This window comes from Macrosteles quadrilineatus, unplaced genomic scaffold (genome assembly GCF_028750875.1).
Source record: "Macrosteles quadrilineatus isolate MER2022 unplaced genomic scaffold, UCM_ALF_1.0 Scaffold_8__2_contigs__length_117827958, whole genome shotgun sequence".
Classification (NCBI taxonomy): domain Eukaryota; kingdom Metazoa; phylum Arthropoda; class Insecta; order Hemiptera; family Cicadellidae; genus Macrosteles; species Macrosteles quadrilineatus.
In genome coordinates, this window is record NW_026542601.1 from 92,064,562 (window position 1) to 92,126,174 (window position 61,613).

Below are 61,613 nucleotides of genomic sequence, written 5' to 3' on the forward strand. Positions count from 1 at the left end.
TACAACGCTGAGTATCAGATGACGTCTTTGGAAAGCGCCGTTCCGCTCGAAGCTGTGATTCACCTACAGCTGTGTGGGTTTATTTCATTGACCACAAGTGCGGCGCTTTTCAAACTCTGTTTAAAGTTACTATAATCTACTTCAAATGAAGTTTGTAGTGAGTAGTGACGTACAAAAGATCCTGTATAGATTTAGATAAAACTGATAAAACCATTGACTATTGGATACAGAAGTATACAGTTGTTGTATTCATAGTCAAAGATAAAACATATTCCCTTAGTAGATTTCCCATCCTTATGGAACAGCTGAAGCCAATTTTATTGTTAGTTCTGTCTGGTTTTCTGTAGATGTCGTGTTTCGTTTGTCCAATCTGAGCGAATGAACTCCTAACTTAAATCTTAAATTACTTTCGGACCTGAACCATACGCACTTCCACAGTCCGGATGGAATGGCCTCCCCCTCCCCAGTCGAGATGGACGGAAGGGGTGGGCCAAAACGGGATACAAAAACCCTTAAAACACAACAATCGGCAGAGGCGCTTCGCACATCTGTGTATCCTCGTCAGCGGAATATCCGGTGAAGGATATCCTTATTTAGGTAAGCCGTCGGGTAAACATCGACTTCCGGTTATCCCTCTTGATTGATATGGCAGTGGCGAGCGTCTAGATGTATGGGAGGCTCGGAGGCACGCCCGATGGCTAGACACCGCAGTAGGGTGTTGGGGTATTTTAGGAAAAGGAGTATTAAGTGTGAATTACAAGTAATCAAGGAGGTGTTAGCTGTTTAACTAGGCTAGTGGCGAAACAATCTTTTTTCAATTGACACTTTTTTTACATGCTACCATAATAACTTGTTCACGTATCAAGAGGTAGGCCAAGTCACGTTTGAACTGGAGTAATGAGTAGCAATTACAGGTTTTGTCGTTTTAGTACAGATAAATTTATCTTCGTGGTTTTCTTGTCTTTAAATAGGATTTTCCTACAGTTACTGTACCTGACAAAGCGGCTGACTTCTTTCCTTCCTATGATTATAGCACGCAAAGTAGCTAATTCCTGCATTTACTTACTTTGACCTTTGACGCACTCCAGTATTCCAAACAACACAAAAGTGTGCTTTTATAAGGCACATAATATGTCTACGCATGAAAAAAAAGTTGGCAACACTTAAAGATACTACAACTACGATCAACGATCAGTTATAGGGCAGCGTTTCACAGCCTTTGAGTTGAGTATTGATACTACGGCCACCTTTAACTCCAGGCCGCGGCCTGGTAGAATTGGCAACGTTGCAAATGGTGTGGTCTAGCGCTAGCCATCCCATAAGATTACATGGCAGACACTTGACACGCGTATTATTCATTTAAATTTATAAACATATACATTTATTAAAAGATTGAAAATAAAATATATAGGATTGAATACCAAAATAATGTTTGAATTAAAATAAATTTTGTACACTAAATTAGAGTCAATATTTTCATAGGCCAGTAAACACGCTTTTGTATTGTTCAAATATACACAAATTACCATTAGCCGCCTCCAAAGAAAACAGCTGTTACAACCCTACTTGCGATGTTGCCACTCTGAAGGCTTTAAAAGGTGGCCGTTTGATACTAACTGCAACTTTTAGCTTGTTGTTTCGTGCTAACATTATATTTTTGTTCATCCCAACGCTTGGGTGCCTTAGTAGTATGTTTTCTGTGCTTAATATAACCTAAAAGGTGTTGTTTACTTTACAGTAACTGTAGGGAATAATGTGTAACGCGAGCGCAAAGATACTGCTGCACTCGAGAAACTTTTCACACTCGCCTGCGGCTCGTGCGTAAACATTTCTACAGGGGATTGCAAAGTACAAGTAGGCTAATGTGCAATCTTTATCTTCTAATAAAAAATTCCAACAAGTACATCAAATTTAATCAAGCAAGGCTTAATTACTGGTACAGTATTACATTTTTAAAGCAAATGGGTACCTAGCCTAGTACATAGATACTACAATTAGAATACTTCACATGACTTCACACAAGCTTTTTGTTTCAAAAGAAATTGTCTATTAACAGTTGTAAAATAAACTATTGATTAAAATTGAAGTCAATCTCATTGACCCCATCGACATCGATGATTGACCCTCGCGTGATTCTTTTATCAAGGTCCAAAGCAAAAATTAAATTATTGTTGGATTGTTCTTGATCTCTGTCGTCAAACAGCTGGCGTTTAGTTCCTGTAATCTGATTGGTCTGTTCATTCTCGGTGGCCTTTGACATTGACAGACGTCTTGTTTTGTTTCTTTTCTTGTTTACTTTTACTAGGCCTATTGTCATTGTCTTGTGTCCGTGGATTTGAACTCAAAGTGAAGTGTTTTAACTTTTTAGGACTTGTAAATACGTAATATTATTTAATTTTGATTATAATAACAACTTATCCGTCATATCATCCCATCAGTTCCTCATTGCCAACAGTAAAAACCAATTGTTCAGTTTACTTACTAAGAAGCTATTCATAGTGAATAAGAGGTTAACTTAAGTGATTTGAGTGTGTCAAATTAGTTATCAGTTTTCTAGTCAGTTAAGTTTAACACAGTTAATTAGTTACACTTTGGTCAACTATTTAATGTTGACGTGGTGAAGTTGCATTGGTAAGGAGCAAGAAGAGGCAAACAATGCTTAGTCCACAGTCAATTTTTTTAATGTTGTTTATCATCCCTGCAATTGAGCCTGGAAAAGTTCACCCAGTTATTTTTAGTAAGTACCTAAGTTATCTGTAATTTATCTTAAATAAAAAAAAAAACAGTTTATGCTCAGTTTTAGTAAGGTTAGGTCAGTATTGCTTGGATTTACTTTCCGTAAACTTAAAATAATAGCCTAAAGATCGGATAGGCCTACCTATAAATTTTATTTAGGCTATTTCTTTTGCAGGGCCATGAAAAACAATCTGCGAAATAGTGGCGGATCTAGAACAGCCACAAGGGGGGGGGGGGCAACCAGGGGGTCTGAGGAGTTCGGGGGCACCCCCCCCCCCAAACATTTTTGTAAACTAAGTCTCCAAAATGGCACAATGGCACAAATTGGCACAATGTTGTTGTTGATTGGCCAAATAAATTCATTGTATTCATTGTATTCCAAAGTTATTGTGACTAATTATTTTACGCAATTTGCACAGTATTACATGCAGTAAAAAATATATTTATATATGCCCGAGGGGGGGGGGGAGGGCGGTCGCCTCCCCTCTGGATCCGCCACTGCTGCGAACCATTTCTGTACCAGTGTCCAAACTTGTACATGACTAGGCCTAACTTACCTATTGGTTATGTAAAGGAGTTGGCAGGAACTTTTCTGTGGGTAGACTTCCATATCTGTTGGCTCAAACAACCGAATGAAAATATCGATTGATATATCAATTATTCGATATATCATTTGGTTAGTAACCAAACAATATACCTATGTATGTAGGTATAGAATAAAACAATCGAATAATTGAGATTTTCATTCGGTTGTTTGTGCCAACAGATACGGAAGTCTACCCACTTTTCTCTAAAACTTAGTCCCTAAATGGACTAGGAGAAACCACAGTTTCAGTGCACAATATTTAGATCGTCCCTACTGTTGTCATTTCATAAATGAATCTGTGATCTTACATTTTAGCGAATTTTTTTTAGTTCCAGGGGACGGAGGAAGCCAAGTTGATGCTAAGCTTAATAAACCTGAAGTCGTTCATTATATATGCACCAAGACTACAAAAGATTTCTTTAACATTTGGCTCAATATGGAGTTGCTGGTGCCAATTGTAATGGATTGTTGGGTTAGTACCTAACTTATATTAAACAGTGGTGAACACAGTTTAAAAAAAAACATTCTCTTAGAATTTAACTAAATTATGAAATCTACTTTCTTACTTCCATAGGCCTACTTTATGTTTCCGTCCTTGGTCCAGAGGCAGGAATAGGACAGGTCAATAGGTAAACTTTGGCCTACACTAATAATAAATCATCTGCTTAGATCATTTGTTGGTTTAAGTTAGTTTTACATTTTTTTATATGGAAAATGTGTCATGGGAAATTCATTGAGTAGGCTTATACAAAATTTACAAATTAGCGAAGTGTGTTTAAATTCAATTTGTCTAAATGCTAAATGTGATGAAACATGAAATTAATCATTCAGACTAACTTACGATAAGCAAGTGACCTGTATCACTTTGCCTAAAAAGTTAGCCTTAGCATTATACCTACCACACCGGTAAATTGACGTCTAAAATAGATTTTTATTAGTTTATAACAATCTTCCTAATCTAACTTAAAACCTAAAACATAGTCCACCGTAAGGTTAGGTTATAGGTGTTATGACATTCTCAGCTTACCAATTCCTGTAATAAAAGTCCTCGGGCTTTGCCCCACAGGCCATCAAAATCCCAATGTATTTCTTATGAAGAAAAGATTTTGTTTACTTAAACAGACGAATAATTTGTATTAATTGCATACTAAAACAGCTGTTTATAGTTAACCCATGATTCACACAAGAGCATTCGTTTTCAGTTTTGATAACTGAAGTGGAGTCATTGATTACATTATCTTTGAGTTGACTCTTTTAAGTCATCTGAAATTATGACTGTCATTCGTTTTGAAATAAAGCCTGTAATACTTTGCAATTGCTCGAATTCGAGCAACAGGTGCACTAGTATTTATTTAATATGCAAGCAGGTTTTTTGTGACAATTACTCCTCCGAAACTACTGAACCGATTTACATGTTCTTGGTGTCATTGGAAAGAGCTTAACGTGAAGTTGTGCAGGAAACTTTCTTTTTTTGAAATAATTAGAGGGTGAGGCACTGGGGCCCTTTAAAAGTTCATATTTCTCCATAAGATTAACATGGGAAACAAAAACTGTTTTGAAACTCCAGCTGTTGTCAGAAATTAAAAGTGAGAAGAAGAACATATGGTAATTGTAAACAGTCAATACATTTGCTAATTAAACAGTTAGTTAGCTACAAAAATTTACTTACTTGGTTGAAATGAAATAGTCTAATTTGAATTTGGGTTGGCGTAAATATTGCAACGGAAAAAACGAGAGAGCCTGGATAAATTTATATACTAAAAAGAAAACTGAATTAACACTATGCTGCATTTCTTAGTAATCATTGAAAGAGCCGATTTGCAAACTATGGAAACATAAGAAAGTCATAGAACACCACCAAGGAGAAGAAATAGAAATAATGTGTTTTTTTTATATTTATAATCGTTTGGACAACCTAAAGCGGCTATGAGTAAGGCTATTTGTAGAAAACACTAAAAAACCAGATCAGCTTTTGAAAAATGATAAGATATCTACAAGAAATGTTGATTATATCGATCTGTTATGTACATCTTGAGTATTCCATTATCTTTGAGTCGGTTCTTTTTTAAAGTCACCAAAAATTATGACTGTTATTCGTTTAAAATAACGCCTGTAATACTTAGCAATTGCTCGATTTCGAGCAACAGGGACACTAGTTACAAATTATTATGCAAGGCAGTTAACTTTTTAGTTATTCAATAAAAATAATTTACATCTTATCCAGTGCGTGAATTTAACAGTACAAATAAGGCTACCACTACCAGTTGGATTTACAACACTATCTTAAATCCTTATTCTGTCGTTTTAGTCAGATACTATGTACAAACAGTAGCCTAAGTTTTTAAGTAAAACTTTCAACTTCACCAGATCAGGTCAAAATTTGTATTTTATATTTGTTACCCATTCATCAACCAAATGTAGGCTTAACTTCTTAATTTTGTAGGTTGACAATATGAGGTTGGTGTATGACAATGCCACTCGCACCACCTCCAATGCCCCTGGTGTGGAGTTGAGGATTCCGGGATGGGGCGACCCCTTTGTGGTGGAGTGGCTTGATCCAACTATGGCCTCATCTGGAAGCTACTTTAAAGACATAGGCAACGCTCTCACTAGCCTCGGTTGGGAGAGGAATGTCAGCATCAGAGGAGCCCCTTACGACTTCCGCAAAGCTCCTAGTAAGTGCTTTAATCCAAGTTGGAATGTTTTGTTTCACTACTTTGACGTCACTGTATGGTTCCTGATAAAACATGCATTGTAATTCAAAAGTAGAGTCTGGAGTGTAGTTAAGTTAGTTAAAAACCTAATTGATAGTTTTTTAGTAGGCACAGTCTCACTGGAAACCACCAAACATGCAAACATATTTTTGTGAAGTCGCAACAAAAAATCTCCCAAAGTATATATTTTATGTGGCTTGTTTTCTAATTTCTGTTAGCCTAATCCAGTGAAAAACGTCCCGTCCTCTCATTTTACACTCAAACCTTCTCGATATTCTTAAGCAAGTTTAGCATAATGGTTAACAAATCAATTTGCTTCTATTAGGCAACAAGAGGACATGATCTAGCTAGAGTGCATAGCTTAATGCTCTCCCATCAAAATGTTGTGGAACATCTAAAACAAAACTGTTGAAAACTGCCCTTCAGCAGCTCTGATTTGATTACATTTGGCGTCACACCAACGTGTGTATTTTAACTCGGAGATGAGTGTTAATGAATTCAATGAAAGTGTTCTATTTCTTATACAAGAATATTATTCACACATCTTGCTTGAACAAACTCTATTTTCAAACTAAACTAATGTTTACAAAAACATCTGACAACAAACATATTTAAACACATGATAAAAGAACAGACTTAATACAACATCCCGCTTCAAGATGTCCACATCTTTATGAACCTCAGTACCGCCTCGGTTTCTTAATGGACCTTCCGTAACGGGTTACTGTGCCAGCTCCTGGACGATCACGTGAGTTGCATGGACGATTAAGGACCATGGATGAACAGTTTGAAAGAATTCCATCTCCTCCGTAGTACGGTGCAGGAACTAAGAACTTCCTGTTTCGGCGAATAGTTCTCTTGTCAGTTTCCACAAGGTAGGAACGTGGTTCGTTCAATTTCCTGACTACCTTACCGTGTCGACGTAGATCTGTGATCCATACCATGCTTCCAACTTCTAATTCACTTAAACCACTCGCTCCATGTCGTTTATCAAATTGTATCTTGTACTTATTCTGGTACTTATTCTCCCTCTCAAGAAAATTCTTATTTTCCACAGGATTTCCAACCAAAGTAGATGGAAGATTGTCTCTTAATTTCCTTCCAAACATAAGTTCAGATGGGGAAAAGCCGGTTTCAAGAGGTGAGGTCCGGTAAGAAAGTAGGGCAAGTTCAAATTTATCCTTGTTTTTCTTCATTAGCCCTTTTGCTACTTTCACAGCTGCTTCAGCTGCCCCATTTCCCTGATGGTGGTGGGGACTACTTCTGAATGTGGAGAACCCCCACTCCTTTGCAAACAATTTAAATTCACTTGAGTCAATATGGTGAAATTGTGTCCCACTATCTGAATAAACACAAAACGTGAAAATGTGGTTTTGCAAACCCGAATCACATCTGAAGCCCTCATTCGATGCATTTCCTCGACTTCAAAGTATCTTGAGTAGTGATCCACGATAACCATATACCACTTGTCTTCGTGTTTGAACAAGTCAACAGACACATTTTGCCACGGGTAATCCGGGACAGTTCTCGGAATCAATGGTTCACTGTGATTAGTTGAGTTCTGAATACACACTGGACACGATTTGATTTTCCTTTCTATTTCTTGAGAAATTCCAGGCCACCACATGGTTCCCAAAGCACGTTTCCTTGTTTTTGTGATACCCAAGTGTCCACTGTGAAGCCTCTCGAGCATTTCCGCTCGTAGTTCTTGAGGTATTATCATCCGAGTTCCTCGAAGCAATAGCCCATCAATACAACTTAACTCGTCTTTCACATTAAAGTACTCTTGAATCTCATTACGTAAACTTGATTTTACAGGCCATTCGTCTAAAATTTGTAACTTAAGTTGTGCACAGATTGGATCTCTCATTTGTGAGTGAAGTACCTTTGTCACATTTTCATCTGTAGTGTTTATACTAATCAGACTGATTTCGTGGACGAAGGCTTCCACTTCTTCGGTCAATTCGCCATCTTCGTCAGCCGGAATAGGACTTCTTGATAGTAGATCTGCTATGGCAAGGTCTTTTCCTGGGGTCCAGGTCATGCGATAATCGTATCTCATCATACGCATTCGGAACCGCTGTAGCCTCGGTGAGAGCTCGTCCAAATTTTGTGTTTTGAAAATTGAGACAAGCGGTTTGTGGTCGGTCTCAATTGTGTACATTTTACCCATCAGGAAACATTTCAAACGGTCACTTGCCCATGTGCACGCAAGCGCTTCTCTCTCAATGTTACTATAGTTTTCTTCAGCAGGCGTTAGAGTCCGAGATATATATGCCACAGGTTTCTTGTTTTCTCCTTCAACTTGAAGTAAAACCGCTCCAAGACCTTTTTTTGAAGCATCGCAAGAAAGAATCGAGGGTTTTTGCGGATCGTAAACAGTCAAACATGGCTCTGATGATAAAATCTGTTTTACTGTGACAAAAGCGTTTTCTTGAGTTGGTCCCCAAAGGAAATCGTTTTTAGTCTTTAACAAGCTCGTAATTGGCTCCAAAATCTCACTGCGGTTCGGAATAAATTTTGCCAAAAAAGTGATCATGCCCATGAATCTTTGTACTTCATTAGCGTTTCTTGGAGCTGGTAAGTCCACAATCGCTTGTACCTTGCTTGGATAAGGCTTGATTCCGTCCTTAGACAGCACAAACCCCAGAAATGTCACAGTCTTCTTGCAGAACTCCGACTTCTGCTTATTCAAGGTGATTCCATTAGCTTGCACTCTCTCTAGAACGGCCCTAAGACACTCGTCGCGGTGTTCTTCTTTCGTTCTTCCCCATATCAGACAGTCGTCAATGTGCACTAAACAGTTCTTTGCCCCTTCTAAAGCTTTTGACATGCGGCGCTGAAACTCTTCAGGAGCGGACGTAATTCCAAAAGGTAACTTACGGAATTTATACCTCCCAAAAGGGGTGATAAATGTTGTGTAATCTTGTGACTCCTCTGCAAGGTTCAGTTGCCAGAACCCGGAATTCGCATCGATCTTGCTGAAGTACTTGGCTCCCGCGATCTCGGCCAATGAAAGTTCGATCTTTGGGATAGGATAAAACCGACGTTTCACACTGTTGTTGAGTTTGGATAGGTCTACGCAGATCCTAACCCAGGGTGTCCACATTCTGGAAAGTCAGGGATAGTCATGGAAAGTCATGGAAATCAATTTTGGTCATTGAAAGTCAGGGAAATAGGCAAGAAGTCATGGAAAGTCATGGAAATTTCCAATTATGGATGGATTTGAAGGGACCATTCAATGCTCTAGTCAGCCGTAACCCGGACTGTTGCAGTATTTTTAAGGATTTTTCACAAATGTTCGACAATTCAATTTATTACAGTTGTATTATTTTATGATTTTTTGTTTTTTTTTAGTTCATTGTTGTACCTATTGTACTCCATTGTTATCTGTTATTACATATTTCAGTATTTTCTGCAAAATAACATGTCCAGGCAGTATTATTTGTGTGTGTATGTTATATTATAATTTGCGTGTAAAGTTCGTGAGTCATGGAAATCAATGGTAAATGGTCATGGATAGTCATGGAAATTAATGACAAATATTTTGTGGACACCCTGCTAACCCCACCTCCCTTTTTTGCGCAAACTACCATTGGTGCGCACCAATCAGTCGCATGTTCAACTGGAACAATCACTCCTTTCTCAAGCATATCGTCTAACTGCTCTTTCACCTTGGTTTTTAAAGGTATTGGTACAACCCTGGGGGTGGATATAGCGTAAGGAACTGCATTCTCCTTCATTTCAATCTTGTACTCTCCCTTCATATTTCCCAGCCCTTGAAATAAATTAGGATACTTAGTAGCCCAGTCAATATCATGTGAATCTACAGAAAAAATTCTCCTCACCAGGTTCAGCTCTTCACAGGAACGTCTGCTAAGAAGTGGAACAGTGATCTCCTCAGAAATATACGCAAGATCATAAACTGATACACCCTTATGTTCAAGCTTTAGCCTTAAAGTTCCCAAAATATTGATTCGTTCTTTCTTCTTTGCGCTAAACACAGGGGATTTGCACTTTCCTAGAGGCAGAGTCTTAATAAAATCACCAAGAACTCCTACTGGAATCATGGTTACATCAGCTGCTGTGTCAAGTTTAAATTTTATAAGACCTAAATCTTGGTTTCCACAGCTTGCTTTTACCTCCTGGACCCAGGTTTTGTCACTGCTGTCTATATTCCCTATGATAATCTCAGGAACCTGTTGATAACCACTGTCTGAATCTTGCTGTTCGATTTCCTTAACAACGTTTTTGTTTTTTTCTCATCCACTTTTCGCAGGAGGGACAACATCGAAAAAAATGTCCAATCTCGGAACATTTGTCACATTTGGCTTTCCTAGCAGGGCATTCGGCCAGTGATCCGTGCCAGTTATAACCACATTTCCTGCACTTTTTTCTCATAGCATCCTCGGTGAATTTCTGTTCACCAGCTCTTTCAGACAGATTTGTTTTACCGACTTGTATTGACGTTTGATTCACCATAAAAACATCAGTATTGGCGAGCTCACGTTTTTGGCGTTCTAGCTCCTCGTGTTGGCGCAAGGTATTAATCGCCTTCTCCAGAGTCAATTAAGAGTCCAGCTGGAGTCTATCACTTAGAGCCTCATCTTTCATACCAATAATGAGGACCAGAAGCACCATCTCATCGTTCAGTTCACCCCATGCACACGTTTTTGCAAGACCATGCAAATCTGTTATGAATTTTTCAGATGGATCACTCCCTTGCTTGTGTCTCAGAAATTTTGTTCTCTCATAAATGATATTTCGTCTTGGCACAAAGTATGCATCAAAGGCCCGAAGAGCCTCGTCATAAGTATTCGGTTTTGGTGAAAACGAATCGAAAATATCTTCACTCCTACTACCCATTGTAAACAAAAGTACATCGATTTGCCGAGCGTCGGAAGTGCTATCTAGACCGCACCCCCGTCTGTACCTTTGAAAGCGATTCCTCCAGGAATGCCACTCATTCGGAGTAAAAGAGAAGGTATCTGGAGTTGGTAACGTTAGATTTATCATAGGAGTAGGAGTACACATTACTGCATTATTTTCTCGGTTTGTCTGTCCCAATGCAAAACCTAGTGACTCACCTTCAGTCTTTCTAGAATCCCTTTCTGACATGTAGTTGAATTCACTTTGAGCATCCTCCTCATTGTCCTCATACCTTTGCCTACGAGTATTTCGTTTTTTTCTGCCCTTACTTGACATCATGCGTGGTTTTAGACTTTGTTCGATAAAAAATCCACTAAGCTGCCACCATGTTCTATTTCTTATACAAGAATATTATTCACACATCTTGCTTGAACAAACTCTATTTTCAAACTAAACTAATGTTTACAAAAACATCTGACAACAAACATATTTAAACACATGATAAAAGAACAGACTTAATACAACAGAAAGCTTTGCTACTGACTGAGATCAATTTGTTCTTTAGCCTTTTCATTAAAAGTTCAATGATCAAAGAAAGCTGGGTCAATTTTCAAACCATGAAAAGGCTCCTAGACCCTTTTTCAGGATTAAACTGACTCATATTGTTCAAGACAGATTTCAACACAATTGACTGCACCAGTAGTCTATTGTAAAAGGTTCTTGGCAACCACCACCATAATTAATGTGTTAACTTTAGGCTACTTCAAATGTAAATAATAATAATGTTTAATTTGCCGATAATTATGCATTCTGGTATTTTTAGTCACAAATTTAACCATTTTTTCAGATGAGAACCAAGAGTTCTTTGTGAAGCTTAAGGCTCTAGTAGAAGAGACATACAAGACTAACAACAACACTCCAGTCGTCTTGTTAGCACACAGCATGGGCGGCCCGATGTCACTGTATTTTCTACACCAACAGTCGCAAAAGTGGAAGGATCAGTACATTAGGGCGATGATCACTCTGTCAGGGGCCTGGGGAGGATCTGTTAAGGCGATCAAGGTCTACGCTGTCGGTAGGTGTTGAGATACACTGAATAAGTTAGTGTTCGGCCAATTATGGAGGAGTTAGTATTTTAACAAATTTTGGGGACATGTTTACCCAAAGAAAAAGTGTGACTTGAAATCTGTGGCAACTCCTTCAGAGGAGATTTTAATCCCTTGCATGTCTTTCTCTTTTATTATTATTTCCAGGCTGGTAAAGCAACTGGATATTCAGTTGACATACCAGGACCCTGAGTCTGCCCCTCATACAGAAAAAAAAACATAACTGGGCGTATTCCCATCATGCAAACACGTTTTTTGACTGGATCTCCCAAGTTTTTTGTTACCTAATAACTTTTTTAAGTAAGCCATAAAAGAAGGGCATGCATCCTCATAACACAAATATTGGAATAGTGATAAATGTTTGTGTTGTGTAGCTGTACTATCAGCTCCAACCAATCAAGGTTAATTCTTATTCCTTCTCAGGAGACGATCTTGGTGTGTACGTTCTACGTCAGAGCGTTTTACGCAACATGCAGATCACTGCCCCATCATTGGCCTGGCTCTTACCTTCTTCTCTATTTTGGAAACCTAACGAAGTCCTCGTGGAAACCTACGAGAGAAATTACACTTGGAGTGACATGAAAGACTTCTTCCAGTAAGTCACCTTTGTGTACAATGTATAATATTGAAAGTTTGGTAATACTATTTTGTTCCAATGCAATAAGTCAGGGGTCTCCAACACTTTTTACTTAGGGCCACTTTAACAATTTTTGGAAGAAAGGCGGGCCAGACCGCCAACGTTTCCGTATAGAAGAGTAGCCCACTCCCAAATAGATAGTTTTCTAATAAAGATCTCAGTGAAGAAGTTAGAACATTTTTGCTGGTTTTTTTGCGCTATGTAACCTTTTGACTAACTAAAAATTCTTTACGTTTTAGTGTGAGTGACGCTGTGACCAATCAAAATAATTTACCTACCTCACATATTTTTTTATGAGTGTATTTGGGTCTGCGGAATTGGCTAACTCTGGAACTCGCTAACCCCATGTTAAACGCCCTATCTTCAAATTTGGTCGATGAGAGGAACTCGCTAACTTGTTCGGTTTCGGAATTGGCTAACTCCGGAACCCGATAACCCGCTCTAGAGCCGGGTTAGCGAATTCCGTCCTCGTACGGAAGTCGCTAACTCGGTCCCTCGGCGGAACTCGCTAACTCCCAATCAGAAGCCTCGCGGGCCGTCCAATGGGAGCCAAGCACGAATATTTTTGGCCAGTGTTGCCGAAAGTGTAGTACCTATATCGTATCGGTACCATAATGTCGTATCCTACGATTAATTAGGAGTAAGAGCAACATAGTCGATAAATAAATATACTGGGTGGCGCATAAAGAACGCATGGATTTGAGTTGAATGGTGAGAGCAATATGAGCGTAGTGGAGGGACTGGGCCTGGTTGTTTTGTAGGTTAAGGTGTCCAGTTTTAGTAGAAATGGTGCAATGGTCCATGGTACATCGCATTTTTGCGGTAGAACATTTATTCAAAAGTAATTAAATCTGTTAAAACTGTTCAACGGCTTTTCTGCACAAAGTATGTTCCGCGAGTCCTCAAAAAAGTACGGTAAGGCCAAAGAATTCCCACTTTCGAAAGTTACAGCAAACGTTAAGTTTCAAATCGTGCAGTGGTTTTTGATGCAATTCTTTTGGGTCTTCTGCTGCCAAATAGCGCCAGTTTCGCTTATTGACATAACTATTCAAATGAAACTGCGCTCCATCATTAACATCATAAACAAAACGCCATCAGTGGCAAGAACATCAACCATTCTCTCAAAACAGTTTTCATTTTTCGTAATCACATTCATAAATCTTCTGTACGATGTTAATTTTGTAAAGCTGAAATTTTAACTCATCTTTCTCAGGTTGCTCTGCAACGAGCGTCAAGACAAGCACACAGTTGGAGCGCATCGCCTAGTGTAGCGGCGAGGGCTTTGAATAACAGACGCCCTTACTCTGTCAACATTGTGTGGAGTTCGCACCGTGCAAGGACGACCAAACTTCAAGAAGCTACCCAACAAAGTATTGTGTTGCGATCGGGTTTTGTTTTGAACCATTGAACTGTGCACGAAGAAGCCATTGAACAGTTATATCAGATTCATTATTTTTGAATAAATGTTCTACAGCAAAAACGCGTTGCGCCAGGTCGATTGCACCATTGCTACTAAAACTGGACGCCCTAACCTACAAAACAACCAGGTCCTGTCCCTCCACGGATGCTCTTATTGCTCTCACCACTCAACTGAAATCCATGCGTTCTTTATGCGCCACCCAGTATTTGGAAGTATGTTTAACATTATTCTTATGATTATTAGGGTGGAAAATGCATTATAGTCTTACCATAGACTAACCAACACACAAGTAAACTTTACATCCCATTGTAAACTTTGAAGCTCGATTTTCGTGTCTAGTTCATGTCCGGTGACACTGATCACTAGTGTCGACAAAATTGTGTTTCCATTATTTGATAGGTAGTTAAATTAATTATTTGTTTTTTACTGTTTGGTTTTATAACTAGGCAGGGGTGCCCATCCCCCCCAAAGCTCACGTCGCAGAATCCCCCCCAAATTCGTTGTTTAACAACCCATGCCGGAAGGTCTGGGGGCTAACCCATAGTTATGTTTATAATGCGGGGAGGGAAGGGGTGCCTTCGACACTTCTTTAAATTTATGGGAATTTAAGCGTTTGAATCAAACTTTTAACCCAATTTAAATGGACAATTTTGCTTTAAAACTCTAGTAGCAAACTATTTATTAGTTTAGTTTTAATTTAAATGAGTTGGATTTTTAACATGCACACAATTTGAATCAAAATTGGCCATGTAGTTTTTTTTAATCCGATTTTCCATGAATTAATAGGTTTTAAAAGGGGAAATCACAAAAGATGCAATACTTTTGAACCATAATTTTTACGGCATAGAGGGTTTATACATTTTTTGTCATTGACAAAAAGTATAACATGTTAATTTTTAATCAAAATCGTTCGGGCCAATTCTGAGAAAATTTTATTCATTCATTATTTTATAGGGTTTTATGGAATATCACTATTAAAAATCCAAAATGAAAAAAAAAACATCTGGAGAGACCATTGATTGGTACCTAAAATACAAAATTTCATCAAAATCGGACTCGGACCACAGGCGTGGTCTGTAGCTCTGTACCATACATACACACATAAACACACACAGACAGACAAACACATCACTTCGAAAACCACTTTTTTGGGATCAGGGTTTTTACATAAACAGTTTTTTTTACCATATTAAATTGTAGGGAGAAAGTACTTAAAGTTACGTCAAAAAGTTTGAGATATTTTCTAAATTGCCCTTTAATCCACTTCTGAGTTTGGTCCTTTTTAAATAAGTGTAAAATTTTCAGTCTCAAAAATATTACTAGGCCTAAACTTAATAGTATATTTCGTGCCTAGGGCCAAAAATGAGGTTTTGCTGGTTCAAGATAGTTTTTTAAGTTCGATACGGTTCGATACGAAGTCGAGGACTTAAAACGATCGAGAACTGCAAAACCATTTCAGTCCGTGGTACGAACGCTATTATTCACCACACTATACCCTATTACCACTAATTCACCTCAATGATAATGCACTGCACACTGATAAAAATAGTCAACACAACTACAACTTTAAGGTCATGGGGATAAATAATTTGAGGAATCAGCAAAAATAATAATAAATAGTTGCTAGGCAGCGGTGACAATAAAACAACTCTATTGCAACGCTATGGATACTGATTGTGTATTTAATATGCATTCATGTTTTAAGAAAGTAAGCGGGCAGCTGATTTTGCGGCCCTAGGGATGTAAAAACCTGCTCGATCCCCGAATGACGATGACAGCTGGCATGGCCTGCAAAACGTAACTTTCAGCCACCAATTAATGTACCTATATGTAAAACAGTTTAAAACATCATAGTGTGGTAAAAGAGTATATTACGTTACTAGTCCTGAATCCCGTGAAAGACGAAGTCGAGTAGTGGTTTTTTTATACGAGTCCGGCCAACACATTTTGGACGAGTGACGTACGATAGTTTACGCCATACTACTAAATCCGTTCAAATCCCTATATATTACCACCAACTAAAGGACTAAAAATCACTAGTCATAACCTCTAAGAGAGGTTATGTTTTTGTTATAACCACTCATTGCCACCCAAATATAGTATAATCAGCTGATTGGTGTCCGGTAAAATTATTACAGTACAGTAGTACTGTATGAAACCCCATTTGATTAAGCTGGTGACAAACAGCTGTTTTCTGGACTAAATCCTTGCATGTGAACTTCGTCAAAATAGTGTAGCGTGGCGTAAAAAATAATTATATATCTATTCTAAGACTAGTAAAATTTGTTTGAAGCTCTTTCTAGATTCAAGAAAAGACAATAACAAATACAATTTAATTAAATCAGAATCATGTGTTTCAATTCTTGAAGTTAACGTAAATACATAGCCTATCAAAAACCTTAATTAAATTGTCACAGTACTGTATGTCAATTTCTTCCAATGAATAAATGACCCAGGCATAATTATTTGGGATAGCCAAAATATTATCACAAGCTTTCATGTTGTTGTTCATGTTGTAAAAATAGCAAAATGATTATCATTATCATAATACTGTTTTTTCATGAATCAAGTATATATTATAATAAACAAACCTAAAAAACCATCAATAGGTCATCAAGGCAATGAGACTATTTGAGAATGAGTTCATAATTAAAGGTAAAATCAAACTCAAATTGCAGATACAATTTAATAAGCCAACCATAATCCTTTGACAGCAGTTTGCATGGAGTTGTTCTCACTGTCAAACATGATACGAGTCAGAAAGTGGAAATCCACATAAAAGTATCTATATATTTTATAGCAATTATAAAATGATTTATTAATCAAGATAAAATGTCAAACGGGATTTTGATTGCATAATTACCCCAGTAATAAATTAAGGAGGTCGTCAAAATTATCTGGTTAATCTTTGATGTGCTTTTAACCAACCACTGGCTTGAATCCCCCCCCAAAATCATAAAATCCCCCCCAAATAAATTTCTGATGTCGCATTTTGCGACATCAAACCCCCCTGTGGGCACCCCTGTAACTAGGTGTTTGTTTGTTGACGTGTTTGTTTGTTTGTTTGTTTGAAGTTCAATCACGCTTTAACTACTGGACGGATTGGGCTGAAATTTGGCATAATGATAGCTCACATTCCCGATTAACATATAAGCCTATTCTTATCTCAAAAGTCCTTCCGGGCTCCGCCCCAGTGGCTCTATGGATCCCTATGTTAACCTTATGAGTATTCACATGTAAAAGGAATTAAAGAATTTAGTCAGCTGTTTCAACTAAACAAGTTGTATGATATGCAAAAGCATTAAAACGTTATAAGGTTTACCAACAGGGTACAACACGATTAGGCCATTTTTGTTTGAATTTTTGACAATAGCTAATTGAACTAAGCAGCAACAAAAGCTGTGATGCGCAATGAGAACTATCAAAGTATGATTGTTTACAGTTTTTTAGGCCTATATGACCATTTAATGAATCATTTGTGATATTGTGCAAAGGTTTGATAATTTGTTTTCTATTGTTTAGGTGCAGTAGTAGAGCATTATGGCTATGGTAAATGTGTTATACTATAGCATACCATAAACTTCAAGAACCAAATTTTATCAAACTGTGTCGTCCCCCATTGCAAACACAAAGCTTGAGTATGACTGCAATAAACATTTTACTCTTATATGCCAACCCGTACGAAGGACGGGTACTCTGCTAGTGTACTAATTAACATTAATTCCGGTCTAATACAATAAGGGAGTATATGTTATATGTGGGTTTCTTACTTAAATCGTAGCTTTTTGGTATGCAAAAAGATAAAAATGCACATTTAATTTTGATCTATTACATGTTATGAAAGATCTATTTTCGCAGTCCGCCACTTGTTTTTTTTTATTCGAATAAATACCATTTTGTGAACTTCTGCAAATAAAATTATTGAGTTCGCATTTTATATACTGGGCATGTAACCTTGAATCATAAATCATAATAAAATTTACACGTTAAACGTCATTACAGAATTACATTGTAGTGGTAATGTATTTTTAAATAGAGCTATTGAATTTAAATAAATATTTATCAATACATTATAAGGTGGTAGGCTTAAAATGTATTCATGGATTGCATTGAAAATGAGTCTATGCATAAATACAACTTGCAAATTTCTTTTATCATAGGCTATTATCGTGTAGAACCCGGGTCATCCTCTTAATTTTGTTGAATTAATATTAATTTTACGTGTTTCAGTAGGCCTATTTTTTTTAAAGTCTAGAGTTTTTCTCCAGGCTGGTTCTAAGTGGACCCAGGCGTTCTTGTTTGTTACAATTCTTATGAATGGTAGCCATAGCTAAAATTACTTGATCTTATCCAAAAACAAAGCTATTGTCTATTGTGTAGCTCAGTACCGGTACCGGTGAACGGTGAACCGAGCAATGGCTTGGTATCGTTTATATAGTTTGTGAAAGCAATATAAAGGAAACCCAACACTCAAATCAGGAAAATCAGTCAATTCGTTTATTAACAATCGTGAATAAATCGTTAACCCTGTCACGTTTTACTATATGAATATTATATATTCTCCTATTTTTTACTAGTAGGTGTACAATCTAAAAACTGTTTTAAAACATGTAACATTATTGCAAAAAAATTCAACACATTTTAGAATTAGGCAACTATTTACTAGTAGGCCTACAATGCTTTGGTTCAAACTATTAGGCCTAAATAAAAACTTAGTCTATGTCATCATATTTGTACACGTAAGTTGGACGGTTCAATGACGAACATTTGATTTTAAATCTATGAATTAGTTATGAAAGTTACGATAGTTGATGACTGTATTAATCAGGGGTGCCCATCCCCCCCTAGACTCATGACGCACCCCCCCCCAATCGAGCAACAGCTCCCCCCCCCCCCATAAACATACATCTGTAAAAAAAACCTCATACACAACAAATGAGAAACATTATTCCCCCGCCCAGCACTATTTGTAAAACTATAAAAGAAGTTTTATAATTTTTTTTAGATATTTAAAATTCAAACCCAGTTAATCTATATCAATAAAGTTATAGTTTTGTCTGTACATTGCTCAGAATTATACATATTTTGTGTTATTTATGTTTTATACATTGAAGAAGTTGAAACATGTCTTATCTCAATTTATGTCCGTCTGTCACGGCCCAGAAGGCATTTTATGCAGCCTACTCATGGCCTACTCTAAAGAAAACTATAGAGTACCGATTATGATTCTAATGGTTTAATTGTATCCACAGGATTGGCGAGAGAGTCCTTATAGCCATTAAAATATGTCCTCACTATTTTAGAAATAAAATAACGGACGATCAAAAACACAATTTTGTGTGATTTTTCTAGTTTATTTTCTCTATGTTTACTACATACGTCATTAATTTATGAAATACTAATAATCTGTTAAGAGAACACGTCATATATGAAATTACGAACAGCTGTTTTGATAAAGATTCCTTTTCCTAGCTGTCACTGATATGTTTACATAAATGTTCTTTAAGAATACTGTGTAGGCCCCAACCAGTTCTGATCACGTTTGTAAGCAAATCCAAAACCAAGTGAGATTAATACCGTGTGGTTTTGGCTTACATAACGGGTTTGATTTATCACGAGTACTAATATGTAACTGTAAATTAAATTAAATAACTAGCCATCATCCAGATCCAGGTCGGGAACCGGAGATTCTGTGTGTATCAAGTTGTACTTGAATTTTGATTACAGGGAAAAGACCGTGAATCAGTGTTGTACAGGACTGGAAAACTTATCTTTCTATATAAATAAAATTAGAGTTTTATAAGTCCCCTCAATTTAAGGAATTTTTTATTGCCAGAATATCCATAACGAATTGTCAGTGTCTTTCTCGAACGATCCCCTCTCCCTCCCTTTAGAAACATCACAGCTCCTTTGAAAATGAAATGGAAACAACGCTTGCGCCAACAATCGTCTGCTCCGTTATACACTTCTGTCTGCTGTGCGCTATGTTACAACAGATTTGAGATACAACAGCTGAAATGAAATGTCTTTATTGCTTTTAACATTATATGTAGCTGGGGAATGATGACGATTAATGCTTAGTACACTGTGATTGAGTGATAACCATGGTAACTTTAGTAAGGCTGTGATTGGCCAATGAGTAGGCCTAAATATGGCGACTTGTTGAATTTGTGTATGAATTGAAGAGAAACCTATTAATGAACAGAAGAACAAAGAAAGAAAATAACAAGATTGTTCTCGTTACATTCATTTTCAAGAGTGTTTTAATTATCTCTAAACATAATTTTACACTTTTTTATTACTTATCTATCAATTCCTATGCTGTGATACAGCACCTATCGGTAGCCTATCTGTCTATCATGAGCAGTACCTTACAACACTTTCTAAAGGTTCCTTTAATATTTACGTTATTTATAGCAATGTAATGTTTGGCTAGTGATTAGTTGAGTTTGAGTTAGCTACAATTTTAAACGTTGCAGTTTGTCCAACTGAACCAAGATAAATGATTTGAAATTTACAATAACTAGTGTACATGTTGCTCGAAATCGAGCAATTGCAAAGAAGTACAGGAGTTATTTATAAACAAATGACTTGCTTAAAAACTAATAACAGTCATAATTTCCGATGATTTTAAAAGAGTCGACTAAAAGATTATTAACTGATGGAAATACTCACAATTTACATTCCAGCCCTATTCCAGTTTAAAGGGTTAATTTTTAACTATCAAACTGATCATGGACGGGAAAAGGTAAGCTTACAATTTAAGTCAAGATAAAAAAGCTGTCAGCTTTTATAATGTACCGTACCTAAGTTATTTAGCCAATTTGTAGACAATAAGGTGTAGGCTACTTTAAACTCTACAGAACAGAGTTAAGCAAAAACTGGCAGAGCTCTAAAATTGTGTTATTTATCATAGGCATACTCTTAAAAAAAATTCTTCTACTCTTAATTACTTATATCATTAAACACAAACCATGATCCAAAACTATACACATTTTTAATTCAACATAGATAATTATTTACACATTACTGTTTACAATTAACATATGTTCTTCTTCTCACTTTCAATTTTTGCTGCGCAACGGAAAAATCGGTTTCATAATCATTGAAATAGATTCATAATAAATAATCTATCATCAAGTTTAAGATTAAATAAACCTACCACATAGTTGTTTTATTTTTTTTTGGATCAGCTGTCTGAAATTGTGAAATAGGCATTTGACAGTTCTGGTTGTTTACTTTTAAATGTCAAAGCAAATCTAAATATTGTGAATTTTCTCATGCTTCCATGGAGACCAATTATTAATATTTAATTTCTGACAACAGCTGGAGTTTCAAAACAATGTTTGTTTCCCATGTTAATCTTATGGAGAAATACGAAACTTTAAAGGGCCCCAGGGCCTCACTCTCTAATTATTTATCTAAAAAGAAAGTTTCCTGCACAACTTCACGTTACGCTCTTTTCAATGACACCAAAAACGTGTTAATCGGTTCAGTAGTTTCAGAGGAGTAATTGTCACAAAAATCCTGCTTGCGTATTAAATAAGTATAGATAATGATTGTGCAATATTAAATTTCGTTTATAAAAATGTAAATCGTGACTTAATAGCTGTTTACAATGTTTTAATGAGTTTGTCATCTGTTTTTATACTATATTGGATTAACCGTATTTTTCATTCCCCCCCCTTTCCCTATTAACTCAGGTAATCGAGTATCTACACAATAGTGTAAAGTATTGTAGCCTATGCTACTTGCTACTTGATCGTATTTTAACGAGCTTTATGTCAACAAAGCGTTCTGCTGTGCTAAGTCGCGGTGTAGCTGGACGTGTCTGTACCCATCTATCACAGCAGTTGAGCCAACCCGTGCGCTCCCTCTTAGATCTCACGTCTTGCTAATCTTAAATAATAACTTTCTACACGAATCCTAAACCATCCTAAAATCCTATTATAACTAATTTAATTCAATAATATAACTATTGTCATTAATTATCCACTTTCTATCTGGCGATTTCGTAATGTATTTTGGATTGTCGTCACATTGAACACTGTTGCAATTAACTTAAGCCCCCCCCATTTGAATTTTTTGAGCCCCCCCCCAAGAATTTCAATGACGCAGTCTGCGTCACGGCCCCCCCTTGTGGGCACCCCTGTATTAATTAATGGTTTTGGTTTATTACGACATTACGATTAAATCTGTTTTCCGTGTTTGAGAACTTGCGTGTATTTTAGCTTAATTTCGTAGGGGTCTAATTATTTAGTACCAATTAAACTGAATGTTCAATATTTTTCATATTCTATTATTTTCTTTTGTACTGATGGCATTTATTTTTAAGATCGAAATCATAAACATTTAACTGGCTATTGTACAGTTAAATAAATATACACTTTTTCATGATTTTTCAATTGTCTTTTAATTACTTTGGGCTAGTTATCTGTTAAAAGTGGAATTGATAACAAAAAACAATAACATTTACTGTATCTCCATTGACACTGACATTTTGAAATACGGTAGTGTACGATTATTTTGTCGTTCAAGGTTGGCAACGCTCCGTGCAGTGGGCGCGGCCAGGTTAGCGACTTCCAGAGTTAGCGAATTCCGCCGCGAGACAAAATCGAGTTAGCAGGTTCCAGAGTTAGCCAATTCCTGACTGAGACGGTTAGCCAGTTCCAGAGTTAGCCAGTTCCGACACACGACCGAGTTAGCGAGTTCCTGAGTTAGCCAATTCCTACGTCTCGTATATTTATGTGTTTTTCATATTTATACTTAATAAAAACAAGTAGGCTTATGATTATTCAAATTCAAAAGAAAGTTAACATAAATTAATTTTACAGCTTCATATTATTAACCAAGATATTAGTTTTATAATGGAAGTTTTTAAGTAGGACTGAGAAAACACAGGATGACACAACACCAAATATTTTCGATGTACAGTACTACTAAGTTTACTTGATTGAAACATTTAATTGTAATGACGATAAGAATAATTGACAATGAGCTTACAAGGTATGTTGCTAAAATTATTAACAGTATTTGCCAATTTAAGGTGAGGCAAATCAGGATTAAAGTTGTTTTTCCTGTTTTCAATTCAAACGTTTACTTAGTTTTGAATAGCCTATCTGTATTAAGATAGCTTAATCACTATACATGCTTAAAGCTAACTTTCTCTTATTGGAAAAAACGTGGAAATGCTGAGAGAGGTGTATTATAAACATATTTATACAGGATGACATCTGGGTATAGAGCCAACCTGGGCACCGAGAATTGTACTTGAATTCTGTATGGACTAAGAACTAGAATAGCCAATAAGTCTCAATTCATTGCTGGCATTACATTGGTTCTCTTTTAACATCATAAGTGAATCACGATCACTAGAGATCATCACATTATTACTGATATCGCACAATGCAGTCGCGATTGCGGTATTGCCGAGACCGCAAAATATGCTTGCGAGTGTTGCCATGATCGTGAATGACGATCATGTTATCACCGAGACCCCAACATTTACTTACGGTTGTTGATATTGCCAAGTTGCCCCAGTGTGGCAAAGTGCTGTGGTGGTAGAAGAAAACTGTTATCTACTATATAATGATAGAAATATGCCCCCCAACATTTATAGTCTCTTGTTATTATGGTTTAGGCTGTGAGTTCATCAGTTGGTTATGGTCTAAAGTTTTAATTTTGTTTTCAGGGACATTGAGTACGAGGTAGCCTGGGAGATGTGGAAGGACGTTTATAAGTTTACTCTGGACTTCACAGCTCCAGGGGTTGAGGTGCATTGTCTCCACGGTTACAATGTACAGACTGTAGAAAGGTGAGATGACGGGTGCCAATTAGTTTGTCTGTTCGAGTAGGTTGATTTTTAAATTTTTAAAGTTGAGAACAAATCCTCGGTCATTGGTCAATGGTCATTCAACCATAGGGTTCAGGAAATCGGTAACCTGAAATGCTTGACCCTCCAAGTACTTGGCTATTCAAAATGTATAATCCATTGTCTTCGTTCATACAATGTACTGAAATTGACTTATGCTAACATTTGGGGTTTTAATCAAGTTTTTCAGTGTCGTCTAGCCAAGCAGGCAGCAAGACAGAAGTTCAAAATATATTTGAGACTCTAATAGCTTGCATTGTCTGTTAATCTCTAGCAGTTATGCAGAGAGAGCTATGCAAGTGTAGAATTGTAAATTTACAATATATGCAAAAACTAAAATACTGTTAAGTTTGAATTGATGCTCAACAAACATCATAGTTCATACAGTCTTGATGAGCCGGCTGTGCCTTGTTAGTTATCTACATTAATTCTTTGGTGGCTGAAGTTTAGGTGATCAATGAAACTCGTGGTATTGCTTCAACTCAATGAACTCTTTGCTTTTGACAAGATATTTGCTTTGATTAGCAAATATGTAGATACTTTTGAATAATAATATTAGTGGTCTGTAGCCTAGACTAGACTTTTTACTTTGGGTTGGATATAAAATTTTGATCTTCGGGGCTTGGACCAAAATAATATAAGGACAGGCCGCCAAAATTGGTTTGCTTTGGAACGTATCCTTAAAAAACCATAACTGTCATACTATAAAATTGGTTCATGCGACTTCTGCAATTGCGGCAAAATTGTGAACAAGAAACAACAAAATTGTTAACACCCACTGTGGTCGTGGTTAAATCTTACAATGGGTTAGAAAATACTTTAAACTAAACAACTGAAGTTACAAATGCATTTTACATTTACGTATTACTTATATTTTAGTTTTGTATTATGTTATGGAACCGTTTCAGTTAACCCAAATTCGGTTAAAAGGGGGTCTACTGAATTGGGAAAATTGGTCTTTTAAGAGAAACATTTCTATTTTAGCCCCAAGTGGGGCCCCCAGCAACGCCGTGGCTGCCGTTAGAGAAATATGGCTCTGGTTAATTCAGTGGAAAAACGGTGTAATGTTAGGAAAGTTTGTGAGTGTGTGATCTACTCCAAGCTGGTTATCAAAACCCAGAGGATGTTAAAATAAAATTACTATGATGTAATAGATAATGGAGCTACCCAGGTAGTTTATGGTAAATTCACGCAAAAAGAGTACTAGAAAAAATGAAATAATGAATTTATTTTCTCTTTTTGACAAAGAATTCACAATATATACATTCAGTTACAAAATCAATACAAACTTTGATTAGCTTATATATACTAGGTTTTACAAAGATAATTAATTTATACAAAAAACCAATTAAAAGCAAATTAGGCCTACTGATTTTATATAGAAGAGAGAAAATATAGGGCCTCCAAGGCTATGCCTGTTTGGAGGTTCCATTTTTAACTTTTAAAATAACAAAAAAATTCAGCGTTTGACAATAATGAATAGTAAAGAAAAACCAGTCTCACTTAAAAATAATATACAGTAGTTTAAAAATATACAAAACATCTGTTCAGTTTTCACAATCAGTAAAATCTTAAACCTACTCTACTATACTTATTTTACTTATCAAAATCAAATGGTAGCCTAGCTCACTATTTTTTTCATGTTTGAAATTACTTGAAAAATATGAAACTGATATTGTATTAACTGTACATATAAACAAAAAAGAAATTGTATAATACTGTACACAAAACATCTAAATTATGCCTGAATGTTTAATATTAAGTCAACTTCATCAAGTTCAAACAACCATTTCTTAAGGTTTTTTAGAAAATGCTTTTTGTTCCTTGAGGTTTTAATGTTATCTGCCAGTTTATTAAATAACCAAGGTCCGATAAACATAAAAGTCTTAGTAAAAAAATGTCCTTAGTACTCACTGGAGTTATAGGAATTCACTCTGCTATTAACCTTTCAATGTTTACTTAATTTCAGACTTGTCTACAAAAAAGGAAAGTTCCCCGAGGGCAGTCCCAGTTTTGTGTTTGGTGACGGAGACGGAACAGTAAACAAGAGGAGCTTAGAAGGTTGTCTTCACTGGAAGGGCAACCAAAAACAGCCGGTGTATCACCAGACATTCCCCAACATGGATCACATGGATGTGTTGAGTGATGACAGGATCATAGATTACATTTCCAAATTGTTTGCTTTCAAGCTGTGATGTTAACGCTAGTTTATATTTTGATCTCTCTCCGTCGAACAAATAAGTCACTGGGTTCATAAAAGCCAGCTTTTGTTAGCTGTACAGTAGGTTTTAAGTTAGTGTTCTAAAACCTAAATACAAAATACCATTGATTCTTGTTAGACCAATACTGTTGGGCTGTTAAATTGTGCATAGTTAATTTTAATGTTCATTTACCTGACAACCAAATATTATGCTACTGAATCACAATAATGATTTTGTGACAAAATTGGCCATATTTTGGCAAACATTGCAGTTTGTTGGAAAACCAGTTTGGTTGGACTATCACACATAAGGCAGTCCCAGATGTCTTACATTTGTAGAAAGTGAATGCTTTCCTAGCTGGTAAGGCAGAAGTTTCTTGTTTGAAGTCCATTCCAAAAGTTATGAGACGGTTTTGTCACATTTTGTTGGGGTGTTATTGAATTTGTGTTTTCTCACATTCCAATTCTTAGTTTTAAGAGGTAAACCAAAAAATAACCATGTATGTTGTATTATTAAGACCAGCAGTTCTGCATTCTATTTCTTAATTCTTAACTACTCATTAAATGAGCCAAAGAAAATAAAGTAGAACTTATCACATACATGCAAGAGTGACATGATTTTTAATTTTTACACTGTAAGAAAAAAACATTAACTTATTTTTAATTGTAAATAAATCAAACCCATTTGTGAATACATTTATCTATTTGAAACTGATGCATTAAGCTATTTTAAAATTAATATTATAGATTTTAAGATTTTCTTAGGGTGCCAAATTATTATGCTAGGTTAATATGGTCATTTTATAGTAATGTTAAATTTAGTGAAAGTAATTGAATGTTTAGTTTTGAGTTTTATTACCTGGAAATTTTACTTAAGTGTGTGACTTACATTTGTAATCCTAAAGCAAGGGAGATTATTATTTATAAGTTATGATCAAAATATCTTTGTTGCTGTGCTGAACCACAGAGAACTAAGGAACAGAGAAAACTTGCTTATGGGACAACCGTGCGATTTCAGCTCTGGTATGTTGGGACGGAAATATACTTGTGACAAGCTTGAAAGAGCCCGAACGCTGAGCACTGTGCGGAAATTCCTATTGCACAAGGTCTTCCTCCACCTTGAGTGTTGCAGTACATGAGGGCGAGAGGGGCGGTGCAGGACTGTGCCTTAGACACCAGCAAAGTGCTAGGCACCATTTAAGTGTACCATCCTCTGTTCCTTACTTCTCTGTGACTGTACATATATATTTATATATGTATATATTCGTAAGACAAACTTTACTTTGGAATTGTTTTGATAACTTGTCTTACATTCCCCTGATATCACACAATGAATACAAACCCTTGAAGCGCAATGCCTTTGTAAAAAATTCTGTCTGGAAATATTTGAGTTTTTGATGGTTCCCGCGGTGGCCGCTAGGTAGACTATCGCGAGCACACGGCCAAGTCAGCTGACTGAGTGAGAGAGAGTGAGACAAAGAGTCTGTTTAGAAAGAGAGAGAAATATAGTAGCATGGCCGCCATGCGAGCGATCGTAGCGGCGGCCGCACAAAGCTCATTTTGGCGGCAAAATTCCAGTCTGACTATTCTCCACAAGCATTTTGCTTCTTAAAGGGGTTGTATTCATTGTATCATATTAATATTTGACACACTGGTGTCAACACATAGTGGGAAGATTCAGCAAATTTATAAACAATACTTTTTCCAAAATAGACCTCTAGTTATTTGGAAACTCGGGTATATGGTTCCGCTATCATATCATTATTCCAGTTAATCAACAATTTACTTGTAATGATGTCGATTCCAATAAATTTCAATTCGTGTTTCTTTAGGTTGTTATCACATTTTGATTAAAACATAAAAATTAGTGGCATTCAACACGAAGGGGCGTAAGTACATTGTCTTATCAAATGTATTCGTGCCCCTTCCTCGTGCAAATGTTTAATTGTAATTCATCAAATACCATTCAATGTTTTTGGATATCAAACCTTAAGTACTATTCAAACCCACATTGTTTATAACAGTAGTTTGAACTATTTAATAAAAAACCATTAGTAATAGGCCTATTTATTAAGGAAAATCAAAGCTGTAATTTATATAATTTTTAGTTTTTTGTCCTTTAAGCAATATCTTTAATGGAATTATTTATGTTATTTACTTTATACCTAAGAAAATTAGATATTAGTGGTTTGTGATAGAACTATATGTCTTAGTTATTCTAATTATTTAAATATATAAATTTTATAAAAAAAACATTGCTTTGTAACTTTTAACCCTTATCTATCAGAATAATGCGGACATTTTCCATCTCGTTAAGTAAAACACCTTTCAGGATCCCAGGAGCCCTGCATTGAGGTGGCTTCTGTTTTAAACCCTTGTCATCGTTATTTTCTGTAGTCTTTATAAATCTGAACTCTGTGCTTGGTCGTTGAGCTTTGATTTTACAGAACATCTTTATATTTACTGTACTATAGCTTAAACCCTATCAATACAAAAAATACCACTGTTAATTAAATAATAAATGTTTTTTTCACTTGTGTTGGGGAATCAAAATAATTATTAGAGATTAATGTTAAATAACTAACATAATCATCAATATTTGTTTGAAACATTTTTTCAGTTTCATTGTTCCAAAGATCGAGTGTTCTTTATTCAGGCTTAAACCTTAACAATACCGATACAGTTATGGCCAGGTCAATTGTTTGTGTGTTTTCAAACACTACAAACTACCAGACTGTGACAAGGTCAGTCATATCTTGATATCTTGATTAGAAACAAAATCTGGCAATGAGTGCATTCTGAGTCGGTGACCATCAGTGATTATGTGTAAAGTGTTCAGTTGTGCTCATTTTTTTCAGAGTTGTATTCAGTGTTTAGTTATGGTATTTGTTATAACGTGAGTAAATATATTTCAATATTTACTTGTACTGGCTGGCAAATTTAGAGTGGCCCTTTTTAGTTTTCAAACTAAAGTAATTTCAATTTTTTTCTATCTATTAAAAATAAACGGTATCGGCAACCTGTCAAATACCCATTAGCTTGTCAACAACCCTTTCATGGGTAAGCGGTTGAATGGTTTCTTGAGAACTATTTCTCCAGAACTCAGTGTTTAGTCCCAAGAGTCCCCAGTCAACATCAGGAATGCTGTCCATTACGTTGCCTCCGACTGAAACTGAGATTAATTTTATTTCCGTGTTCTGGACATTGTTTGTGTCTGGATGTTTAAGGAAGTTACACAGTTTTCCCATGTTGTATTAATAATAGCACAATTTCTTGGGCACAGAGTGCACAAATGTATGCTAACTGCTCTCTATTTAGGTCTTCATTATGGATGTCCTGTGAGAATGAGAATTCGGTGTTTGCGCATACCCACAACCCGACGTGGACAATTACTTTTGTTCACACCACGTTGTGGATATTTTGGAATTGCTCAATCACCGAAAAGCGTTTTAACTTCGGCATTTAAGTAAATTAGTTTACCCACTACGCGGTCTGGGCATTTTGCTTCGGCCGATGTCTGAATAAAATGATCACTCCGCGACGTGGGATTTACACTCCGTCCACATCGCGAAGTGGGTAAAAATTTTGAACATTGTCCGAATTCGGAGTTTGAGTGTAACATATCCACTCAAACTCTAAATGTTGACTAATAATACTTTCTCCATTTAAACTTACATACAGGAAAGTAAAAAGAATCCCATTTTTACTCCATAAAACTGCATCCCCATAGTCTGATCATGGAGGCTCGCAATTTTGTTTGCATTTTTGCAGCAGTTTTTGCTCGTGTTATTAAGCTTTCACACTGATATATAGATCAAAAGTCAGTAAATAAAAATACCAACAAAATATCATCTATGAGCTGATAATCATTTTTTAAATAAATGTAATTGATTGTAGTTTGCAAGGACACATTTTGCACAATTATTGAAGTGTGAAATTGACAAGTTTTTCTTATTTAAAGATTTTTTCAGAATTTGAAAATGCACGTTATTGTAAAACGGCACTTGTCTAAATTGTAGCTGTATTTATTGATTGGAGGACACTAAAACATAAAATTTCTTTCTAACTACTATCATAGTCGTACGTAGAATAAATAAACACCATTTTATGTTACCAAATGGTGTTTATTTGTTCTATGCTACTACTGTAGTTTAAAAGTAACAGCATTGACTATTGGATAAGAAGTTAAAAGTAATAGAAAGTACAATACAAGATTATAGAAAACGATTTATTTATTGAGGGTCACCTATTTAGGGTTTTCATGAAACAAACATAATTATAACTGAGTTCTATCATAGATAAAACATAGCCCCATCTATATGGTTCTATCGTCCATTCTGGTTGGCGGGCACTTGAGTTAACCATTCCAGCATTCGCCTAAGTGAGAAAAGAAGTACAGTACTGTACAAACATCCCTCGGAATGATCAGTCTGATAGTCAGACCACCTTCCGAATTCCAGAAGATATATTAAGCAGGACATGCGTGTGTAGTGTAATCTATAGTTTTACCATGCCACCTACGGTAATAATATATTATTCCAAATAGTAGAAATTCGCTAAATGACAGAATTTTATATTCTAATAACATTTTGATTTCGTAAAGAAACCTTACTTAAAAAACGGAATAAGATCCTGTATTCTATGGCAAAATAGCCTCCAATATACACACAGTACCTATAAGAAAATTACTTTTCTCTTATACTGCTCTGACAAGACAGCTGTTTCGTTCAATCTAATCTTTATTTGCACCCGATCCCTTGCGTCGTCTGCTTGTTCTTGACAAACTATTTCTGTTCTGTGTGATATCTCGTTCTGTCATTAGTGTATCCAAATTTATACAAATTTGTTTATTTATTTTAATTTATATAACAAAAATTACCTGGATTAGGAACAAAACATGTTATAAAATGACCCACATTTTTATTCAAGGTTAAGTGAAATAATTTCTATTTATTGGCATCCAAGTTGAAGGAAGTAAGGCCTAGTCTTTAAACTGCCAGCAATATGAGGTAAACATGAATAGTTTGTTAGCCTAGTATATTAACTGTTTTTGCACTTATATTTTTACGATCACGTGTATGAAAACCTTTGTGTACACAGTTTACCAGAACGGCAGCACTTTGATCTATGGTTCTTTTGTATATAAGGATGATTGACTATAAATTTCCCCACTCTAATTTATTTTAGCAGTATTTGCAATTGGTCTGTAACCAATTGATACCGATATTATATATATTATTAATATATTTAATATCTGATAACATTAGTTAGTACTTTATCCGCGGAACCACAGAAAACGTACTACTATAACCCAGAATGCCAACCGCATGGTAAAAAGCATTAAGCGTTTTGAGAGAGCTTTGCCTGTCAATCCGTAGGCAGCGCCACCACATATATAGCATAGCAACACTGGTGGCGCTGCCTACGGATTGACAGGCAAAGCTCTCTCAAAACGCTTAATGCTTTTTACCATGCGGTTGGCATTCTGGGTTATAGTAGTACGTTTTCTGTGGCGGAACTGAACCCCTTGTATGATTTACTCTACAGCAATAATTGATGTAAATCATAACTTACAAAAGAGGGGTACAGTTTAATAGTTCAATAGGTAGCCTAATAGAGAAAAGGTTTCTCTATAATTGAAAGCACCCAGCCTAACTAGGCCTAATACAATGATATATGATTATCCAACTATAGTTCGGCCGCTTAGAAAACGACCTGCACGCTAATGCTAAACCGATGCTGGAGGAGGTCGCTTTCTAAGCGGCCGAACTATAGTAGAGCTGTAGTAGATTACAAATAATTTTGTAGAGCTCAAATAAACAAATAATTGAGTATATTGAAGGGTTGTTGTATATATACCTGACAAATATGGAAGAAATTCCAAACAATTGTAAATTTATTAGATGGTTGGATTTAATTTTCCTTGGATTAAATGTTATAGGTCTTATACCTTACACTTAAGAGAATTTAAGATACTTTTTTGTGTTGTATGATAAGTTATTCCATTGCCTTTTTTTCAATTCAACATTTTTGCTTATTTTTTAGTAACAAAGACAAATTTTCAAAGGCGGCATCAGTGCAAGATACCGCCCCTCCTTGGGATGCTCCGCTGAGTGCAAAATATATGAGGTGAGTTGTAGGTTTATAACTGTCCAAGGTGTACGGTACTAAAGACTAATCCAAAAACCTAGATTCACAAGCTGGTCCTACCTCTGGAAAGTCTGGGTTGTGATCTCTTGGTAAATTATTCTTTGTAGGCAGAAAACAGTTAAGCAATACAGTACCAAGCTATTTTTAACCCTGACCTCCACTTTAGATTCAAACACATCTTTATCTTTCATTAATACAACGCCTCTGGTAGTTTGTAGCGCGCCTAAACCCTCAAATTTTGGTACAGGGATAAAATTAATTCCTCTCACTCTCACACCAATGTTCAGGACACTATCTTTTGTAGGACACTAGGCAACTCTGTAACTACACACCTTTAACAAGTAAAAACACCCCCGCCGCATCAAACCTGCAGACTAAGCAAATTAGAATTTCCATTGTTCCATTGTTGTTGGATTTTCACTTAAATCAATTTAAATAACATTAGGTTTTATGAGTACCTTAGGTTTACTGCTACATTGAGTGCAATAAAGTTGGTTTTTTAGTAGGCTAAAATATTACTGTTATAGCTTTGTGTAAAATAAATACATTTTGTAAATTGAGTTTTATCAAAATATATCCATAAACAAGCAAACTAAAAACAAAAACAACAGTTTACTTATTCTCCATCCGTACAAAAACATTTCAATGTAATAAATTATTTCTTTTAAGTTCTTGAAAATGGTTTAGAGAGAAATTGGGAAATTTTATATTTTGAGGTTCAAAAATGAGAAATACTGTACCAATTTTTACCCCTAAAACTCCGTTCCCATGACCCGATCTCGCTGGTTTACGAAATCATCCAAGTTTATCCCGCCTGACACCTTCAAACCTTATTTCATCAAAATCCGACCAAAATTATTCAAGTTATCTTGTTCACAGACATATAAAAAGGTAAAAAATTGATATAAAAGAAGAATTTCAAATCTACCTACACTCAAAAGAACACGGCAACCAAATCCTCAATGTTATGCAATACCAAAAACAAAATCCAATTCATGAAAAAATCAGACAAATTAGAGAACAATCTTATACATTCTCATCATGTTAAAAAGCTCAACATTACCATTCAATCAAAATTTACTGTGAATTATAAAACATGTTATAAACTATTTATTTATTTCATATTTGTTTACATACTTTTTTTAACCATACTGTGATCATGGCCGAAATACGTATGAGTTAAATAGAAATTAATTTCAGGGTACTATGGTTTTTATTATTTCACATATTTATTTAGATATACATATGTAACAGTTTGGATGAGAAGTGTTTTTAGTCTCTGTGGACATGAAAATGAAAAAGTAAATCGATCCTGGGCCGAGGTCTGACCGTGCCACCTACCGAAAAGTTGAGAATTTGCTTATAACATTGACTATTGGATTAATAGTCAAAGCTAATAATAAACCCATAAGAAAATAATATATAAGCATATTTATATATATTTACATTCAGAAGCCAAATGATTTATGATTATTAAAACAATTATAAATTAGGCTATCTAAATTAATTATTCTTTTGAATTTCAGGAGTTTTGCCTATGTTACAGTCAAGGACAGATTGCCAGTGATTTTAACAAAGGTTATAGATGGTTTGTCAAGAGATAAAGAATCTATTGCAGCAGTTTATGGTGAGGTATGATTCTTAAACTTATAGTTGAAGTAAAATTTAATTGTAAGCTGTTAACTTATATTAAAACACTTTTGCAAAACTTATGCCAGCTACATACTACTTGACCGAATTACACGCGGGTTGTACCAAAAGAAAGGTTACCGGTCCTATATGTGCAGGTTTTATTTGCATTTTGAAAATACTTATGTTAATTGAGTAAAAAATGGAAATAAAACTTTTCTTATGGAGATTTAACATGGGCCAAATTTTTAAGCTTCAATCCATCCTGACCATACTACTGGACCGATTTACACGTGGGTTGTACCAAAAGAAAGGTCATGGGTCTTATATATGTGCAGGTTTTATTTGTATTTTGAGAATATTTATGTTAATTGGGTCAAAAATTGATACGGTATTCAACTTTTCTTATGCAGATTTAACATAGGGCTAATTCTATGTATCGTTCTATGTATTCTATGTATGTATAGACAATCATGTTTATTGAAAACCTTTTTCTCAGCTCCTGTGAATTGCAGGAAAGATCTACGCATATTGTTAGAATAGAAAGATATTTGCTTAGGTAGATGTGCAGAATCCCTTTATAGGCTAATTTAAAATAAGCTAAAAAATAAACACAAAAAATGAATTTAAAATTAAAAAAAAATAACATAGGCCTTATAGGTTGGTGAAGAGATAATTATCAATTATCAATTATTTAAGATGGGGACGCCACTATGTGCGTATTTTAACCCAAATATGAGTGTAGGATGAGTGGCGCGATCTTGTAGTCTTGTTAGTGACTAAGGCCGACATGTTCCTGAACACAGCTGTTAATTAATAGCCCATACAGCTAAAGGCAACAACAAAATATAAACAGAAAATCAAAACAAATGGAAGAAAAACTAATCACATGTTTTATTTACAGCGTGGGGTGAAAATAGAAAAGTTTGCACTTTACATACTTTTGGTTGAGTTTTCGACCACGGGGCGAGCTCTAGTCAATAGCCTAATTGTGTTAAACTCTATTATCATCTATTTAGCATAATTTACCACCATAACTTATCTTCTGAAAAAGGTTTATTAGCGCTCAAAATTAATCCTCATTTTAAACATCTATAGTTTTAGGTAGGCTCCAAACCATCACGTTTGTTTCAATCAATATAACATATTTAAATTCCATTGGTGATTGGCAGGACTTGTACTTGGACCCCCAGAGCAAAAATGGTGGTGGTTGGGCCAGAGTGTGTTCTGGCCTGTATGCCAGCCACATCCCAAATCCCTTTATATTTAACAAAACTGCACAACCTTACAGTCAGTGCTGTAATTTAAAAATATTAATATTCTGGATACTTGGAATAAAACAGCACACTTATTACATTATGACTTCAACAACTCTCAGACAAGTAACACGTTTTCTTGGCTTCGCAATTTCAAATTTCAAATTATTACCATTTTTAGGAAGTCAAAATAACCAATTTTCCTTTTTTTCTAGGAAGGTAAGGAGGATGTGAAGAGAGTTATAAGCTGTTTATCCCAGCTAAAGAATGAGATGGTAACCGACAAGTATTTCACACAGCTGGTCTGCGGTGAAGACGCTTCAAAATGGAATATTTATTGGCGAAACAAAACAGAAAACGGAACAACAGTGTCTTGGTACAAGACAGAATGGCTCTACGCTGAGTGCTATCTGTACCGAAGAATAAAGGAAGCTTTCTTGCTGAGGTAGAACATTTTCACTTATGCATCAGTTAATTAAAGTCGTAATATTCATTCACGCTAGTTTACATTAAATATTAAGTATTTGATCAATCTATTTAACTTAAGTTCTTAAGTAACCTTAATTTTTTGATTTTTCTTTTAGCAAAAAGCTAGGTGACTACGACCCATTCCATAAACAAAAGACAGAAGCTGTCGAAGAAGCTTTACATTTTATGGATGCAATGGCCATATATTTGGTTAAACTTTTTGAAGATCATGATATAAGATGGGATGCCATGCATTCAGATTTCCAACGTGTGTTAAAGGTTCGTAAAGCATGGTAGCTTTATATTGTTAACAAAATATAAATTGCTAACTAGTGCTAATTAATTTTTTTTTTCTATTGTAAAAATATAAAATTAGTTCATTTTGTATTTGTATTCTGATGAATTTGCATGAGATAGGCTTTTACAAGTGTATTAAATAGTCTTTTGCGTTATGAAATGTGTTTAACCCAGGAACTGCCGATTAGTCATTCCAAAATGCCCCTGTATTTTGCGCCAGTTTGCATAGTTAAATTGAAAAATATTATTTAAAAGGCAGTTTTAGTGTGCTGTATACCTTTTTCAGGGAGAAACGAGGAAGGTAAGTTTATTAGGTAAGTTATATTATTTGTTTAGTAACCAAGCCTAACCACAATGTACAACTTGCTTATTATTTATATGTAGTAACAAAATATTTCATACTATAGAAATGTGTATGGGTCATTTAAAAAATGCATCATAAACGATTTATAAGTTTCACTATACATTTTATTGGAAATCTAGAAATCTTATTTATTTTTTAGATACCGGTAGACCTTTAGAAAATAAATTGTAAATTGTTTACAGCATTCTTTGTGGGCCAACAGAGTCGACTTATCCATGTCTAGTGGAAATCATGTGGAGGTGAAAGGCGATCCATTTAAACTGTTGGATGAATTTGATGAGTTTATTCTCATAGACAACTCACATGACATCTGGGTAGAAATCTCTAAATCCTCAATTGTCAAAGACCTCATCATAGGTACGTATGTTTAGCTCATTAATAATACAAGCGCAACTTAGTGCAAAGTTCATCATTGAATGATTATGGTTCTTTTAGATTCTCCTTAATTGATCGATGACTTTCCCTCTCCTTGTTCTAACACAACAAGAGTGAGCGTCATAGAGGCGTGGGGATTGTCTAGAATAGCAGTAAGGGAAATAAGGAACTTGGTACTGGGATGGTGTCAGATTTTAACTGACTCGCTTTGCATAAATGAGAGCTTGTTTGTAATCAAAATTAGTCTACAATCCTCGTAGGAACCTTTAAATTCTCAGAGTAAATTTGAATGCTGCATATAAATTATAAAACAGGCGTTGTAATTTCAGATATTGTACTGGACAACACTGGCTTGGAACTCATGATGGATTTATGTCTCGCCGACTATCTGACTTCTATGTACAACGCAGTGAGGGTGAGGTTCCATTGCAAAGCTATCCCGTGGTTTGTCTCTGATGTGATGGAGAAAGACTTTCACCAGGTGATAGAGAGACTTTCCAACCACACTCCTGCCTGTCAACAGCTGACAGCTCGCTGGCATGACTACTTGGACCATGGTAGGTAAAGTACTGATTTTCATTAAAGTGGTCTTTGTTAATGTAGGCCTATATATATTTTTTTTTCTTTCTAGCTAAACACTTGGTAACTGTGACCTTTTTCATCAACAAAAGACAGAAGCAATAGAAGAAGCACTCAGTGATATGTAACTTACTGTTAGGCTCAAAAGTCTCTATTCGTAAGGTTTCTCAATTTCTGCATCTATGAGACCCCTGTGTTACCTCTAATACATAGTCTCCTATTTGCCTATTATTTTAAGTGCATTTTTAGGGGTGTAATCACAATTCTAAATGTCACTAGGTAAGTGGAGTGTTCACAGTGAGCCGTTTTGGACTTTGCCCTTTTCTTACAACGAGATGAAGGAGCAAGACCCCAAGCTGCACAGTATGTTGGCCGAGAGCAGCATCATCATTTTCAAGGGAGATCTCAACTATCGCAAGTTGCTTGGAGATATCAACTGGAAGTACACAACTCCGTTTCATGCGGCTCTGAGAGGCTTCAACCCTGCTCCAATTGTAGCCCTGCGCACTGCCAAAGCAGATCTGATTGCCGGTATGTGTATCTTGAGTGACTGTTTACCATTCTACGATTCAGCTGTTGGCAAATAATTGAGCGGAGCGAGCGAAGCGAGCGAAGCTCTTTGAGATCGGACCTTATGCAAACTATGTAATCAATTAACTCAATAACGGCTGAACATATTGAATCCAAACTTACCAGGGGTATTTCGACAAATATTTTTGATGTTTCGAAACAAACAAATTTCAATTTGATGATACCTGTACAATTTAAGACTGACATAAAATTTGCAATTTTTAACATGAGTCTTATGAGTTGCCATGATGGTTACGAGATAACAAAACAACGTAGATGTAAACAAAGAATCGTAGCGTCTGTGACTCGACATTCTGTACCCACGGGCACCTCAGCTTGCACATGCACATATGGCCAATTTACAGTACAAAAGAAAAGGAGTCCGATGAATACCATTAAGCGTTGATTAACAATACACCGATTCGCATAATTTCTGGCGGCCTTACTGAATTATTCCAAGCAGATTATTTCTTTTAATTGCTGTTATTAGTTTTGTGGTAAATATTAGTCCGGAGTGTGGTAACTGTTTATGACGATTAGATTAAGGTAGGCCTATCTGTTATCCTAAAATGCTATGGGAAGGGAGGGAAACAGGTCCGCAACGTAGGAAGTCGTGAAGGAAGCAGTAAAGGTGAGCGGTCCGAAATGTGGGAACTATTTATGACGATTAGATTAAGGTATCTACAATCTTAAAATGCTATGGGAAGGGAGGGAAACAGGTCCGTGACGTAGGAAGTCGTGATGGAAGCAGTAAAGGTGAGCGGTCCGGAGTGTGGGAACTGTTTATGACGATTAGATTAAGGTATCCACAATCTTAAAATGCTATGGGAAGGGAGGGAAATAGGTCCGCGGCGTAGGAAGTGGCGAAGGAAGTAGTAAAGGCGAGTAGTCCGGAGTGTGGGAACTGTTAACGACGATTAGATTAAGGTATCTACAATCTTAAAATGCTATGGGAAGGGAGGAAAACAGGTCCAAAACGTAGGAAGTGGTAAAGGAAGTAGTCAATGCGAGCAGTCCGGAGTGTGGGAACTGTTTATAAGGATTAGATTAAGGTATCTGCAGTCTTAAAATGCAATGGGAAGGGAGGGAAACAGGTCCGCGACGTAGGAAGAGGTGAAGGAAGTAGTAAAGGCGAGCACTGTGGAGTCTGGGAACTGGAAACCAATTGTAACAGTTCGATTTCTGTATCTGAAATTGAAATACTGAAATGCTATGAGATGGGATGGAAAGATGTCCAAGACATAGGAAATGGTTAAAGAATTAGTAAATGCTAACAGTGCGGAGTGTGGGAAATGTTGTTGGCAATTAGATTAATGTATTTAAAATACCAAAATGCAATGGAAAGAGATGACAACACGTCCACGACGTGGGAAGTAGTAAAGTTTAGCATCGCAGAGTGTGGGAACCGTTTGTGGCAGATTAATGTATCCGTAATACTTAAATGCTATGAGAAGGGAAAGAAACAATGACGTAGGAAATGGCGAAGGAAGTAGTAAAGGCTGGCATCGCAGAGTGGGGGAATGATTTTCCCCGAGCAAAGCTCGGTCTCCAGGTACTTAGTTTATAAACAGTAAAAGAGAGTATTCAAATTGAAAACTATAGAAACTGTATTTCCGAAGCAGGAATTCAGTATTTTCAAATATTATTAACGGTAGCCTATCCTAAATAAATACAGTGATTTTCTGGGCTTGCACACTAAAGTCCAGTTGCGACTACAATAAATAAATAATTACCTCAGATTTTATAGAAGTCCACTTAAACTAAGGCGTGTAAATAATTGGTTAGGCTTGTACAGTTACGATTACGATGCGTAGGCCTAATGCCTAGACTACTAGGCCTATACAGAAGTTCAGTAATAGCTATTTATTATAATTAAATATTTAACTAAACTTGTTAACTTGTGTTGTCCAATTTATAACTTATAAGTGTGGAAATAATTTTCTCTGTTCAGATATACAGACACAGTTACAATTACACATGCCAATGTTGTAAATATATGTTCAGTAATTTACGTCTGTTTGTTTAAATGTATATATTTTTTATTTGAAAGGCTGACGCCATCAATCCCTTTTGGGTAAAAGATGAAGATAATAAGGTAATAATTACAAAAAGTAGAGCCTAGACTGCTTGGCTTGTACGGGAGTTTAGTTATAAAATAAGCGCGATATAATATTCCTATTTTTTCCGTAATACTATACGATGAATTATTACAGCTAACAGAACAGCATGTTGGCATTTTTATGTCAGGTTGAAAATTTAGTACAACCCAATAAATAGGCTTTACATCAACACAGTGCAGGTTCTCAAATTAAATTGCCATAGCCTAATATAAAACGTCTTTTATATTTGATTTTGTTGTACAGTAGTTTATTATGCATATGCAGTATTTTACTTAATCATGCTGTAATTTAGCATGAGGAATAAATATATTCTTGTTTAATTAATCAATTCTCTATCCAGTGCCGTCTTTAAAATCTAATCTATTTATTGAGTACAGTAGGCCTATTTTGGCAACGGGGTGGAGCTAGCGCAAACGTCACCAATTCAATGCCACTAGCGTCGCGGCAACCACCATCTTTTTCAGGGTATCACCAGCTCGTGGAATTAGCCACGCCTTATTTCCTGTGGTGACCATTGACTATGGTATTGCTATATATAGTCACCTTCTTCTGTCATTCTGTTCGCTGAGCAAAGTTTACTAATTGGTTAAATGTTTTAGTTGGAGAAAATGAGAAGGAAGCCTATAGGCCTATTACATAAATGGGAGCTAAACAAACATTAGGATATTGACAAAATAATACTCTTTATGCTATTACAAACACACAGTTTTACAAGTACTCATAGTACTCATAGTACTTGCTGTAAAACTAACTAAATCAGCGACATGTACTCATATATACAAGTAAAAATCAATGACCTAATAGAAACAGCTGAATGGATTCATATTTTCTTTAACTCTTCCAACCAACCACGAGAATTCAATTGGATTGTTGCTATGGTGACGTCATCATGTATTCAATTTGAATCATGAAAACAAATTAAAGTTATTTGTTTATATCAAAGCTTGCTTACTCCGCTCAATTGGCGGACCTGAGGCCGCATTCCTAGTAATTAACAATAATTATTGTTGATAGTATTATTTTTAGTACTTTTTTAACTGTCTCTCCCTTTGTAGAAAAATGGTATACTTTTATTCTCATGTAAATGATTTAAAAGCTTTAAAATGTTGTTCGCTTACGGTAGAAAAATGTCTAGAAACGGCCCTAAATATAAAAAGAACAGGAATTTCCCAAAATTTCGGGACCTGTCCATCTCTAATACATACAATCATATTTAAAAAGTTACCAAAACATGTCAATAAACTTATTTCTAAGCTAATTAATAGCATGTGATCCCTGAATAGACAAAGAAATACAAAACTATTATCAAGTAACGAAATTCTGGTAGTGGCAGTGATGAGTTATAAGTGAGAGCCAAGAGTCGGGAGGATTCCTATGGTGAGCTCCCCTTTACAAACCTTAAACCTCTTGCATCACTGGCCCCAGACATTTTTTAAATTGACCTTGAATATACGGTGACAAATTATTAAAGTCAAGTTTTCTGTTTCAATACAAAACAATTATGTTTATTTAATGAGAATTTTTTGGTTGTTGTAGCTGCAATTTAGCAATTTATTTTGTGTTAATTAGAATAAATCTTTCAGGACTTGATCCATACGTGTTTGAACCTGTCGCTGCCAAAAACAGAAACTGGCTCTTAACAGGGGACTACGGACTAATCCAGTTTGATGGCACAAACTCAAAAAACAATCTGGAGAGTGAAGTGAGCAGTGAAATTAAAAAACTTGCTTTATAACTCCAAACTCTGTTTTCCTATCATTTAATTTCTCTTGCAATGTACCTGTGATTTTTAATAAACTGTTTACTGTTGTTTTATTTAACCACTCAACATTCTTGTCCTGTGTTACTTAGAAAATAAGAAAGCTGGATAAAACGTGACTTAAAAGGAAAATACATTAAAAGAAGAAACTATTTTTGTCCGTGCAAAACATTGATAACACAATTATAAACCAATTTATCATCAGCAATAAAAAAATTTGCCATCTGTTAAAATGAGATAAAATTAATTTACAGAGACACACCTGTGACTTAAGCCCTGTCACACGGAGCTTGTTTCAGCAGCTAGTTCTCGCTATGAGATCCAGCAGCTTTAGTTGCTAGCTCTCCAGCGCGCTAGAAGTCATGTCAGACGAAGCTGGAGAACTAGCGCTACAACTTACAACTCTGGTGATGTAATTGGGACTGTGTGTGTAGTTAACAAAAATAATGTCTGTTGGTATTAGAAGTGATGTTTTGTCTATGACCAGCCATCATAAAAGTAAAAGAGTGCAAGAAAAAAAAAATGAAATGTTAATATACTAGGTGGCGTTCGCAGAGGCATCCACAAAATTGAGCGGAGTCATCAAGGGTTCATATTATATTGTTTTTGTCTTACTGCAGTAAAAACAGTATTTTTTCATGCATGCGCTGCAGGTCTAAAGTAGCATTTTTAATATTTAGGGAGTAAAAATCGTTTTTAGCCTCTATGGAGTAAAAATCAGCTGTTGTCAACTCAGTTGTAAATTTCGATTGTAACCGATTGCATGTATCGAAAATATGTATCGATTTGTGCTTCGTAATCATTTTTAACATATTACAGTCTACAGTCTCTTCCCGTAGCATTTTAGCATTGCAGATACATTAATCCATTCCCAAACTCAACACTGCTCACATTTACTACTTCCTTCACCACACCCTACGTCGTGGACCCTGTTTCCCTCTCTTCCCATAGCATTTTAGGATTGCAGATACATTAATGTAATTGCCAAAGACAGTTCCCACACTCTGCGCTGTTAGCCTTACTACTTCCTTCACCATTTACTACGTCATTGGCCTGTTTCCCTCTCTTCCCATAGCATTTTAAGATTGCAGATACCTGAATCTAATCGTCATAAACAGATCCCACACTCCGAACAGCTCGCCTTTACTACTTCCTTCGCCACTTCCCACATCGCGGACCTGTTTTCCTCCCTTCCCATAGCATTTTAGGATTGCAGATACCCTTATCTTATCGTCATAAACAGTTCCCACACTCCGGACAGGTCGCTTTGACTACTTCCTTCACCACTTCCTACGTCACGGGCCTGTTTCCTTCCCTTTCCCATAGCATTTTTGATTGCCCATACCCTTATCTAATCGTCATAATAGTTCCAACACTCCGGACAGCTCGCCTTGACTACTTCCTTCACCACTTCCTACGTCGCGGACCTGTTTCCCTCCCTTCCCATTGCACTTAAAGATTGCAGATACCTTAATCTAATCGTCATAAACAGTTCCCGCACTCCGGACTACTCGCCTTGACTACTTCCTTCACCACTTCCTACGTCGCGGACCTGTTTTCCTCCCTTCCCATAGCATTTTAGGATTGCAGATACCCTAATCTAATCGTCATAAACAGTTTCCACACTCCAGACTGTTCACCTTTACTACTTCCTTGACCTCTTCATACGTCACGAACCTCAAGCTAGTGTCGTCATTTGATTATAGTACCTGGGGACCGAGCTTTGCTCGGGGAAAATCATTAGTTCACTCTGAAAGCACCGTAGTATTGGAGATACATAAATCCACACATCTACATCCTACACAATTTCCTACGTCATGGACCTGTTTCCCTCCATTCCATTGCATTTAAAGATTGCAGATACCTTAATCTAATCGTCATAAACAGTTCCCACACTCCGGACTACTCGCCTTGACTACTTCCTTCACCACTTCCTACGTCGCGGACCTGTTTCCCTCCCTTCCCATAGCATTTTAGGATTGCAAATACCTTTATCTAATCGTCATAAACAGTTCCCACACTCCGGACAGCTCACCTTGACTACTTCCTTCATCACTTCCTACGTTGCGGACCTGTTTTCCTCCCTTCCCGTAGCGTTTTAGGTTTGCTGATACCATAATCTAATTGTCATAAACATTTCCAACACTCCGGACAACTCGCCTAGACTACTTCCTTCACCACTTCCTACGTCGCGGACCTATTTTCCTCCCTTTCCATAGCATTTTAGAATTGCAAATACCTTAATCTAATCGTCATAAACAGTTCCCACACTCCGGACAGCTCACCTTGACTACTTCCTTCATCACTTCCTACGTCGCGGACCTGTTTTCCTCCTTTCCCGTAGCATTTTAGGTTTGCTGATACCTTAATCTAATTGTCATAAACATTTCCAACACTCCGGACAACTCGCCTAGACTACTTCCTTCACCACTTCCTACGTCGCGGACCTATTTTCCTCCCTTTCCATAGCATTTTAGGATTGCAAATACCTTAATCTAATCATCATAAACAGTTCCCACGCTCCAGACAGCTCGCCTTGACTACTTCCTTCACCACTTCTTACGTCACGGACCTGTTTCCCTCCCTTCCCATAGCATTTTAGGATTGCCCATACCCTTATCTAATCGCCATAAACAGTTCCCTCACTCCTGACAGCTCGCCTTGACTACTTCCTTCACCACTTCTTACGTCGCGGACCTCTTTCCCTCCCTTCCCATAGCATTTTAGGATTGCCCATACCCTTATCTTATCGTCATAAACAGTTCCCACACTCCGGACAGCTCGCTTTGACTACTTCCTTCACCACTTCCTACGTCACGGGCCTGTTTCCCTCCCTTTCCCATAGCATTTTTGATTGCCCATACCCTTATCTAATCGTCATAATAGTTCCAACACTCCGGACAGCTCGCCTTGACTACTTCCTTCACCACTTCCTACGTCGCGGACCTGTTTCCCTCCCTTCCCATTGCACTTAAAGATTGCAGATACCTTAATCTAATCGTCATAAACAGTTCCCGCACTCCGGACTACTCGCCTTGACTACTTCGTTCACCACTTCCTACGTCGCGGACCTGTTTTCCTCCCTTCCCATAGCATTTTAGGATTGCAGATACCCTATTCTTATCGTCATAAACAGTCCCCACACTCCGGACTGCTCGCATTTACTACTTCCTTCATATCACTTCCTACGTCACGGACCTGTTTCCCTCTATTCCCATAGCATTTTATGATTGCCTTTACTACTTCCTTCACTACTTCCTACGTCACGGACCTGTTTCCTTCCCTTCCCATAGCATTTTAGGATTGCAGATACCTTAATGTATTCGTCATAAACAGATCCTAGACTTGATCCTAGACTTCCTCGTATATGCTACCCTTGACTACAATGTATCGAGTAATCTTAAGTATAATCTTTGCTCAATATTAACAAGTGATGTTTTTCCTTTTGTACTGTATTTGTAATTTCCTAGTATACTGTGGGTAGTTGGCTTATTATGAACACATGCTAAAACTTCAAATCTTTTGTTTACTTTTTACTTGTTATTTAATTCAGCCAACATGGTTACCTAGCAACCCATAAGACTAATGTTAAGAAAATGTGATTTTCAGTTTCATTTTTCTACGGATTCCTGAGAGACTTTTTTAACACCATATAGATGTTGGCACTCACCGATATGGTCTTTATCACCATGCAAAATTTGAAAACGATTGATTCAGCCGTCTAGGAGGAGTTTGCGTATTACGAAATGCATAAAAGTCGACGTATAAAAGCTTCGCTCGCTTCGCTCGCTCCGCTCAATAAACACTATTATTTTGTATCTACTATTGTATCTATTATTTTTTCAGCGTTAGGAATTTGTAATTACAGTAATGTAATTCAATGATTATCGTAGCAAATTTCAAAACTTTCAATATTAAATAGTATTCATATTTAAAGCACATGATATCATATTTAAGAATAACACAGCCCAATAGGCATGTTGCTAGCCACAAAACAACAACAAAATGGTAGTGTCTCAGACTGATGCGGAAGGGACGGATTTAATTCCCGACACAACCACAAAAACGTTGCACAAAAACTTTATCCTCACGTTGACCCCATGTAAAATGCCACTGGCACTGGCGTATAAAAAAATGAGAATACTGAGAACCAATTCTTCAGGCGGTATCAGTGACGGGACGCCGATGCAACGTTAGTTGGGTAGTGTACTTTATAGGTTAACTGTTGCTTACTGGGCAGGTATAATGCAGTCGTGTTTGGTGCAAGTTCTTAAACACTTCTTAGATAAAATAAGTTCTCTTTTTTTGAAATCTTGGTCTGATTTTGGACATTTTCTGTTTAGCATGCACATCGGCACCAGTTGGAAGGATGTTTTCGTAAATCAATATAATGCTTGAATGTGTTGTAATGTTGCGGTATTCCTTTGATATTAAAACCACAAGTCTCAATAATGCAAAAACATGACATTATACAAGTTTATTTTTAGACATTTCTTTGACCTTTAAATAAACTGGGAAGCTTGAACACATTAAACTAGGTCCTCAAAATAGCTTTAAAACCACTCATTTTAGCACGTTATTTCCAAATTTTTCCCGGACCCCCCTCCTTTACTGGGGGGCATTCCATACCCCCCAGGCCCCCCGGTGACCCCCCCCAAAATATATGTCTAGGACCGCCCTTGTATATATATATATGTCCGTTAGCAAGATAACTCAAGCAAAAATGATCCGATTTTGATGAAATTTTATACAAATGTGTAAACCTACATTGATTCTAACGAGTTCGCGAACCAGCATGATCGGACTATGGGAACGGTGGTTTAAGGGAGGTTTTGTGGGGTAAAAATTGGTTTCTCCCACTTTTGACCCTAAAAATATATAATGTTGCAATTTCTTTCCAAACCATTTTGTAAAGCTAAAAAAAACAGGTAATTTAGTATATTGAAGCGTTGTTATGGGCCTAATAATTACGGAGAAAATTTAAATTTCACTATAGGGAAGTAGCTATTACCGTAGGTGGCACGGTAAGACCTAGGCCTGGGACAGATATACTTTTTCATTTTGATGTCCCTAGAGGCCAAAAACACAATTCGTTCGAATATATATATATGTATATATCCGATTTTGATGATATTGGTTTGAAGATGTTAAGGCAGGATAAACTTGAATGAATCGCGAACCAGCATGATCATGGAAACGGGGGCTTATGGGGGGTTGTATGGGATAAAAATAGGGTTTTCTCAATTTTGACCCTTAAAACTTAAAATTTCCTAATTTATCTTTAAACCATTTTTAACAGCATCAAACAAATAATTTAGTATATTGAAGTGATTTGTACGGTTATTGAGACCATTAAAAAAATTATAAAATTTCCATGTTATTTTTATGGAGAACAAGTTAATGGTTGTGTTGTGGTTTGCTTGTTTATGGATATATTTTGACCAAACTTGGAAATTTATTTATTTTATTATAAGCTATTAATATTATGCTAAATGCCCCCGCCACAGCAAACCTGCAGACTTAGCGAATTTCAATTTGCCTGATTGGATTTACACTAAAATGTCTCCTTAAAAATATCACATTTGTTCCCTATTTAAACAGAATTAGTTTAACGAGTACTTAAGTTTGCTGCAACAGGGAGGGTAAAAAAGTTTTTTTTAAATGTAAAATGTTATAAGGTACTGTAGTTTAGTAAGAAATTAATGTATTTTCCAAATTTTATCAAAATATGTTGATAAACAAGCAAACTAAAACAGTTGACTTATTCTCCATAAGAATAACATGGGAATTTTAAAATTACAATTTTTTTGAATTTTATCCGTAACAATTAGGCGCACAATAACGCTTCAATATACTACAATTTATTTGTTTTTTTAAGCTCTACAAAATGGTTTAGAAAGAAATTGTGAAATTTTGTGTTTTTAGGGTCAAAAATGGGAAAACCCTATTTTTACTCCATAGAACCCCCCATAAACCCCTGTTTCCATAGTCCGATCATGCTGGTTCGCGAACTCATTCAAGTTATCCCGCCTTACACCTTCAAACCAAATTTGATCAAAATCGGACAAAAATTACTCAAGTTATCGGATGGACACACACACACACATATATATATATATATATATATAAATTTGAACAAATGGTGTTTTTGGCCTCTGGGGACATCAAAATGAAAAAGTAAATCGGTCCCAGGCCTAGGTCTTGCCATGAGACCTACGGTAATAGCTACTGTACTTCCCTATAGGGAAATTCGCTAAAACACACTTTATTACCCTTCCTGTAGCAGCATACCTTGGTACTTGTTAAACATGACATATTGTTTAAAAAGGTGTTTAGAAAGGTGACTTAAATGACCCATCGTGTTATCGTCCAGTATCCCAAATTTTTCTAAAATATACGAGAAAGTAGTTTATTCTCAATTAGTAGATTATTTAACCGGTTTCCAAAAAGGAAAATCCACCATATCAGCTGGTTAGAATTCATTGAATCAATAATATAGATTTTGGACAAAGGGCAAAAAGTGGTTGGTATATTTCTTGACTTTACTAGGGCTTTTGACAGTGTGTCACACAAAAAACTCTTAATTGCATTGCATAATTTAGGAATTACTGGCAAAGAGTCTAAATGGTTTGAATCATATTTAGAAAATCCGAAGCAATTTGTAGAAATTGAGCACACTATTTCACTATTAAATTCAACGATTCAAAAAATCACTATAACTATATCCGGATTCCGGAAGTTTAACTCTCAAAAAATTAAACATGGAGTACCACAGGGGTCAATTTTAGGACCTTTATTGTTTCTTTGTTACATAAAAGGGCTACCTGACTTACTACCCGTAAACAGTATGTTTATATGCCGATGACTCTAATATCACTGTGACAGGGGTCAGGGGATTCCAAGGAGGGTACATATTGAAATTGCATTATTTATTAGTCTCGCAATTATTAAAAATTTCCTTTATGGTAAAAACCTTCTTCTTAATTCAAGTAAATCCACTTTCATATCTTTTTGTACGAAACAAGCAAGGGTCAAACTAAAACCAGAAATCTATTTAGATGACAAACAATTACTGTAGACCAAGCAGAAGTTACAAAATTTCTGGGACCTTTCAGATATATAAAACATGTTGTTAACGTTAACAAAATGTCAACAGATTTGTCTTATTATTCTGTAATTCATTCTACCTGTCCTACGGAATAACCATTTACGGAGCAACAACTCAGACAAATTTAGATAAAATCTTGCGGAAACAAAAAAAAGCGTTAAGAATTATGTTTAAGTTGAAAAGGGATAAATCTGTTAAACATTTATTTATTTCCACAAAAATCCTGATGGTTTATGCTCTCTACATTTTAGTTTTAGAGACTGTAATGTATGTGAAACAAGTAGAAAATCAAAATTTTGTAAGCAACGTTCACCGGTACAACACCAGATTAAATAGGTAGACCGGTAGAACCACACAATTTAGAATTTTTCAAAAAGAAAACGTAATATATGGGAACAAAATTTTTGTTTCATTTACCAAGGTCATTTCTTGGTGAACAAAACCATAGATAAAACATTTAAACATACTCCCTAAGGAGGAGTACTTGAGGAGTATGTTTTATCTATAGTTACAAAACTTAAGTAAATGAAAGAATAACTTAAAGGAATGTTTGGTAAAACTAGCCCCATATACTCTCTAACAAATTTTTTCGAAAACCACAGATTTTAGAGTAATTTGTTTAGAGTAATCGATGAGTATAACAAATCAAATCAATTGATAAGAAGATGAATTTACGTTCCATACACATTAATCATAATCAATTATTTACTTTAAATTTAAAAAAAAATAGTATAATTGTTTATATATATATGATTATTGTCATTTCTTTTTATTTCTTTTTGTAAACATTGACAATATTTGTTGATACTATTGAACAAAATTATAAATGAAGAATATTTTAATTGAATTGTTATTTAAATAGATTTAATTGAAAATCCACAGGTCCACAGGAAAATCGTTTAGTTTGCAGGTTTGCTGCAGCGGGGGTATTTGACTCTATTGTGTGTTTCATCTTGAATTTAAATTATTTCAGTAAAATCTCAAAAACAAAACAAATCATTTATGAGTATGGTAAATCAATTTATTTAAAAGATTATTCCCAAACAGATCAATATTACAAATTTAATACTTTTAATCTATGGCTAATTTAAGCTACAAATTCAAATTATTAAACTGCACCAGAAATGTTCCCAAGTGAAAGAAGAAAAAGAAGAGTATTTTCTGAATGAGACTTTTTGGACTTTTTTTAGCTATTTGCGATTTGCGACCCTGAGTTTTGTTTTAGGTTATGTTATTCTATTCCGGTTCGTCATAATATAATTTTATCATCATGTCAGAACTCAGAACATTTCACGCACGAATACTAGAAACATGTTTCTATTATTCATGCGTGGAACATTTAGATTTAGATCCACAACCACAACATTCGCAGTTCAAAATAGAGTTGGTTGGTGAATGATAATTTTATTTTGGATCAGCCTTTGACCTTTGACCTTGATAGGGATAGGTTGAATTTGTAAAACATTGCAGTTTTTTATAATCTGTAATGTTTGGTAAGTTTTGATTCTTAGGCCTGATTCTTATGATAGAAAATAGGCCAAATACTAGCCTGCTTGATTTCAGTGTTACTTTACTTGTTTGTACCACAGGGTTGATTCGACTGTAATAAAGATAATAAAGATTAACATTCCATTCCATATTTTGAAAATTGAAAGTGATTGGCCTATTATTAACTTCAAAATGAGGTATGAACAATTGATTTTGTTTTGTGTCTTCTTGGGCCTATTTAATATCATCCAAGTAGATTAAATATACCTAGTTGGATTAACTAGGCATAACTTAGATAGCCCCCCTACCTAAAGTTTGGTAATTATAAATACTAACAGTTGACTAGAATTCTTGTAAGTAAAATATGCCTTAGAAGTAGCTTTGACAAGCTATTGATTATACTAGGCCTGCGTGATGTAAAATTACAAAATGAACTTAAGTTAGAGGCGTGTTTCGTTTCTAACCTAGTGGTTAGCGTCTCAGACTTCTGTGCAAGAGAAATGGGTTGATTCCCAGCACACCCACAAATCATGAACACATGTTGCCGAAGTAAATGGGCCTACAATTAAGTTAGGTGGGACTGGTGGCAGGTTAGATAACTTAATGTATGCCTTGCCAGTAGCCATTCTCTCAGAAGTAAAAAAACATTAATAAAGTTAGGCCTATAGGCCTAGGCTAGATTAGAACATCAGTAAAATGAGAAGGTTTGATTTAATCTTTGGACATGGTTTAAATGATTCTTATTTATTTTAATGGTATTTATTGATAAAGTTTATGGCCTATTTTAAAAGAGAATGTTGCAGTTTGGTTAAGATATAGAAATATAACTCCTTGTCTAGATTTTCTTGGATTAAGTGTTTCATTTTGTTTTCAGCAAGCAACCATCGTGTGCAGCTTTTGCATCAGTTCAAGACATAGAAACTCCATGGGATGTTGCTCTCAGTTCTAAATACAAGAGGTAACTATCACCAATGAATACAGACCCTCTAGGAAGAACACAAGTTGGTTAAAATATGTTGCCAGCCAAAATTTGGTGATCGATATCGGTAGTGCCCTCCCACCAGGAACGCTGCCAGTTTTTTTCCCTCCGATAAGTGCGAGCGAGAGAAGAGAAAGAAGAAGACATCACGTGACAACCACACTTCATCCGCCTTAGCATCACTTCAGTGTATATCCTAGAAACGTTAATTTACTCCGCAAAATTAACCCTTAGAGTGCCAGGCGAGAAATAAAAGTAACGCTCAAAAAATGCCGATGATTTTTCCCGAAGGTCGCGCTAAAAATTCCGAGCGCGATCTGGCGATTTTTAGGTTAAAATTTCGTAAAAATCGAATTTTCGATATTTCAACCAATGAAAATCGATGTATCGCATCTAGTAACTTTCGACTCAATGTTAATATATGGGTTAAAAGAATCTGAGTATCCATTCGGTTGTTATGACAACTGTTCGATCATTACGAAACGTCCGGTCAGCCGGACGTTGGCACTTTTGGCTCGTTCTAAAAACGTCCGGTCGGCCGGACGTCGGCACTTTTGGCTCGTTTTAAAAACGTCCGGTTCCCCGGACGTTGGCACTCAAAGGGTTAACACCAGTCCGCACACAAGAACATACAAGACACAAAGCAAAGCAAACACGATCTACCCTAACATAGACTCTAAATTCAGCAGTACACTACAACATACTGTCTCAAAATACTACAATTTGCTACTCCAACAATTTAAATGTTTACACAACAACAAAACAGTTAAACACCTGTAAAAATACCTTTTAAACAGGCCATATAACTATGGTAGGCCTACCTCATGAATTACGGCAGGTACATTCATATACACACACATAGGCTACAAATTTCCCCCAGCTAACTTATAACAACTTAGCAAAAACGGGTGAGGTTCATTTGTCCGAGTTTTCAGTTGTCCGATATTGGAGGAATCAGTTGTCCGAGTTTCATTTGTTTCGGTTTGATAAATAACTAATAATATTTAGATACCTAAATCAACTGTCCGAGTTTATTAAAATATTTCCCTATATTAAAATATCAGTTGTCCGAGTTTTCATTTGTCCGAGGATGGTTTAAATAATAATAACATTCGGTTAAATCAACTGTCCGAGCTTTCATTTGTCCGAGGTTTCAAATCGTTAAAAAAATATTGACTTTAAGATTGAAAGGAAAATCAATCGCCAACTGCAAATAGTTTGTCTACAATTGAACAAAATGTTTTTTTTTTAAATTCTAATTCTTATTCTAGGAGTTTTGCCTACATCACTGCTAAAGATAGATGGCCAGTAATTTTACAAAAAGTTATTGATGGCTTGTCAAATGAAAGAGATGTGATCTCAGCTCAATATGGAGAGGTATGTTGACAACTGATAAATTTAAGCATAGACTAACCAACACAAGTAGACTTTTCATCCCATTGTAAATTTTGAAGCACGTTTTTCGTGTCTAGTTCATGTACGTGACACAAAGGCGCTAGTGTCGATGAAACTTTGTTTCAATTATTTTAGGGTTAATTTCTTGATTTCTGCTTTACTGTTTGGTTATATAACTAGGGGACAAGTTATTGTTTATGATTAGATCGTATTATTTGGTTAAACGAGGTTTTAAATGGCTGTAATAACGGGAAACAAATTGTAAACAAAACACGACCTCTACATAAACCGTACATGAACTAACAATAAAATTGTCTTCAGCTGTTCCATGAGGATGAGAAATCTACTAAGGGAGTATGTTTTATCTATGATTTAAGTTATGTTAATTAAAAGTTATAAATTTTTAACCTATCTGATAGATTGTTTCTGTTTGATACAAAAGCAGCTGTTCCCAAACTTAATGGTACCATATGGCCATCCACTTTCATCTTAGGGTTATTTAAGCCTCGTTCACACGGTGCGAGTTTACAAGCTACTCGCCAGCGTGTAAGAAGCCGGCGAGTTGGCGAGTGTGCTTGTATTCGTTCACACGGAGCTTGTCCACTCGCCAACTCGCAGACGTGTGGAAAGACGCCGGCGAGTCGGCGAGTGCGCTTGTAGTCGTTCACACGATGCTTTTTCCACTCGCTCAGTAGCTGGCTTGAACCGAATCCTCCAACATCTTTGAGTAACAAGCGCACAAGCACAAGCAACTGTGTTCACACTGGGCTACTTTACACGCCTACTCGCTCAAAAGCTGGCGAGTTGGCGTGTAAAGTAGCGGCAGCGTCAACTTTTTCCAGAGCTTTTTTACAAGCAGCTTTTGAGCGAGTACGTCGTTCACACTGAGCTATTTTACTAGCTGCGTGTAAAAAAGCCGGCGTGTAGCTTGTAAACTCGCCCCGTGTGAACGGGGCTTTACCACGCTAATAATTTTTCTATAAGAAGAAATTTTCTCAATATGTCCAAAACACTTACTGTATTTTAGGAACCTTAAATAATGATGACTTGTGAAGGTTAAGTATACTATTTTATTTACAAGTGGAAACCCTGTCCCTCAAATATGTTGTTTCAAATCAAACAGCTTTTAGGGATACTTCTACAAAACAAAAGTTTGCAGTGACATAATGTTCATGAGTTGAAAAATATGTTCATTGTTTGATCTCTCGCCACAATCCACCCAATTGGGCCACAAGCCATATTGGGAACCACTGACCTGACTTGTATGATTATGCATTTGGACATTTGATTTCAGATCAAGAACAATCTTTACAATCACATTTATTTCACTCATATAGTACATTTAAAATTTTACACCAATCCACAATAGAGATAAACTAAACAGACATTTTTCCAATTTTTATTTTTCCTTGCTGTGTGTGTCCATGCACCATAAACTTGGTGTTTAGGGATTTAAAACTTTGTGTTCTAAAGATTAAGGAAAACTAAGAAAACATAGCAAAAATATAATTCTAGAATAATCTCTGGTATGAAAGTGTCGAGACATATTGATTGGATCAAATTTTATCCAATAAGAGATATATTTTCACACAAACCCTTAATATATTTTTAGCAAGGTAAAGAAGATGTGGAGAATGTGCTCAACTATTTATTGATTTTGAAACACGACATGACTACTGACAACTGCTTTATCAACGTGGTCCAAGGTGTTGACGCTGCTATTTATAACAAATACTTAGACAAGAAGAAGAAGAATGGATCTCCAGTCACTTGGTATAGCACAGAATGGCTGTATGCCGAGTGTTACTTGTACCGAAGAATTAAAGAAGCTTTCCTCTTGAGGTAATGCACAAGATCAGCAGAACCGTTTATATTAAACATTTGTTGTCAAATTAGTCCAACAAATTGAAGTTGTTTCATTGATAGAATTGAAGTGCTGTTATACAAATATCCTCATATAATTTATCTGATTTTGTATTTTACTGTAAGTCGATTTACTTTATAACCATGTATTTATATGTTTAAGGTAGTATGATTTATGCATGGAATTTTTATTTTGTAACACAGCAAAGAATCCAGACTATTATAGCTGACATCCATTTGGTTCTTCAGCAATGTTGCAAGTGGTGCATAGTATACCAGTGTGTCTGACACTCTGTCAACACCAAAATGCATAACTTGTGACTCATCAACCTATCGTCTATCACACTCGGCATCGCTACTCGATCGTACTATGATAAACATTGTATATTACTTAAAACCTGCCAAATTGAACTCTGCATAAATTCCCACTATTTTGTGAATCATACACATGATTGTTCAGCACCGTATGCTATCTCCTTCTCCACATTTCTATACACTCCGTCTAATCAACCTTCTTTTAGGTCTTCTTCTATTTCTACTTCTTTTTATAACCATCAACTATTTTGTCCTGAGAATTATCACTTCTCAAATGTCTAAACCATCTTAATATATCTTTTTCTGTGGCTATACTATGAAAGAAAACATGAATACAAAGTGACGTCTTTGTAAAATTGTCCTTTTTACAAATTTCACAGCATTGTTTTTATAAGTAATGTGTCCTTATCATAAATTAAACAAAGCTTAACTGAACTAAACTAATCCAACTTAAACACCGCAGCCCAATGTGGCAGACTCTTCCTAAAAAGATGTTATGGCTTAATACATTCATATTCAATACATACAATCAATTTTTATCGAGTGAAAATTATATCCAATATGATTTAAATATCGAACTAATATTTCCTTTAATAACATATAGGAGGTTCTCTGCGGAATTATACCCACTAATAGGATTTTTTCACGGATAGCTTAAAATAATTATATTTTAGGTGTAATATGTTAAAGATTAAGCACTCTTAATTATTGCTTACCTTCTGTTACAAATGATTTTTTCCAGCAAAACGCTTGGTAACTATGATCCCTTCCATCAACAAAAGACAGAAGCAATAGAAGAAGCGCTCACTTCCATGGAAGTCCTTGCATCTTTCTTGTTGAATCTATTTGAAAATCACCATCAAAGTTCTGAGATTGAATACTTAACTTTCCAACGCATTCTTAAGGTGAGTGATTGCCTTAATGTGCTGCCTTTAATTTCAAGTGATATTGAAAAAATAGTAGCCTAATTTAATTGATTTGCTGTTTATTGGATTATTTAAGTCCTAATATAATACCACTTATCAACCCCTGTCATTTAAACTCAAAAGTTCAAATATGCTGCGCCATATTTTAATGGGCGAGATGTTGATTTATAAAGTGAATGCTTAATGAACTTGACACCGGTCATTCCACGTACTAGAGAATAGTCATTAAAATGTATTTCTCTGAGAAGTCACAGTTTTCTCAAATTGAATTACACACATACATTTCTTTATCAAATTCCATCCCCAAGGTTTGGTGTTAACTAGGTCCCTCTATTTTCTCACATTAATCCACATTTCCTCTTTCTCCAAACATCTGCCATTTCAAAGTCAAATTCTAAGTCTTTATTCAAATAAAGCAAGGACCCATCAAAATATTTCTTAAATTCAAATACATACATGGAATTCCATTCCTCTCCACCTTATCTTGAATAACATTACATCATTTGATTAGATACAGTACTTAAAATTATGGTATAGACTAAGAATAAGGTCATAGTTTCAATTGCACAATAAGCTGTTCCAGCTATGATAAAATCCCATGGTCACTTTTAAGCCTAGTCCTCTGGTTATAGTTTTGATTCATTAGTCATGACAATCCATTTCCATAGTTCATTGTGTTTATTTTCTTCCAGCTCTCTCTGTGGTCTAACAAAGCTGATCTTTCATTGTCTTGTGGAAACCGTGTTGAAGTTCAAGCCAACCCTCTCAAGGCAGTTGATGAGTTGAATGACTTTATTCTCTCTGATGATTCTCAAGCTGTTTGGACCGAGGTGTCAAAATCGAAAAATCTTATTATAGGTTTGTATTACTCTTGGTCATCCAAATTATTTTCATTCTTGGTGAATTTATTATCAACAGTACCATTTTGGAACCCCTAACCCCCTGTTGCTTTGCTTGGTACGGTCTAAGCACGGTCCCGAGGCCCACATGCATGGGCAAATGTAGGTTTAAAAGAGGACACTAACCTGTTAAAAAAGGTTTTACTTAAAAGGAACAAAACAAATATTGTCTTATTTAGGGTAACATGGTTACAATATGTGACTTATGTTAATACTAAAACCATTTGACTAAAACCATTTGATTTTTGAGGCTGGAAGTAACAGAGGTTGAATTTGTGTCACCTCTTAGCTTTGTATATTATACTTGTGTTTATTAAAGGATGAATGACGCAACCATATTACAGTAGACCCTCTCTTAATCGACCTCGCAATCGCATTAACCGATAATCGGATTATCCACTTTGATCGTTAAATATTACAGTTTGTTTTAAACCGACCTTGCTTTGAGAGCTGTTCAGATTAATCACCACTTTCTAAGAATCTCGGCATTTTTGCTCCCACGCTCGGTGATGGTAACCATAGCCCCTGTAGAGATAACCTCTACACGATGTGACTAAGAATAAGTATTTAGTATTTATCCCAAAAAATATTACATATTGCCAGTTTGTCATCATTCATCATTGTTTGTAGCGCGAGCACATCTGATTTGTTATCTGTGCGGCAAATTTATAAAATCATGGTGCGTTACGATTTTGATAACTGATCTATGTCTAATAGTCAGGAAAAACGGGAAAGTCGGAAATTAGTATTTAATTTCAAAATGGTCTTGAAAAGTCGGGATTTAGTCTTTATTTTGATGTTAAAGTTGGGAATTTTCACGGTTTTGCTGCGATTGCACAAAACGACAATCACGTAACTGCGGGAGATGATAATGATGTCTACACGGGAGCGGAAGATTTTCATGATAAAAAAAAACAAATTGGCTAGTTAGAATTTTGTATTGCTGAATTGTTTTCTTAACTTGAAAAACGCCCTATTATCTTAATCGTCATAAAGACAGGGGTTGGTGTAGTATTACCAAATTATTTAGAAAATTTTGTTGAACTTTGAAAATTGGTATCGGTATCAAGAAGCGAGAATCAATACATTTTAAAACACTAAATGTGACATATCGTTAAATGTAAAAAAAACTAGTCTTGAAAAATCTGGAATTAGTCTTGAAATTTAAAATGGTAATTAACTAGACACTCTGTGTAGTATTTTGACCCTTTCTGTAGCATTACACTAGTTCAAAATGTGTGTATATTTTGTAAATTAAAACAATCAATGATAAGTTTCTTTGCAGACATTGTATTTGACAACACCGGTGTGGAGGTGATGACAGACTTATGTCTCGCCGACTATTTGACTTCTATGTACAATGCAGAGAGGGTGAGGTTCCATTGCAAAGCTATCCCGTGGTTTATCTCTGATGTGATGGAGAAAGACTTTCACCAGGTGATAGAGAGACTTTCCAACCACACTCCTGCCTGCCAACAGTTGGCAGCTCGCTGGCATGACTATTTGGAAAATGGTATGTCATGGAATTCTAAATTAAATCGTTTGTTACTTGTTCTTACGTATACCATCACACCAATCATGCTTTAAATTTATGTACTATTAACAAGTTTTAGGATTTTTTGTAAGAATAGAGAGACAAAATTGTCAAAATAAACACAAACCTTTACACTATGCACAAACAAAACATTATGGTATTTTACTGTCACTTGTAGCATTTTCAATTAAAGGTATGAGTTAGATGACGATTTCTTCAAGCTTTCCCATTCAGGTAAGCCTGCTATCCTCACAAAAATCCCAAAAGCCTAGTCCCTTTTCATAACCTAGTCGAAGTTAGTTGAAGGTATTACATCCTCAGTCTCTAATGAAAAACTTGATTTTAATGCACTTTAAAGATAGATTTGTATCAATAACCAACAGTTGATATTACATTTTCTCCCCCACCTCAAATAAGCTTCTTCAAAAGAAAAGGTTTTAATTGCCCAAGCTGTAGTCACTTGTTTTAAATGTCAATACTGATTTGCTTATAATTCGTATGAGGGTTGTCATTGTATTTTTACAAATACAATTTTGTTCAATGGATTGAGAACTTTCCTATAGCTATAATTTATGGGTTTGTTTTTAGGAAAATGGACGGTCCACAGTGATTGTTTTTGGACTTTGCCCTTTTCTTACAACGAGATGAAGGAGCAAGACCCCAAGCTGCACAGTATGTTGGCCGAGAGCAGCATCATCATTTTCAAGGGGGATCTCAACTATCGCAAGTTGCTCGGAGATATCAACTGGAAGTACACAACTTCGTTTCATGCGGCTCTGAGAGGCTTCAACCCTGCTCCAATTGTAGCCCTGCGCACCGCCAAGGCAGATCTGATAGCGGGTAAAACAAGTATTTTTATCACTTTGAACAGAAATTCGTTATTTTCTACAACAGCTGATATCAAAGCAAATTTTCCAAGCTCTAATTTAGAGCTAGAGAAATACGATCCGCTCGTTTTCCCTTATGAATTTATTTCTAATTTAATCCTCTACCAAACTATTGTTCTTTACCAATCGATGAGAAAAAGTAGAAACTACAAAAAAAACTTATTTAATTACTCTGTTTGTAGGTTTGGAACCCAGGTTGTATGAACCTGTTTCAGCTAAGGACAAGAACTGGCTTTTGACCGGTAGCTACGGCCTTATTCAGTTTGACAACACCAACTCCAAAACCACCTAGTCTAATGGAGACTTATCATTTAATAACTATCAGAACAAGCTTTAATCAATCTGTTGTGATTCTACTGTGATTTTTAAATAAAATGTTGTTGACTGTTACATGTTAATTCTTTTGTCCATTCTCATTCAAAGATACCAACAACTTAGTTTTCATAAGACAATTTTTATTGGTTACAAAAATACATAACATACTGTTTTTATCATATCAAATCAAGTGGAGTTTTAAAATATGTTTGGCTATAGTTCGGCTGCTTAGAAAACGACCTGCGCGCTAATGCTAAACCAATGCTGGAGGAGCTCGCTTTCTAAGCGGCCGAACTATAGTAAAATAATTCAAATTGAAATTCCTATAGTTTTATTTGACCTCAAAAATGTATTTACCACTTAGGTATTTAAGAAAAACCAACATTGTAAATTAAGTGCTGTACAAATACTAATATTGTTGACATAAAAGCACAGTTTTGGTAATGTTTTGATAAAAGGTTTGTGCCAATTAGTCGTCCTTTCTTATGCTAGTGTCACAAGGTTTTGAATTTAACCACAATTTTACAGATTCAGAAGTTTGTTTTTTATTTAGAAAACAATAGGGGTTTTCTTGCCTGAGAAAATCAGAGTCCAGGAACTAAACATTACTCAAATATATACACAATTGTTCCATCTATTCATTAAAAATCAAAAGATCGGCAATGTGCTTATTTTATTTGATTTTTTCCATTTTTTCCTTAGACTGAATTTTCTCTGGAAAGCTAGCTGAACTGTTTCCAAAATTTCTATTATTATATAAAAATACAGTTTTCATTATAATCTTAGCTTATTTCCATGAATTATAAAGGGTCACATGCTTAGCTACCAATTATTTTATTGTGCATACTAGATTAAAATGTAGAATGTCTCACCTAAAACAAGTATAGTATACTATCATTGAGCTGTAAAAATTACATTATGTCAACATAGATACCTACTTTTTTCTCTAAACACAAAAATTGAAAAATGTGCTACATACAAATTTCATACAATATTAGTTATATAAAAATATCCTACTCCACTGTACATCAAAATAAGTATTACTACAGCTATTTAGGATAGGCTAGACAATAAATATGAATTACAATATAAATCGATAATTATAGTTGTTTCATAGTGACATTGACTTACTTTAATCGAATCAAAAGTTTCAGGATCAAATATGAAATCCAAAGGAAAAATCTAATTTTCAATAAGTTTGTTGAATCGAAAAATAGGCAATAATAAAAAAATAATCCAGAAAGATAAAAACTGAAAAACTAAACCCCTTCCAAAAATGTTTTAACACGGAGCTTAACAATAACAATAAACTAAAATTAGAATTTCTTCAAAATTATTTTAAAATGTGTGTATAAACAACTTATGTTAAGGATGTACCTAACATTGGAGCCCAAGGACATTGGGTTTAGGATTTTGTTGTGATGGCAGCAGGCTTACCTGAGTGGGAAAGAGTCAAATCTGACACAAGAAACGCATAACTTTAAACCAAAACACAACTTTCTCTCCAATTAACACTTTCCTTAGTTTGTTGAAAATACTATCAGTGGGGGTGAAATATTCTAATGTTTAATAAGTCTTACATTAAAATCTTTTGTAATAGCCCCGGAACTGTAATATTGGCCAATGGTTTTTACAGTAGTTGTCATGTTTCGGCTTTGTTGGACAAAACATATCATAACTCCTGAATGTTACAATTTGGAACTGTCGTCAGGTACTGTCAAACCCAACAGTAAAGTTTTGTGTTTCTTGTGCCGGATTGGTCTCTTTCCCATGTACCTAAACTTGATATCCTTACAATAAATCCTTAATTACCCAAGAAAAGAGTTCCAGGCGGTTGAAAGCATAGAGAAAGGTCACAACAAAATAAACTTGATATCTCGCCACTACAAGAGGATAAATCGGGATAGCTCTTCAGAAGAAAGAAAGAAAATGTGAAAACTTATGTGCTGTCTACTGTCTGGATCTCGTTTCTAGGTAAGTATATCAATTCCTTCTTTCTTAATGTGCTCCTAAGCCAAAAGCTTATTCTCAAAATGAATCTAACCTAAAAGAAATAAATATCAATCCTTAGCTAGGATTCTAATAATATTTTTAAAAGGGATTTCATTTGGGAATATATATTTTAAAAAGCTATAATAAATGACTACACTACAAGTATCTTTGGGCAATATGAGCCCATTTACAATTAAATTCCTTGG

General features: G+C 35.7%; 3 protein-coding genes across 5 annotated transcripts; all 3 read left to right on the forward strand.

The window, feature by feature from the left end:
- The first annotated feature begins 2,334 nt into the window (after positions 1-2,334).
- Positions 2,335-28,338, forward strand: LOC129000060 (phospholipase A2 group XV-like). The gene is made up of 7 exons (XM_054426919.1): positions 2,335-2,737; positions 3,652-3,794; positions 5,766-5,997; positions 11,753-11,980; positions 12,435-12,606; positions 23,760-23,882; positions 25,909-28,338. Exons 1-7 carry the CDS (start codon positions 2,656-2,658, stop codon positions 26,132-26,134), a joined length of 1,206 nt encoding a protein of 401 aa, XP_054282894.1. The 5' UTR covers positions 2,335-2,655; the 3' UTR covers positions 26,135-28,338.
- Positions 28,339-29,011: 673 nt separating this feature from the next.
- Positions 29,012-41,767, forward strand: LOC129000732 (damage-control phosphatase ARMT1-like). Of its 3 annotated transcripts, none has more exons than XM_054427705.1 (9): positions 29,012-29,035; positions 32,185-32,268; positions 33,816-33,921; positions 35,390-35,619; positions 35,759-35,921; positions 36,486-36,660; positions 37,008-37,235; positions 37,537-37,788; positions 41,531-41,767. In XM_054427705.1, the coding sequence occupies exons 1-9, from the start codon at positions 29,019-29,021 to the stop codon at positions 41,680-41,682; spliced, it is 1,407 nt and encodes a 468-aa protein (XP_054283680.1). In that variant the 5' UTR covers positions 29,012-29,018; the 3' UTR covers positions 41,683-41,767. The 3 variants fall into 3 exon arrangements, with proteins under 3 accessions (XP_054283680.1, XP_054283681.1, XP_054283682.1); XM_054427706.1 differs by lacking the exon at positions 29,012-29,035 and adding an exon at positions 30,951-31,148; XM_054427707.1 differs by lacking the exon at positions 29,012-29,035 and having other exon boundaries at positions 32,187-32,268; positions 33,816-33,916.
- Positions 41,768-50,316: 8,549 nt separating this feature from the next.
- On the forward strand, positions 50,317-59,447 carry LOC129000146 (damage-control phosphatase ARMT1-like). The gene is made up of 9 exons (XM_054427075.1): positions 50,317-50,499; positions 51,177-51,260; positions 52,553-52,658; positions 54,289-54,518; positions 55,597-55,759; positions 56,473-56,638; positions 57,965-58,192; positions 58,802-59,053; positions 59,283-59,447. Exons 1-9 carry the CDS (start codon positions 50,495-50,497, stop codon positions 59,390-59,392), a joined length of 1,344 nt encoding a protein of 447 aa, XP_054283050.1. The 5' UTR covers positions 50,317-50,494; the 3' UTR covers positions 59,393-59,447.
- The last annotated feature ends 2,166 nt before the right edge of the window (positions 59,448-61,613 follow it).

Coding starts and splice junctions, on each gene's coding strand:
- LOC129000732 (XM_054427705.1), top strand. Junction 37,236..37,536: donor GCATGACTACTTGGACCATG/GTAGGTAAAGTA, acceptor AAATGTCACTAG/GTAAGTGGAGTGTTCACAGT. Junction 37,789..41,530: donor CAAAGCAGATCTGATTGCCG/GTATGTGTATCT, acceptor TAAATCTTTCAG/GACTTGATCCATACGTGTTT.
- LOC129000146 (XM_054427075.1), top strand. Junction 54,519..55,596: donor AAAGAAGCTTTCCTCTTGAG/GTAATGCACAAG, acceptor GATTTTTTCCAG/CAAAACGCTTGGTAACTATG. Junction 56,639..57,964: donor ATCGAAAAATCTTATTATAG/GTTTGTATTACT, acceptor GTTTCTTTGCAG/ACATTGTATTTGACAACACC.
- LOC129000060 (XM_054426919.1), top strand. CDS start 2,656: ATGCTTAGTCCACAGTCAATTTTTTTAATGTTGTTTATCATCCCTGCA. Junction 2,738..3,651: donor AGTTCACCCAGTTATTTTTA/GTAAGTACCTAA, acceptor AATTTTTTTTAG/TTCCAGGGGACGGAGGAAGC. Junction 23,883..25,908: donor AATGTACAGACTGTAGAAAG/GTGAGATGACGG, acceptor ACTTAATTTCAG/ACTTGTCTACAAAAAAGGAA.